At 42.0% G+C, this 72,089-nt stretch overlaps 1 protein-coding gene across 1 annotated transcript; it reads left to right on the top strand.

The window, feature by feature from the left end:
• The first annotated feature begins 14,356 nt into the window (after positions 1 to 14,356).
• On the top strand, positions 14,357 to 59,765 carry LOC143770453 (B-cell receptor CD22-like). Its single transcript, XM_077260083.1, has 14 exons — positions 14,357 to 14,444; positions 32,935 to 33,023; positions 38,543 to 38,902; positions 44,802 to 45,095; positions 45,434 to 45,682; positions 47,947 to 48,207; positions 49,618 to 49,875; positions 53,206 to 53,472; positions 55,060 to 55,323; positions 55,404 to 55,494; positions 55,579 to 55,642; positions 56,153 to 56,274; positions 57,641 to 57,716; positions 58,445 to 59,765. The coding sequence occupies exons 2-14, from the start codon at positions 32,954 to 32,956 to the stop codon at positions 58,583 to 58,585; spliced, it is 2,517 nt and encodes an 838-aa protein (XP_077116198.1). The 5' UTR covers positions 14,357 to 14,444; positions 32,935 to 32,953; the 3' UTR covers positions 58,586 to 59,765.
• Positions 59,766 to 72,089: the final 12,324 nt, after the last annotated feature.

The raw sequence follows: 72,089 nt of genomic DNA, 5'->3' as shown, positions 1-72,089 counted from the left end.
TGTGACCGTTTCTCTAAGATGGTCCATCTGGTTCCCTTGCCTAAGTTGCCTTCTTCTTCCGAGTTGGTTCCTCTGTTTTTTCAAAATGTTGTTCGTTTGCATGGTATTCCGGAGAATATCGTTTCTGACAGAGGGACCCAATTCGTGTCTAGATTTTGGCGGGCATTCTGTGCTAGGATGGGCATAGATTTGTCTTTTTCGTCTGCTTTCCATCCTCAGACTAATGGCCAGACCGAGCGGACTAATCAGACCTTGGAGACATATTTGAGGTGTTTTGTGTCTGCGGATCAGGATGATTGGGTTGCTTTTTTGCCTTTGGCGGAGTTCGCCCTCAATAATCGGGCCAGCTCTGCCACCTTGGTGTCCCCGTTTTTCTGTAATTCGGGGTTTCATCCTCGATTTTCCTCCGGTCAAGTGGAATCTTCGGATTGTCCTGGAGTGGATGCTGTGGTGGAGAGGTTGCATCAGATTTGGGGGCAGGTGGTGGACAATTTGAAGTTGTCCCAGGAGAAGACTCAGCTTTTTGCCAACCGCCGTCGTCGTGTTGGTCCTCGGATTTGTGTTGGGGACTTGGTGTGGTTGTCTTCTCGTTTTGTCCCTATGAGGGTTTCTTCTCCTAAGTTTAAGCCTCGGTTCATCGGCCCGTACAAGATATTGGAGATTCTTAACCCTGTGTCCTTCCGTTTGGACCTCCCTGCATCCTTTTCGATTCATAATGTTTTTCATCGGTCATTGTTGCGCAGGTATGAGGTACCGGCTGTGCCTTCCGTTGAGCCTCCTGCTCCGGTGTTGGTTGAGGGTGAGTTGGAGTACGTTGTGGAAAAGATCTTAGACTCTCGTGTTTCCAGACGGAAACTCCAGTATCTGGTCAAATGGAAGGGATACGGTCAGGAGGATAATTCTTGGGTCACTGCCTCTGATGTTCATGCCTCCGATCTTGTCCGTGCCTTTCATAGGGCTCATCCTGATCGCCCTGGTGGTTCTGGTGAGGGTTCGGTGCCCCCTCCTTGAGGGGGGGGTACTGTTGTGAAATTGGATTCTGGGCTCCCCCGGTGGCCACTTGTGGAATTGTACTTGTGTGCATCATCCCCTCTGTTCACCTGCTCCTATCAGGATGTGGGAGTCGCTATATAACCTTGCTCCTCTGTCAGTTTCATGCCGGTCAACAATGTAATCAGAAGCCTTTCTGTGCATGTTCCTGCTACTAGACAACTCCCAGCTAAGTTGGACTTTTGTCCTTGTGTGTTTTTGCATTTTGTTCCTGTTCACAGCTGCTGTTTCGTTACTGTGTCTGGAAAGCTCTTGTGAGCGGAAATTGCCACTCTGGTGTTATGAGTTAATGCTAGAGTCATAAAGTAATTTCTGGATGGTGTTTTGATAGGGTTTTCTGCTGACCATGAAAGTGCCCTTTCTGTCTTCCTGCTATCTAGTAAGCGGACCTCAATTTTGCTAAACCTATTTTCATACTACGTTTGTCATTTCATCTAAAATCACCGCCAATATATGTGGGGGCCTCTGTCTGCCTTTTGGGAAAATTTCTCTAGAGGTGAGCCAGGACTGTCTTTTCCTCTGCTAGGATTAGGTAGTTCTCCGGCTGGCGCTGGGCATCTAGGGATAAAAAAACGTAGGCATGCTACCCGGCCACTTCTAGTTGTGCGGCAGGTTTAGTTCATGGTCAGTATAGTTTCCATCTTCCAAGAGCTAGTTCTCATATATGCTGGGCTATGTTCTCTCGCCATTGAGAATCATGACATTACACTCTACAGGAGAGAGAGGACCCCACTGACCATAAGAGCTTACTCTCTACAGGAGAGAGAAGAACCCCACTGACCATAAGAGCTTACACTCTACAGGAGAGAGAGGACATCACTGACTATAAGGACTTACACTCTACAGGAGAGAGAGAGGACTCCACTGATCATAAGAGCTTACACTCTACAGGAGAGAGAGAACCTCACTGACCATAAGAGCTTACACTTTACAGGAGAGAGAGGACATCACTGACCATAAGATCTTACACTCTACAGGAGAGAGAGGACCCACTGACCATAAGAGCTTACACTCTACAGGAGAGAGAGGACCCCACTGACCATAAGATCTTACACTCTACAGGAGAGCGAGGACCCCACTGACCATAAGAGCTTACACTGTACAGGATAGAAAGGACCCCACTGATCATAAGAGCTTCCACTCTACAGGAAAGAGAGGACCCCACTGACCATAAGAGCTTACACTCTACAGGAGAGAGAGGACCCCACTGACCATAAGATCTTACACTCTACAGGAGAGAGAACCCCACTGACCATAAGAGCTTACACTCAACAGGAGAGAGAGGACCCCACTGATCATAAGAGCTTACAATCTACAGGAGAGACAGGACCCCACTGATCATAAGAGCTTCCACTCTACAGGAAAGAGAGGACCCCACTGACCATAAGAGCTTACACTCTACAGGAAAGAGAGGACCCCACGGACCATAAGAGCTTACACTCTACAGGAGAGAGAGGACCCCACTGACCATAAGATCTTACACTCTACAGGAGAGAGAACCCCACTGACTATAAGAGCTTACACTCTACAGGAGAGAGAGGACCCCACTGATCATAAGAGCTTACACTCTACAGGAAAGAGAGGACCCCACGGACCATAACAGCTTACACTCTACAGGAGAGAGAGGACCCCACTGACCATAAGATCTTACACTCTACAGGAGAGAGAACCCCACTGACTATAAGAGCTTACACTCTACAGGAGAGAGAGGACCCCACTGATCATAAGAGCTTACACTCTACAGGAAAGAGAGGACCCCACGGACCATAACAGCTTACACTCTACAGGAGAGAGAGGACCCCACTGACCATAAGATCTTACACTCTTCAGGAGAGAGAGGACCTCACTGACTATAAGAGCTTACAATCTACAGGAGAGACAGGACCCCACTGACCATAAGAGCTTACACTCTACAGGAGAGAGAGGGCCTCACTGACCATAAGAGCTTACACTGTACAGGAGAGAGGACTCCACTGACCATAAGAGCTTACACTCTACAAGAGAGATAGAGGACCCACTGACCATAAGAGCTTACACTCTACAGGAGAGAGGACCCCACTGACCATAAGAGCTTACACTCTACAGGAGAGAGAGGACCCCACTGACCGTAAGAGCTTACACTCTATTGGAGAGAGGACTCCACTGACCATAAGAGCTTACACTCTACAGGAGAGAGAGGACCCCACTGACCATAAGAGCTTACTCTCTACAGGAGAGAGAAGAACCCCACTGACCATAAGAGCTTACACTCTACAGGAGAGAGAGGACATCACTGACTATAAGGACTTACACTCTACAGGAGAGAGAGAGGACTCCACTGATCATAAGAGCTTACACTCTACAGGAGAGAGAGAACCTCACTGACCATAAGAGCTTACACTTTACAGGAGAGAGAGGACATCACTGACCATAAGATCTTACACTCTACAGGAGAGAGAGGACCCCACTGACCATAAGAGCTTACACTCTACAGGAGAGAGAGGACCCCGCTGACCATAGGAGCTTACACTCTACAGAAGAGAGATGACCCCACTGACCATAAGAGCTTACACTCTACAGGAGAGAGGACCCCACTGACCATAAGAGCTTACACTCTACAGTAGAGAGAGGACCCCGCTGATCATAGGAGCTTACACTCTACAGAAGAGAGATGACCCCACTGACCATAAGATCTTACACTCTACTGGAGAGAGAGGACCCTACTGACCATAAGAGCTTACACTCTACAGGAGAGAGAGGACATCACTGACCATAAGGACTTACACTCTACAGGAGAGAGAGAGGACCCCACTGACCATAAGAGCTTACTCTCTACAGGAGAGAGAAGAACCCCACTGACCATAAGAGCTTACACTCTACAGGAGAGAGAGGACATCACTGACTATAAGGACTTACACTCTACAGGAGAGAGAGAGGACTCCACTGATCATAAGAGCTTACACTCTACAGGAGAGAGAGAACCTCACTGACCATAAGAGCTTACACTTTACAGGAGAGAGAGGACATCACTGACCATAAGATCTTACACTCTACAGGAGAGAGAGGACCCCACTGACCATAAGAGCTTACACTCTACAGGAGAGAGAGGACCCCGCTGACCATAGGAGCTTACACTCTACAGAAGAGAGATGACCCCACTGACCATAAGAGCTTACACTCTACAGGAGAGAGAAGACCCCACTGACCATAAGAGCTTACACTCTACAGGAGAGAGGACCCCACTGACCATAAGAGCTTACACTCTACAGTAGAGAGAGGACCCCGCTGATCATAGGAGCTTACACTCTACAGAAGAGAGATGACCCCACTGACCATAAGATCTTACACTCTACTGGAGAGAGAGGACCCTACTGACCATAAGAGCTTACACTCTACAGGAGAGAGAGGACATCACTGACCATAAGGACTTACACTCTACAGGAGAGAGAGAGGACCCCACTGATCATAAGAGCTTACACTCTACAGGAGAGAGAGGAGATCACTGACCATAAGGACTTACACTCTACAGGAGAGGGAGAGGACCCCACTGATCATAAGAGCTTACACTCTACAGGAGAGAGAGAGGACCCACTGACCATAAGCGCTTACACTGTACAGGAGAGAAAGAGGACCCCACTGATCATAAGAGCTTACACTTTACAGGAGAGAGAAGACCTCACTGACCATAAGAGCTTACACTCTACAGGAGAGAGACAGGACCCCACTGACCATAAGAGCTTACACTCTACAGGATAGAGAGGACCCCACTGACCATAAGAGCTTACACTCTACAGGAGAGAGAGGACCCCACTGACCATAAGAGCTTACACTCTACAGGAGAGAGAGGACCCCACTGACCATAGGAGCTTACACTCTACAGAAGAGAGATGACCCCACTGACCATAAGAGCTTACACTCTACAGGAGAGAGAGGACCTCACTGACAATAAGAGCTTACACTCTACAGGAGAGAGACAGGACCCCACTGACCATAAGAGCTTACACTCTACAGGAGAGAGAGGACCCCACTGACCATAAGAGCTTACACTCTACAGGAGAGAGAGGACCCCACTGACCATAAGAGCTTACACTCTACAGGATAGAGAGGACCCCACTGACCATAAGAGCTTATACTCTACAGGAGAGAGAGGACCCCACTGACCATAAGAGCTTACACTCTACAGGAGAGAGAGGACCCCACTGACCATAAGAGCTTACACTCTACAGGAGAGAGAGAACCTCACTGACCATAAGAGCTTACACTTTACAGGAGAGAGAGGACCCCACTGACCATAAGAGCTTACACTCTACAGGAGAGAGAGGACCCCACTGACCATAAGAGCTTACACTCTACAGGAGAGAGAGGAACCCCACTGACCATAAGAGCTTACACTCTACAGGAGAGAGGACCCCACTGACCATAAGAGCTTACACTCTACAGGAGAGAGAGGACCCCACTGACATAGGAGCTTACACTCTACAGGAGAGAGAGGACCCCACTGACCATAAGAGCTTACACTCTACAGGAGAGAGAGGACCCCACTGACCATAAGATCTTACACTCTACAGGAGAGAGAGGACCCCACTGACCATAAGAGCTTACACTCTACAGGAGAGAGAGAAGACCCCACTGACCATAAGAGCTTACACTGTACAGGAGAGAGAGGACCCCACTGACCATAAGAGCTTACACTCTACAGGAGAGAGAGGACCCCGCTGACCATAGGAGCTTACACTCTACAGAAGAGAGAAGACCCCCACTGACCATAAGAGCTTACACTCTACAGGAGAGAGAGAGAGAGAGGGGAGACAGTGAAATAAGACCAGGAGATTCTGAGCTTTGTATCTTTAAAAACCTTAAAATACAATCTGACATTATTTATCACAGTATTTGGGACTTGTATGTTTAGTATTTTTCAACTGGAAAATTCTTAGCTTTATTTTGAGTCCTTTAGTTTCAGGGTCCACCTCTTTGAAAGAAGCTGCCTAGCTAGTGTTGTAAGAAACTACAGTATAGGTCAACGTCAGATCCTTTACCTAACCTTGTAACATGATTAAGAATTCAAGCAAAACCTAAGACTCCTTTAAAAAAAAAGATACGCCCATCTTCAGATGGCTGTTTTCGGTCCTTGGTACCTCTTTCTCTGCACTGGTGATTGCTAAAAACTGCAAAACCGGTGTCCGTAGATGAGTACCTCTTTTAAGATAGAGTCTTGTTTATATCCTTTGTCACATTGCATGGTTTGTTAAGGAGTCGCACTTTGATATTTTAGGTTGTTTGTTCCAGTAAGTTGCACAAAAGAGACAATGTTTTTGGAACTATAGGAAAGGTAATTTGTATACCTTATTCCCAAGAAGCATTGCTAAACTTTTAAGACTTCCTGTGCCACAAGTAAGTCTCCACCAGGAGAAACAACGCCCTAGACCTGTGTACATGTCTTGGGCAATATAATACCACTATATATTGTCTGGTGAAACGCGCTTTCAGACCAATAAGTACTAGAACACATCTCAGACAAGCCACAAAAGTCACCACTTCATCATCGAGAAATCTGTGAGTTCACGGAATGTGGCTCCAATATTCTCTAATGACAATATGAATATGACCATGTACGTTGACATCTCACAAAAATGCAGTTCACATGATCTTGAGTATTGTTTCTTTTGCCAAGAAACAGCCCTTTATTTTCTGTGGGAAATCCTATAAAAAAAGCTTAAAAGCAAAAGTTACAATTAAATTTTAGTTTAGAGTCTGGTAAATACTCTTTTACTTCAGTAGACGATACTGTAAAAAAAAAAATCTGAAGTCCATGCACTGAAGACGTCTTGGGAGGAAGTAACACATCACTGCACACGTACTGCAAGATATGCAAACTCCAAATATATATATACACATTTACTGTACGACTCTACCATTAGAAGTGCAATGTCTTGTAAAAAAAAAAATTTAAATCTTGAATTTGAAATTAAATTTCACTCTTTTCACAACATAATGCTTACAGATGAGCAGGAGATCCAAGTCCATAGACTGGGAAATGTTTGGGAAATTGTAAAAAAAGGATTTTACTAGATCTCATCTGATCTCTTTCCTACAAGAGATGAGCGAACGTGCCCAGATGAGGCATTATCCGACCAAGCTCGGGTGTCTTCAGCGTGCTCGAAATTTGTTCGAGTCCTTGCGGCTACATGTCTTGCATCTGTTCGACAGCCATAGCACATGCAGGGATTTCCTTTTTGTTAGGCTAGTTTCACACTAGCGTTAACTGCAATACGTCGCAAATGCGTCGTTTTTGCGAAACGCCGCATCCAGCAAAAGTTTTTGCTGGATACGTTGTTTCGTCATAGAGTAACATTAGCGACGCATTTGCGACGCATTTGCGACGCATTTCAAAACGGTGAATGCGTTTGGCGGCGTTTGGGCGTATGGTAGCGGTCCGTCGGGAGAAAAAAACGTTACATGTAACGTTTTTTGCTCCCGACGGTCCGCTTTTTCCGACCGCGCATGCGCAGTCGGAACTCCGCCCCCACCTCCCCGCACTTCCCCGCACATCACAATGGGGCAGCGGATGCGTGGGAAATATGCATCCGCTGCCCCCGTTGTGCGGCGGAGAACACACTAGCGTCGGGAACGTCGGCCCGACGCGCAGCGACGGGTTGTTCCCGACGCTAGTGTGAAAGTAGCCTTAGGCAATCCCTGCATGTGTTGTGGCTGTTGAACAGCAGCGAGGACTCAAACATATTTTTCGAGCACACCGAAGACACTCGGTTAGAACCTGAGCATGGATAGCGCCTTATCTGAGCATGTTCACTCAAAACTTTTTGTCCTGTTCATATTCCCTTTCACAAAATGTATTCTTCTAATATACAGTACAGACCAAAAGTTTGGACACACCTTCTCATTTAACCCCTTCATGACCTTGGGATTTTCCATTTTTCAGTGTTCGTTTTTCGCTCCCCTCCTTCCCAGAGCCATAACTTTTTTATTTTTCTGTCAATATGGCCATGTTAGGGCTTATTTTTTGCAGGACGAGATGTACTTTCGAACAACAGCATTGGTTTTACCATGTCGTGTACTAGAAAATGGGAAAAAAAATCCAAGTGCAGTGAAATTGCAAAAAAAAGTGCAGTCCCACACTGGTTTTTTGTTTAGCTTTTTGACAAGGTTCACTAAATACTAAAAGTGACCTGCCATTATGATTCTCCAGGTCATTACGAGTTTATAGACACCTAACATGACTAGGTTATTTTTTATCTAAGTGGTGAAAAAAAATTCCAAACTTTCCTAAAAAAAAAAAAAATTGCACCATTTTCCGATACCCGTAGCGTCTCCATATTTCATGATCTGGGTCGGGTGAGGGCTTATTTTTTTCATGCCGAGCTAGCATTTTTAATGATACCATTTCAGTGCAGATATGTTCTTTTGATCGCCCGTTATTGCATTTTAATGCAATGTTGCGGCGACCAAAAAAAATAATTCTGGCATTTTGAATTTTCTTCTAGCTACGCTGTTTGTTTAGCGATCAGCTTAATGCTTTTTTTTTGATAGATTGGGCGATTCTGAATGCGGCGATACCAAATATGTGTAGGTTCGATTTTTTTTTTATCGATTTATTTTGAATGGGGCGAAAGGGGGGTAATTTAAACTTTTATATTTTTTTTATTTTTTTTCACTTTTTTTTTTTACTTTTTTTTTTACTTTTGCCATGCTTCAATAGCCTCCATGGGAGGCAAGAACCTGGCACAACGCGATCGACCCTGCTACATAGCTGCGATCATTAGATCGCTGCTATGCAGCAGAAATGCAGGTGTGCTATGAGCGCCGACCACAGGGTGGCGCTCACAGCTATCGGCGATCAGTAACCATAGAGGTCTCAAGGACCTCTATGGTTACTATACAGACGCATCGCTGACCCCCGATCATGTGACGAGGTTAGCGATGCGCTCATTTCCGGCCGCCCAGCCGGAAGCCCCGGTTAAATGCCGCTGTCTGCGTTTGACAGCGGCATTTAACTAGTTAATAGCGGCGGGTGAATCGCGATTTCACCCGCCGCTATTGCAGGCACATGTCAGCTGTTCAAAACAGCTGACATGTCCCAGCTTTGATGTGGGCTCACCGCCGGATATCTGACCTCGGACGTACTATCCCGTCCAAGGTCAGAAAGGGGTTAAAGATTTTTCTGTATTTTCATGACTATGAAAATTGTACATTCACACTGAAGGCATCAAAACTATGAATTAACACATGTGGAATTATATACTTAACAAAAAAGTGTGAAACAACTGAAATTATGTCTTATATTCTAGGTTCTTCAAGTAGCCACCTTTTGCTTTGATGACTGCTTTGCACACTCTTGGCACTCTCTTGATGAGCTTCAAGAGGTAGTCACCGGGAATGGTCTTCCAACAATCTTGAAGGAGTTCCCAGAGATGCTTAGCACTTGTTGGCCCTTTTGCCTTCACTCTGCGGCCCAGCTCACCCCAAACCATCTCGATTGGGTTTAGGTCTGGTGAATGTGGAGGCCAGGTCATCTGGCGTAGCACCCCATCACTCTCCTTCTTGGTCAAATAGCCCTTACACAGCCTGGAGGTGTGTTTGGGGTCATTGTCCTGTTGAAAAATAAATGATTGTCCAACTAAACGCAAAACGGATGAGATAGCATGCCACTGCAAGATGCTGTGGTAGCCATGCTGGTTCAGTATGCCTTCAATTTTGAATAAATCCCCAACAGTCTCACCAGCAAAGCACCCCCACACCATCACACCTCCTCCTCCATGCTTCACGGTGAGAACCAGGCATGTAGAGTCCATCCGTTCACCTTTTCTGCGTCGCACAAAGACACGGTGGTTGGAAACAAAGATCTCAAATTTGGACTTATCAGACCAAAGCACAGATTTCCACTGGTCTAATGTCAATTCCTTGGGTTCTTTAGCCCAAACAAGTCTCTTCTGCTTGTTGCCTCTCCTTAGCAGTGGTTTCCTAGCAGCTATTTTACCATGAAGGCCTGCTGCACAAAGTCTCCTCTTAACATTTGCTGTAGAGATGTGTCTGTTGCTAGAACTCTGTGTGGCATTGACCTGGTCTCTAATCTGAGCTGCTGTTGACCTGCGATTTCTGAGGCTGGTGACTCAGATAAACATCCTCAGAAGCAGAGGTGACTCTTGGTCTTCCTTTCCTGGGGCGGTCCTCATGTGAGCCAGTTTCTTTGTAGCGCTTGATGGTTTTTGCCACTGCACTTGGGCACACTTTCAAAGTTTACCCAATTTTTCAGACTGACTGACATTCATTTCTTAAAGTAATGATGGCCACTCGTTTTTCTTTACTTAGCGGCTTTTTTCTTGCCATAATACAAATTCTAACAATCTATTCAGTAGGACTATCAGCTGTGTATCCACCAGACTTCTGCACAACACAACTGATGGTCCAAACCCCATTTATAAGGCAAGAAATCCCACTTATTAAACCTGACAGGGCACACCTGTGAAGTGAAAACCATTTCCGGTGACTACCTCTTGAAGCTCATCAAGAGAGTGCCAGGAGTGTGAAAAGCAGTCATCAAAGCAAATGGTAGCTACTTTGAAGAACCTAGAATATAAGACATAATTTCAGTTGTTTCACACTTTTTTGTTAAGTATATAATTCCACATGTGTTAATTCATAGTTTTGATGCCTTCAGTGTGAATGTACAATTTTCATAGTCATGAAAATACAGAAAAATCTTTAAATGAGAAGGTGTGCCCAAACTTTTGGTCTGTACTGTATATTTGCATAGCCAAATAGACAGTTTTACTTGGACACTTTCCGCCAAGGTTGGTTGCATGGCAACAGCCATTATTAAAGGGTTGCAAACCACCTTCATGTAATGATACGTCGTCAATGAGATTGGATGCTTTGGACTCCCTGAAGTTAATAGAAGAATCTTCATAAACACCTTGATTGCTATATCCATCACAGTGCCAATTAATTTCTCGTGCCGTGCCAATTAATGCCGCACAAATACAGGCTAGGACTAATCACTTGAATGGGACTGAGCTGCACCATCTAATAGCCACCGATAGTCAACTCTGAGCTTAGCCTTTGTTGCCTGGGAAAGTTGTCATCAATAGGTCACACATTTTTAATTACTTGGGGGAAGTATGGAGGATTAGTTAGGTCCAGAAAAGTGCTGCGTCACCAAACTGACAGGTGGAAGTGGGGGAGAGACCACATAATGAGGGAATCAAGTGCCATTGTTGGAGTGTATGGACTTATTGTGTAAGGTGATGTCCATCTGGTTTAGTTACTCCTTCTAAGAAGGAAGAAAACCATGGAGGAAACCCAGGCAAAGATTGGAAGACTATGCAAACTCCTTGAAGATGCTATCCTTGGTGGGATTCAAAACCAGGACCTCAGTCCTGCAAAGCAACAATGCTAACCCCTGAGCAACCATGCTGTCCTTTGGTTTTGTGCACCCTATTGATTTGTCATAGATGATGAAACTAGTGATGGAATAAATGAAAACTGTACTTTCAACCAACTTTGCATAAATCACTAGCACAGGAGAATATCAGAAACTCTGCAATGTTTCTTATAAGATAATTAGACTTCCTTCCCCATTTATCAGCCACTTCTTCACCTCCCTCCTAGCTCCTGAACTTGTCACGCACTCTGAAATAAAAACTTAATTTTGTCTTGTTCAGACAACATAGCCCACCAGCACAGTCAGATGTTATGTAGCAGCCCAACAAACTCTATGGATATGGCAGTAGGGAGGAGGATTCAGGAGCAGAGTGTGGAATCAAGCAGAGGAAAACTCAGAATCATTGTGTTCTTTGTGTGCTTTCTGACAAGTCTTCTACCTCACTTTAGAGCTCAGTACTGCTGTATGATGTCCTCCATGTTGCTGATACTATTGTCGCTACTAGCAAAGGAATGAAGTACAGGAAACTCATTTTTGTGTGTGATGGGTATGGGAAATGTCTTAGCAGCTAGTTTATATCAACCAGCTAAGAGTAGAGAAAATCCAGAGGAGAAACTGGGGCAAGAAACAAGTCATACAATGCCCAGAAATTGTGTTTTTTCTCATGTATAGTACACACAGAATAGTTTGGGATAGAGGGAACGGTCATAAACTCATAGATAGAAGGCATTTAAGATCAGGGTCTGTTATAAAAAGGCAAAGACCTAAGGCTATGCTCACATAGAGTTTTTGAAACATTCCAAAACTACTAATTTTCAAGCGAAAACTTCTTAAAATCATGCTCCATTTGTTGGGAAGCTTTGAAGCTTTTTTTTTGTAAAGGTTTCTTTTCTTTTTCATTCCTGAAGCATTCTTTGCTGCTTTTTGGTTAGACAGATTTTCTTTTCCAACAGGCTTTTTCAAAAAACTTTTCAGTTGAAAAAAAAGCTGAAAAAAACCTCATCTGAAGAACAAAGTGGATTTCCCATAGAAATGATTGGGAAGAATTTTCCAATAATTTTTAATCATGTTTTTCTATGAATTTGGAGAAGATCTGCTACCAAAAAATCTCTTCAAAAAACTGCTTACTGAATGTAAAAATAATCTTTATTTTTATTTTAGTGTTTTGAGAGTAAAACATTTTCTTGATCATGTCCAATTTAAAGACAAGTAACTTGGATAATGTGCTTTGACGGTGAAACTTTCTCTTCATCAGATGCAATATAGACCTGAAGAAGAAAATGCTCTACTCTCGAAACACATAGTCCAGAATAAAGGTTTATTACATTTCATCATGGACAAAAGTTCTCCTATTACTCAGTGGCAGCATGTTCACCATCAATCCTTTCTGATTTTTTGGTTGCTATTTGGAAGTCAAGCCACCAGCTGTTTTTAGGCAGACAATGGCGGGAACACAGAAGCCGCTCAATATACCTTTTCTAATAATCTTTATTTTTAATTTAAGCATTTTGAGAGTGGATCATTCTCTTTATCAGGTCCAATTAGAAGAAAAGTGACAAATCTTTATTTTGGACTTGGGCTTTCACAGTGAAACTTTCACTTCATTAGGTACAATTTGAACCTGAGGAGGTAAATGTTTCACCCTCAAAACAGTCTAGAATTAAGGTTTATTATAGCAAATTGAGAATAGAGTTTCCTTATTTCTCGTGTTCACCACCAATTCTCTTTGTTTTTTGGTTGCCTTTTGGAAATTATGCCAACTATTGTACTAATGTTGACCATTGCACAGAAGCCCCGCAATAAGGGTACTGTCACACAGTCACACTTTGATCGCTACGACGGTACGATCCGTGACGTTCCAGCGATATCCATACGATATCGCAGTGTCTGACACGCAGCAGCGATCAGGGATCCTGCTGAGAATCGTACGTCGTAGCAGATCGTATGGAACTTTCTTTCGTCGCTTGATCACCCGCTGACATCGCTGGATCGTTGTGTGTGACAGCGATCCAGCGATGTGTTCGCTTGTAACCAGGGTAAACATCGGGTAACTAAGCGCAGGGCCGCGCTTAGTAACCCGATGTTTACCGTGGTTACCAGCGTAAAAATAAAAAAAAAAAAACAGTACATACTCACTGTCTGTCCTCCGGCGTCTCAGCTTCTCTGCACTGTGAGCGCCTGCCGGCCGGAAAGCGAGCACAGCGGTGACGTCTGACGTCACCGCTGTGCTTTCCGGCCGCTGTGCTTACACAGTGGAGAGAAGCAGAACGCCGGGGGACAGACACCGGAATGTGAGTATGTACTGTTTGTTTTTTTTACGTTTACGCTGGTAACCAGGGTAAACATCGGGTTACTAAGCGCGGCCCTGCGCTTAGTAACCCGATGTTTACCCTGGTTACCCGGGGACTTCGGCATCGCTCCAGCGCCGTGATTGCAACGTGTGACCGCAGTCTACGACGCTGGAGCGATAGTCATACGACGCTGCGACGTCACGGATCGTGCCGTCGTAGCGTCCAAAGTGTGACTGTGTGACAGTACCCTTAGACTCGTCTAGTGTTGTGCCTTAGTTTGCACAACCACATCAAATGAGTGGCACCCAGGTTGTGATCAACTTATTGCTCTTTGTCTCCTATATATATATATTTAGTTGGACACATTCAGCCCTGAAAGCCACAAAGCAACATCGACCTTGTGGTGGGTGAGTAAGGATGCCTAAGACTTAGGGTTCCTCACTTGTGAGAAGATGATTTATGTTAATGTCAAGGTTCACTTCACCCATAGATGTGAGCAGCAGCGTTTTCAGTTTTAGTCTTACTAGTGACAGTATTGATGCGAAAAATTAGACTTAAGGCAGGAAACAAAGGGAGGGAGGTAAGCAGCGAGGACGACCGGCTGCATTGTACTATTCGGTTGACAGATTTTCTAACTTCTTGCTGCTGTTAATTACGACATCAGAAGTCGTGTCATCAACATCAGATAATACACCAAGAGGGACAAACCTGATATCCTGGAGAAGAAGGTAAAATATTTCTGATTTTTTTGCATAGTATATGATATATAATAACGGTTTGGCTATGACTCTATGGCTCATAAAGAACTTGTAAATTGATATGATAAAGCATTATTGTAGAACATTTTTGGGGGGTCCTATTAAAGTGATGAAGCAGCAGAAGTTGAATATATTGGGGTACAATATCAAACAGTCACGAGACTTATATCTATAACTATATTTGGGAATCATGATGTTCACCATGAGAATATTCATCTGTGGAGGATCGAGTTAGAGTCAAATTTTGTGAAATCAGTCTCGCACAAATTTAAATATGTTAAGATTTGATTCATGGTTGGCAAAAAAACTTGCCCAGCATCATTACCCACACTGCTGAAGCATCAGAGAGTGGGCCACTTTAATTTTGAGTGGTCGCTTATTGCCCTGCACCTGTGACATCTAACCACTTATCGCACCTTATACAGTGGTGGTCATTGCCGGGGCCATCACAGATAAGTTGTTCCCATTGGAGCACAGCTTGCAAGGTAGAGTTGTTTTCCACTTCCAGAGTAATTGACTAAGTCTCTGCATCTTGTAGGGTGTAAGCTCTTATGGTCAGTGGGGTCCTCTCTCTCCTGTAGAGTGTAAGGTCTTATGGTCAGTGGGGTCCTCTCTCTCCTGTAGAGTGTAAGGTCTTTTGGTCAGTGGGGTCCTCTCTCTCCTGTAGGGTGAAGGCTCTTATGGTCAGCGGGGTCCTCTCTCTCCTGTAGAGTGTACGCTCTTATGGTCAGTGGGGTCCTCTCTCTCCTGTAGAGTGTAAGATCTTATGGTCGGTGAGGTCCTCTCTCTCCTGTAGAGTGTAAGCTCTTATGGTCAGTGGGGTTCTCTCTCTCCTGTTGAGTGTAAGCTCTTATGGTCAGCGAGGTCCTCTCTCTCCTGTAGAGTGTAAGGTCTTATGGTCAGTGGGGTCCTCTCTCTCCTGTAGAGTGTAAGGTCTTATGGTCAGCGGGGTCGTCTCTCTCCTGTAGAGTGTAAGCTCTTATGATCAGTGGGGTCCTCTCTCTCTCCTGTAGAGTGTAAGCTCTTATGGTCAGTGGGGTCCTCTCACTCCTGTAGAGTGTAAGCTCTTATGGTCAGTGGGGTCCTCTCTCTCTCTCCTGTAGAGTGTAAGCTCTTATGGTCAGCGGGGTCCTCTCTCTCCTGTAGAGTGTAAGCTGTTATGGTCAGTGGGGTCCTTTCTCTCCTGTAGAGTGTAAGCTCTTATGGTCAGTGGGGTCCTGTCTCTCCTGTAGAGTGTAAGATCTTATGGTCAGCGGGGTCCTCTCCTGTAGAGTGTAAGCTCTTATGGCCAGTGGGGTCCTCTCTTTCCTGTAGTGTTTAAGCTCTTATGGTCAGTGGGGTCCTGTCTCTCCTGTAAAGTGTAAGCTCTTATGGTCAGCGGGGTCCTCTCTCTCCTGTAAAGTGTAAGCTCTTATGGTCAGCGGGGTCCTCTCTCTCCTGTAGAGTGTAAGCTCTTATGGTCAGTGGGGTCCTCTCTTTCCTGTAGTATTTAAGCTCTTACTTATAGTAAGAAGAGTCCTCTCTGTCTCTTCTGTAGAGTGAAAACTTATGGTCAGGAGTAGGGTTGAGCGACTTTCATTTTTTTAAGGTCGAGTCGGGTTTTGTGAAACCCGACTTTGTCCAGAGTCGAGTCGAGTGCAGTCGGCCGATTATCGCTAAAAGTCAGGGATCGACCGAAACACGAAACCCAATGCAAGTCAATGGGGAAGCATAGTCGGCAGTGAGTGGAGGCCAGGAAAACACCTACAGTGCCCATTTTAATGCCAAAAACATCCATTCTTGTTTCTGAAGCTTGTCAATCTTAATTAACTTTATAATAATAGTTGTTCAATGGAACTTGGGGGTCATTTGGCAAATTTGTGGGGGGTAGGGCTGGTTCAAGGTTTTAGTGGGCCCAGGAATCGTGGACTACGTCACGGCTGTGGAGCAGGGGGAGGAAAGTATTTCAACGTTGCAAGTGCTGTGATCCTGAGCAAGCAGGGGGGCACACTTGTTCGCATTTGCACTGGCACAGGGCCCCTCAAAGTACAGCGGCGTGTTTGCACGGCGTGGGCGCGTCCCACCAGCAGCGACACTTTTGCGTACTCTGAGGGGCCCTGTGCCAGTGACATCACCAACGAGTATGCCCCCCGCACCTGATGAAGGAACCACCTGCACTTTCATCTGCACCTTCCTCTTTGTCCCTGTGTAAGGTGGTATAACATGCGGGAAGGGGAACCTTACTTTCAGCAGGGTCAGATTCTGGCTGTGTAGAGTGCAAGGGGAATGTAGTGGTCTAGGTCAATGTACCAGCAGACTCATCTAGCAGTGGCTGGGCAATGGGCAGGGTGAGGAGGAAACAGATATAGGGCCAAAGAATAAAGTAGGCTAAATGCAGTTCAAAATTGGTAAGAGGACAGGACTAAACAGGCGGCATTGCTTTGTTCAGTGGAGTAGCAAACCCAGGAGCAGCAGACACTGTTTTAAGGGCCCAACCACACTAGTAGGCCAAATGCAGTTTAATATCTGATACTATAGGTCCAAAGCCAGAAGGTAGAAGCTCAGCTTTATTCAGTTGAGGGCAAACACCAAGCAGGGGCAGACACCGTTAGTAGGCCCTAACCACCAATTTTTAAAATAACAGCACTTAATGAGAGCCAGAAGGATGAAGCTCAGCTTTATTCAGTTGAGGACAAACACCAGGCAGGGGCAGACACCGTTAGTAGGCCCTAACCACCAATTTTTGAAAACACAGCACTTAATGAGAGCCAGAAGGATGAAGCTCAGCTTTATTAAGTTGAGGACAAACACCAGGCAGGGGCAGACACCGTTATTAGGCCCTAACCACCAATTTTTAAAATAACAGCACTTAATGAGAGCCAGAAGGATGAAACTCAGCTTTATTCAGTTGAGGACAAACACCAGGAAGGAGCAGACACCGTTATTAGGCCCTAACCACCAATTTTTAAAATAACAGCACTTAATGAGAGCCAGAAGGTTGAAGCTCAGCTTTATTCAGTTGAGGAAAAACACCAGGGAGGGGCAGACACCGTTAGTAGGCCCTAACCACCAATTTTTGAAAACACAGCACTTAATGAGAGCCAGAAGGATGAAGCTCAGCTTTATTCAGTTGAGGACAAACACCAGGCAGGGGCAGACACCGTTATTAGGCCCTAACCACCAATTTTTAAAATAATAGTGTAGCGCCCCCACCGCTGCAGGGCCGAGGGGTACCCGGTACCGGGCCTGTGAGTCTCTGCTCCGGGGTTGTCACGGCGGCTAGGCCCCGGTCCGTGACCCTGCCGTGGGGCGCACAGTCTATAGGTATGGAGTGTGAATAGTGGTGCAGTTGTGGGGTGCAGGTCGCGGTAAATACCGAGGACACCAGGTTGCAGCCTCTTTACCTCTTTACTGAAGATCTCTGGGTCCTCAGTCCGGAACACGGTTCACCAGGCTGCGCAAGTCCGGCCGGTCCAATGGCACCTCCAGAGTTCTCTTCACAGGTGGAAATCGGTGCCTTCCTTCTAGCGCTATGTGTTGTGGTCCTTCCCTGCTGTGCTTACGGAAAGTCCCCCACAACTGTTGTGTCTGTTTCTTAAGTTCCCTCACAACTCGATTAGATGATGTTCTGCTAATCCTCCGTCCCTCCCTGATGTTCTGGTTGGGACGGCACCCGTTTGACGGGTAGGCTCGGAGCTCTTCCGGGACCCTAGAGTCACCCCTCTCCACAAGTTGCCCCCCAAGACTGCATAGGTGATTTAAGTTAGACAGCCCGCCTTAGACTGACTGTCCTGCCGCTGTTTGGAGTATTGCTTGAAGCTGAATGTTATTATACTCCCTCGGCGTTCCGGCCACCGGTAGTGCGCCTCAGTAGGATGTTGCTTTGGTCTTACAGCACGACTCCTACTGGTATTTCTCCTTTTGCGTGATCTCGTTTCTCACTCAGCACAATCTATCTCGCTTCTAATCCTTCCTTGGGCACCGCCGCTACCCGGAGCAGGCACGGTCCCGTTACGTTCTTTCAAGTTGCCAAGCCTCTGTCAGGATCCCACCCCTGACAGAGACCCTACTGTATCTTCCCCCACAACACCCTCTGCCACAAGGTGTTGCCTGGTTCCAACCCAGTCAGCTTTCTGATCTAACTTCCTGCCTGACCCCCAGTTTACCCACTATGGTGGGGAGTGGCCTAGTGAATAGAACCCTTAGCTCCCCCCGGAGGCCCGACTGTGAAATGTATTGGTGTCTGTGATACCTGATCAGATGAACTCCTTCAGTGCCATCAGACATACCATAGCTCCCCATAGTGGCGGAGCCACAGTACTGCAACGACCAGGACTCTGGGGCGCTGCACTCCCCCCTGGTTAAACACAGTACTCCGGGACTGGGAAGAAAACAACAATACAGGTTAGCAAAAAGACATACAATTTTTGTGAGTGCAATAACAGTAAGCATATTCGAACAGGCTTCCCTTTATGGGAGGTAAGGACACTTGAACATTACAAACATGGTTAACATTATAAATTACAGGCTATAAAGAACTCCTGTTACCCAACCGGGTATTCTACTAAGTGCAAAATTGTTGAACAATAATTTAACATCGCCTTTAAGGACATACACTCTGAATCCACTAAAGACCTTCTTATAATCACATTATAAGGTAATTTAACTTTTTCATTCTCCTTCTTTAAATCTGCAGGACCACCTGTCCTATCGGCACCAGACCTACTGCCTCTCCTTTCCATGCAGGACCGCCCCGTTCAGCCCGGGCCTACTGCCTTTTCTACTACTATACACAGTATAGATCATAACATTACTTTCAGTTTAAGAGCACTGAGCCATTTCTATATGGCTCCTAGGAGGACTCAGGGTTTACCTTCTATCCCCATTATCTATCAACATTATCAGAACATTTTCTATTGAACATTAAGCCTTCTCATTATCTTTCTCTCTATCATGCATGCTGGACATCACGTCTATCCCTACGGGCCCACTGCATCCTTCTTCTATCTTTCACTTTTTCTTTTCAGAGAACATCATCCTCATTTCTTCACAATTAACTAGTTAAATACATATAACTTACTCATGTAAACATTATCATCACTTTCTTTCGTCAAAACATTATTGCTACCTGTCTTAAAGCAATATCATCGTTTAAGTGCGACAAATGAACATCCCCTTTAAGAGAGGACCAAGTCTCTATGAGGTAGCGTGTCTTCTCAAGCTACCAGTCCATACTCAGTAAAGGTTCCAGTGTGGTATCTTCACAAAGAGTCCTTCTTTAAGAAAAACCAGTAGGGAGCACCTTTAATAAGGTGCAAACTATATACAAAAAGTTCGCATCATGCACTGTTCATGATTTCAGCAGTTCTTTTCAACTTAAAAACTTGTGCAAAAATTTTAGAAAAACAACAAAAACAAAACAATAGGGATCCCGGATCAACGGAAGGATCCCTTTAAGAGTTAACCCTGGACGGGTTTTAGCAGCAACATAAGAGAACAGTAACTATATACATACTCATGGTATCGAGGTTTATTCTTCTAAGCCTGGGGGTGGTCTCCCACCCCCGGTTGAGGCGGCACCTGTGCTGGTAGTTGGTCTCCCAGGTGCCATCAGATCAGCCGGTGTCGGAATTTGAAGGCTAATCCTGCTCGCAAGTTCAGGAGCCGCTACAAGGCGTACGGTTGTGATAGGAATAAGATCTGGCAAATCGGGATCAGTCATGATCGGGGCAACAGGGGGCGCTTCTTCAGGTTCACACCGCCGGACGTTCCGGGCGCACCATCCTTGTGCATTCCGATGACGGGTGTAAGTCACCTGATCCCCCCTTTGCAATGGGTCACCATTTCGACTGCAGCAGGGGGTTTTCACGTTGTAACTAGTAACAAAGACATCAGTTGGTAGCCCCGGTTCCTGTATGGAGCCCCATCCCCTCTTCGGGTGGTAGGCCAGCACAGTTCCCCGCTTTACCACGTCTTTCCTGCCGCGCGCAGGCTTTCTACGTTGTGTGTCATGTTGTTCGGCCTCGTCTCGATCTTTCCAGTGGTGGATTAGACATTGCTGATATTGCTCCCAAGTGAGCACGGCAAGGGTGAGGCCGTCCTCCCGGGCTCCATCCGGCCCGGTCCAGGGGGTATCCCACCGGAGGATCACCCCGTCCGGGCCCACATCTATGGGTTCTCCCATCTTGGTTGGTAGTGGGGGCACTAGCTTCCCCACCGCGTTAGAGGTGAGGATCACCCGCTCCACCGAGAAGAAACGATTATTGCTGGGGTGAGGGGCGCTCACAGGAGCGGGATCGCTCAGGGGAACAGAATCGGCCGGGGGAGTAGGGGTGCCGTCCATACCTGCGCCTGATGTGATCCCACCGATGTCACTCCAGTCCGTTGACGAGGACGCTGGAATCGGCTGCAACCCGGACCGCAGCTCTTCCGGAGTCACCTCTTGGTGTGGCCCCGCCCTCCCCGGTTCCGTGGCTGGGATAGGTCGGCTCGGCTCCTCCACCGGCGGTGGACGCGAGTCCGTCTCTGATGGGTAAGGGCAGGCCAGGATCACCTCGCCGTTGCTCGGGCACTTGCTGTTCTTCGTCGCTGTCGGGCATTCGGCGGCAACGCATGCACCTGGCTCCGCCATTTCTCCAAGGTCGGCCTCCTTCTTCACCTCGTTCCCGCCGTTGGAAGTCAGGGGGCGGTTCTCCCCTGTTGCTGGGTAGGTCATCTTCTCGCAGCAGGAGTCTGAGGGGGCGGTCGCTACTTCTCGCGCCACTTCTGTAGTCTCCTCCCATGGCACGCCCTTCTTCTTCCTCTGCGCTCCCTGTGGCGCTGCAATGGCGGCGACTGTTGGCGGGAACTTTTGGCGGCAAGTGACAACACACAGTCTTTGTAATAAAGTACAGTCCAAGCACTATGAATCACAGTTCCAAGGCACACATGACCTGATTCTTCAGGCTTAAGTAGATCCTGTTCGTGACGCCAAATTGTAGCGCCCCCACCGCCGCAGGGCCGAGGGGTACCCGGTACCGGCCTGTGAGTCTCTGCTCCGGGGTTTTCACGGCAGCTAGGCCCCGGTCCGTGACCCTGCCGTGGGGCGCACAGTCTATAGGTATGGAGTGTGAATAGTGGTGCAGTTGTGGGGTGCAGGTCGCGGTAAATAACGAGGACACCAGGTTGCAGCCTCTTTACCTCTTTACTGAAGATCTCTGGGTCCTCAGTCCGGAACACGGTTCACCAGGCTGCGCAAGTCCGGCCGGTCCAATGGCACCTCCAGAGTTCTCTTAACAGGTGGAAATCGGTGCCTTCCTTCTAGCGCTATGTGTTGTGGTCCTTCCCTGCTGTGCTTACGGAAAGTCCCCCACAACTGTTGTGTCTGTTTCTTAAGTTCCCTCACAACTCGATTAGATGATGTTCTGCTAATCCTCCGTCCCTCCCTGATGTTCTGGTTGGGACGGCACCCGTTTGACGGGTAGGCTCGGAGCTCTTCCGGGACCCTAGAGTCGCCCCTCTCCACAAGTTGCCCCCCAAGACTGCATAGGTGATTTAAGTTAGACAGCCCGCCTTAGACTGACTGTCCTGCCGCTGTTTGGAGTATTGCTTGAAGCTGAATGTTATTATACTCCCTCGGCGTTCCGGCCACCGGTAGTGCGCCTCAGTAGGATGTTGCTTCGGTCTTACAGCACGACTCCTACTGGTATTTCTCCTTTTGCGTGATCTCGTTTCTCACTCAGCACAATCTATCTCGCTTCTAATCCTTCCTTGGGCACCGCCGCTACCCGGAGCAGGCACGGTCCCGTTACGTTCTTTCAAGTTGCCAAGCCTCTGTGAGGATCCCACCCCTGACAGAGACCCTACTGTATCTTCCCCCACAACACCCTCTGCCACAAGGTGTTGCCTGGTTCCAACCCAGTCAGCTTTCTGATCTAACTTCCTGCCTGACCCCCAGTTTACCCACTATGGTGGGGAGTGGCCTAGTGAATAGAACCCTTAGCTCCTCCCGGAGGCCCGACTGTGAAATGTATTGGTGTCTGTGATACCTGATCAGATGAACTCCTTCAGTGCCATCAGACGTACCATAGCTCCCCATAGTGGCGGAGCCACAGTACTGCAACGACCAGGACTCTGGGGCGCTGCACTAGCACTTAATGAGAGCCAGAAGGAAGCTCAGCTTTATTCAGTTGAGGAAAAACACCAGGCAGGGGCAGACACCGTTAGTAGGCCTTCACCAAAGTTGAAGGCCAAATGCAGTTTAATTTCTGATACTATAGGTCGAAAGCCAGAAGGTGGAAGCTCCGATTTAGACAGTGGAGGACAATTTGAATTAGGGACTGCAGACAGACTTAGTAGGCTGTCCCGTGTGGACCATGCATCCAACACATTAACCCATTGCGCCGTAATGGACACGTAATCTTCCGTGGCCATGCCTACAGGTCCATGCGTCTGTTGTCAGGTGCACCTTTGTACTCACAGATTGCCAGAGTGCATGGACAATGCGGTCTTTTACATGCTGGTGGAGGGTTGGGATGGCTTTTCTCGCAAAAGAAGTGTCGACTGGTTAGCTTGTAGCGTGGTACAGCGTAGTCCATCATGGCCTTATTAATAGTAAATAAAATATATAACTAGGCTCTATGAACTTTTAAATAGGTTCCAGGGGTACACGGGCAGCATTGGTGTGGTCAGTGGAGGAGTATTGCAAGTAGGGGCCGCAGACAGGCTCACAAAGGGCTAAAATAACAAACAGTAGGCAGTCATGGCAGTTTTACATCGGTTACATGGATACACAGGCAGGCACTCCAGGCAGCATTGTGGTCAGTGGAGGAGTAATGCAAGTAGGGACGGCAGACAGGCTATCAAAGGCCTAAATTAACAAACAATAGGCTCATGGCAGTTTTACATCGGTTACATGGATACACAGGCAGGCAGCATTGTGGTCAGTGGAGGAGTATTGCAAGGAGTGTCTGACACAGTTAGTACTACAAAAAAATAAATAGATGTTAATGTCTCGCAAAACAACTATAAGTAAAAAAAGGGTGGCATGCTTAGGTACAGGGGTGGGCTCATCTGCAGAGTTTATGACAAAGTAATTTGGCAGTAAATTAGTATTTACTGGTGTCAATATAGGACACTGACCCAGACTACTTTAACTAGCATCATAGATGCAAACAAATTGGTATTGTTTGTCAGTGCCAGGCATTGAATGATGTCAGTGCATAGACTAAACATTGGTGGAGATGTGCGAGATAATTTTGCACGTGTTAGAGTACAGTTTGAGCTGGGGGGGGGGGACTCTCTTGTGGCTGGCGGTACCGCCCCAGGGCCCCTCATGTTACAACGGTGTGTCTGACGTTGGGTGCGCACCACCACCGCCAGAGACACTACATTGTACTATGAGGGACCCAGTGGCAATGCCGTCAACCAAAAGCGGGCACACCCGCCTCCTCAGACAATCAGCACTGTAACGGGTGCTTGCGCCAAGTGGCGAGACAACGGCCTCGTGGGGTGATTTTTCCCATTGGGGGAGGTGTAAACATGTCGTATGCTGGACAAACAGCTGCTGCAAATTAACAGATTGGAACACTCAGTAAGACCAGTCCACAAGCAAGACCTTTTTATAGGAAAGCTAGGTGTCAGCCGGGAAAGGTGGGGCAAAATAATTTGAAATCCAGGAGTGGTTCATTTTAATGAAGGTGAGATCATCCACATTTTGGGTAGCCAGACGAGTCCTTTTTTCGGTTAATATTGAACCAGCATCACTGAATACTCTTTCTGATATCACACTAGCTGCTGGGCAAGCAAGCTCCTGCAATGCATATTCTGCCAATTCAGGCCAGGTGTTTAATTTTGATGCCCAGTAAACAAATGGGAATGACGGTTGGGGGAGAACATCGATAAGAGAAGAAAAATAGTTAGTAACCATACTGGACAAATGTTGTCTCCTGTCACTTTGAATAGATGCTGCAGTACCTGTCCTGTCTACGGTCATTGCGAAATCACTCCACAACCTGGTCAGAAAACCCCTCTGTCCAACGCCACTTCTGATCTGTGCACCTCTAACACCTCTGCCATGTAGCCCCCTGCAGCTTGTGTGAGAACCATCACCGGCGCTGTGTGCTGGGAATGCCTGAATCAAACGATCTACAAGAGTAGCTTGTTTGGTTGCTAAGATTTGTTCGAGGTTCTCATGTGGCATAATATTTTGCAATTTGCCTTTATAGCGAGGGTCAAGGATGCAGGCCAACCAGTAATCGTCATCGCTCATCATTTTAGTAATGCGTGGGTCCCTTTTGAGGATACGTAAGGCATAATCCGCCATGTGGGCCAAAGTTCCTGTTGGCAAATCTGCGGTTGTGCTGGTTTGAGGGGCAGTTACAGGCAAATCTACATCACTTGTCTCCCTTAAAAAAACAGAACCCGGCCTTGCAACGCCACTAATTTCTGCTGGCCCAGGAGAAGCTTCCTCATTAAAAAAAGTACTCATCCCCATCATCCTCCTCGTCCTCCTCCTCCTCTTCGCCCGCTAACGCGTCCTCTACACGGCCCTGACCAGACAATGGCTGACTGTCATCAAGGCTTTCCTCTTCCTCTGCTGCAGATGCCTGCTCCTTTATGTGCGTCAAACTTTGCATCAACAGACGCATTAGGGGGATGCTCATGCTTATTATGGCATTGTCTGCACTAACCAGCCGTGTGCATTCCTCAAAACACTGAAGGACTTGACACAGGTCTTGTATCTTCGACCACTGCACACCTGACAACTCCATGTCTGCCATCCAACTGCCTGCCCATGTATGTGTATCCTCCCACAAAAACATAACAGCACGCCTCTGTTCGCACAGTCTCTGAAGCATGTGCAGTGTGGAGTTCCACCTTGTTGAAATGTCGATGATTAGGCGATGCTGGGGAAGGTTCAAAGACCGCTGATAGTTCTGCATACGGCTGGAGTGTACGGGCGAACGGCGGATATGCGAGCAAAGTCTGCGCACTTTGAGGAGCAGGTCGGGTAACCCCGGGTAACTTTTCAGGAAGCACTGCACCACCAGGTTTAAGGTGTTAGCCAGGCAAGGAATGTGTTTCAGTTGGGAAAGGGCTATGGCAGCCATGAAATTCCTTCCGTTATCACTCACAACCTTGCCTGCCTCAAGATGTACAGTGCCCAGCCATGACTGAGTTTCATTCTGCAAGAACTCTGACAGAACTTCCGCGGTGTGTCTATTGTCGCCCAAACACTTCATTGCCAATACAGCCTGCTGACGCTTGCCACTAGCTGTCCCATAATGGCACACCTGGTGTGCAACAGTGGCAGCTGCGGATGGAGTGGATGTGCGACTGTGGTGTGTGGACAAGCTCTCGCTTCTGCATGAGGAGGAGGAAGAGGAGGAGGGGGGGCGAATGCCTACAGCCAACTCTTTCCTTGACCGTGGACTAGGCAAAACTGTCCCAATATTGCTGTCCCCTGTGGACCCTGCATCCACCACATTCACCCAGTGTGCCGTGATGGACACGTAACGTCCCTGGCCATGCCTACTGGTCCAGGCATCTGTTGTCAGGTGCACCTTTGTAGTCACAGACTGCCTGAGGGCATGGACGATGCGGTCTTTAACATGCTGTTGGAGGGCTGGGATGGCTTTTCTAGAAAAGAAGTGCCGACTGGGTAGTTCGTAGCGTGGTACAGCGTAGTCCATCAGCGCTTTGAAAGCTTCGCTTTCAACTAACCGGTAGGGCATCATCTCTAATGAGATTAGTCTAGCAATGTGGGCGTTCAAACCCTGTGTACGCGGATGCGAGGATGAGTACTTCCTTTTCCCAACAAGAGTCTCATGTAGGGTGAGCTGGACTGGAGAGCTGGAGATCGTGGAACTAGCGGTGGTGCCGGTGGACATGGGTGACTGAGAGAGGGTTGGAGATGGTATTCTTGCCGGTGCCCTACATGCAGTGTTTCCTACTACTAACCTGGTGATTCCCTGACTGCTTTGGCCTGGCGACGAAAGCTGCACAGATACTGCAGGTGGTGTGGGAAATGGTCGGCTTACAGGGAGGGAAGGGATGTAGCGTTGCTGACTAGCTTCATTGGCCGAGAGTGCTGCAACCTTTAGGGACGTTTGGTAGTTAGTCCAGGCTTGCAAATGCATGGTGGATAAATGTCTATGCATGCAACTTGTATTTAGACTTTTAAGATTCTGACCTCTGCTTAAGGTTGTTGAACATTTTTGACAGATGACTTTGCGCTGATCATTTGGATGTTGTTTAAAAAAATGCCAGACTGCACTCTTTCTACTATCGGATACCTTTTCAGGCATTGCAGACTGAGCTTCTTTAACCGGATGGCCACGCTGTCCTCCAACTGGTTTTGGTTTTGCCACGCATTTTTGGCCAGATACGGGCCCGGTACATGGAACCTGTTGTGATGTTGATGCCTGCTGCGGCTCCTCCTCCTCCGCTTCAGAACTACTGCCGCCTGCACCCTGTTCCCCCAATGGCTGCCAATCGGGGTCCACAACTGGGTCATCTATGACCTCCTCTTCTATGTCGTGTGCGATTTCGTCTTTGTCACCGTGTAAGCCGGTGGTATAGCGTCCGTGACGGGGCACCATAGTCTCCGCTGGGTTTGATTCTGCCTCAGTACACTGCGAGGGCAATGTTCTGGTCTGAGTCAAAGGAACAGCATAGTAATCTGGCTGTGGCTGTGCATCTGTGCACTCCATGTCCTATTCAACTTCTAATGGACATGGCCTGTTAACTGTTTCACTGTCTAACCCAGGAACGGTATGTGTAAAGAGCTCCATGGAGTAACCCGTTGTGTCTCCTGACGCATCCTTCTCTCTTGTTCTGGGTGAAGAAGACAAGGAAGCGACTTGTCCCTGACCGGGAGCATCCACTGACGATGCACTGCTCTGACATTTGGCACTTTCCGAGGAGGAGGCGAAAGAGCTAGAGGCAGAGTCAGCAGTGAAAGCCAATACTTGTTCCTGCTGCTCCGGCTTCAAAAGTGGTTTTCCTACTCCCAGAAAAGAGAGCGTTCGAGGCCTTGTGTAGCCAGACAACGAACCTGGCTCAACAACTCGAGACTTAGGTGCTGTACTGCTTTTACCACGACCACCTGATGCTCCACCACCACTACCATCATTACCAGCTGACAATGACCGCCCACGGCCACAACCTCTTCCACTAGACTTCCTCATTGCTTGCAAAACGTGACCAAAGTAACACTATTTGTTACTGTAAAACAACTTATAAGGTGAACTCAAACTTCTGTAGGATTTATATATACCTTTATAGGTACCTGACACTGAATGGAAAATCAGGCCCAATGTTACACACTAGGTTTTCTGTGGCCCAATAATTTGAGACAGATGGCACACACAGGCCCAGCACTCAAGCAGAAATGCCAATCTTAATCTCCCACTATTTTTTTTTTTTTCTGGGAGAATTTACCCTACAAAAAAAAAAAAAGGCCCAGTATTACACAGTGTTTTCAGTGGCACACAATGAGAGAGAGATGCCACACACAGCAATGGCACGGAGGCAGACTTGACAATATTTATCTCCCACTAATTTTTTTTGGGGAAAAGGGAGAATTTAGAAAAAAAAAAAAAAAGGCCAAGTATTACACAGTGTTTTCGGTGCCACACAATGAGAGAGAGATGCCATACACAGCAATGGCACGGAGGCAGACTTGACAATATTTATCTCCCACTAATTTTTTTGGGGGGAAAAGGGAGAATTTAGGAAAAAAAAAAAAAAAGGCCAAGTATTACACAGTGTTTTCGGTGCCACACAATGAGAGAGAGATGCCACACACAGCAATGGCACGGAGGCAGACTTGCCAATATTTATCTCCCACTAATTTTTTTATTTGGGAAAGGGAGAATTTAGGAAAAAAAAAAAAAAGGCCAAGTATTACACAGTGTTTTCGGTGCCACACAATGAGAGAGAGATGCCACACACAGCAATGGCACGGAGGCAGACTTGCCAATATTTATCTCCCACTAATTTTTTTGGGGGGAAAAGGGAGAATTTAGGAAAAAAAAAAAAAAAGGCCAAGTATTACACAGTGTTTTCGGTGCCACACAATGAGAGAGAGATGCCACACACAGCAATGGCACGGAGGCAGACTTGCCAATATTTATCTCCCACTAATTTTTTTATTTGGGAAAGGGAGAATTTAGGAAAAAAAAAAAAAAAGGCCAAGTATTACACAGTGTTTTCGGTGCCACACAATGAGAGAGAGATGCCACACACAGCAATAGCACGGAGGCAGACTTGCCAATATTTATCTCCCAATCATTTTTTTTTTTTTTAAAAGGGAGAATGTACCCCCCCCCAAAAAAATGGCCAACTATTACACAGTGTTTTCAGTGCCACACAATGAGAGAGAGATGCCACACACAGCAATGGCACGGAGGCAGACTTGACAATATTTATCTCCCACTAATTTTTTTTTTGGAAAAGGGAGAATTTAGAAAAAAAAAAAAAGGCCAAGTATTACACAGTGTTTTCGGTGCCACACAATGAGAGAGAGATGCCACACACAGCAATGGCACGGAGGCAGACTTGACAATATTTATCTCCCACTAATTTTTTTTTTGGGAAAAGGGAGAATTTAGGAAAAAAAAAAAAAAAGGCCAAGTATTACACAGTGTTTTCGGTGCCACACAATGAGAGAGAGATGCCACACACAGCACTGGCACAGAGGCAGACTTGCCAATCTTTATCTCCCTGCAGTAATCTCAGGAAAGTATGGCAGGCAGCTATAAAAAGGACTGCTGCACACAAAAGTGTGGACAAACACACAAGATAGCTGTGCAGAAAGGAAGGAAAAACAGGATTTGTGCTTTGAAAAAAGCAGTTGGTTTACACAGCGGCGTACACACAAAGCAACGCAGCTATCAGGGAGCCTTCTAGGGCAGCCCAATGAGCGACAGTGCTGAGGAAAAAAAATGTAGCTTCCACTGTCCTGCAAACAAAAGGTGGTGTTGGACAGTGGAAATCGCTACAGCACAAGCGGTTTGTAGCTTTATGTACCCTGCCTATCACTATCCCTGCTTCCGAAGAAGCGGCAGCAACCTCTCCCTACGCTCAGAGCAGCAGCAGTAAGATGGCGGTCGGCGGGAACGCCCCTTTATAGCCCCTGTGACGCCGCAGAAAGCAAGCCAATCACTGCAATGCCCTTCTCTAAGATGGTGGGGACTGAGATCTATGTCATCACGCTGCCCACACTCTGCGTCCACCTTCATTGGCTGAGAAATGGCGCTTTTAGCGTCATTGAAACGCGACTTTGGCGCGAAAGTCGCGTACCGCATGGCAGACCCCACACAGGGATCAGCTCGGTTTCATGAGACGCCGACTTTGCCAAAAGTCGGCGACTTATGAAAATGAACGATCCGTTTCGCTCAACCCTAGTCAGGAGGGTCCCCTCTCTCTCCTGTAGAATGAAGGCCAATTCAAATTTCCAAAGATTCACTCGTCTCAAACTATTAGTATTTGTATCATTATAACCATAGGGATAGAGGTTAGATTAGTTTAGCATGCATCTATGTTGTAGAAGCACAGTAAAACTCCTTAGAAGGTATGTTCAAAAACAGAATCAGGAAGGTCCCTACTTGCATTGGAAAAAGAAGCTCATTATGATGCACCATGTGTTTTTCAGGCTCTGTGCACAGAGTTCAATCAGATTGCAGCAGATTGATCTTTCCCATACTGTGGGCCTTCGCAAAATAATGCATATAATTTTTTAATCTGTTGTCACATGCCACTATATGCCACAGTATGGCTATGTATACTGTATGTTGTAGTATTTTTGACTTGGACCATCCATGGATCTTCTAATACGCTGGTCAGTTCAGAGCAATGGACCATTAGAGGATACTCCAGTTCTATTGGCAACCTATAGCCTTGGACTAATGGAGTAAACCTTGATACTTTGGTTAGCTCAGAGCCACTTTTACCATCCATGGATCTTCTGGTTATTTGGTCAGCTGAGAATCATGGAGAACCTCGGAGGATTCTCAAGTCTTGGTCCAATGGAGCAATCCTTGGTACTTTGGTATTCTCACAGTCATAGATCATGTGAGCATCTTTTGGTATTTTGGTCAGATCAAATTCTTAGACCATACTTTGGCACTAGTACTTTGGCCAGCTCAAATCATTAAACCACCATAAGTACTTCTGGTACTTTGGTCATCTCAAATTTTTTGACTAATGGAGTTCTTTGGGAAGCTCATAGCCTTGAACCATCAAACAAACTGATATTTTAGTAAGCTTAGATAATTAAACTATCAAAGGATACTATGTTACTTTGGTCAGATCAAAGCTGAAGTTCAACATGGTGTACAATGTGTTAGTAAGATGAGGAGACCTTTGGAAGGTCAATATGGTCATGGAAGTATTGGAACATGTATTATATGCAATAGGGTGTGCAATACTAGTAGTCGTACATTGTCCCAGAAGAGACCCAAGAGCTCCTCTGCCACATAAAAAAGACAATGGTGTTATATATGGCCGATGGCAAGTAGAAGTCCTATAAAGGATTTTGCATTGGGGTGGTGGAACTTCAATTTAAGTCTGTGTGTTAGGGTTTGTAAAGTCTACATAAAGAACACGAAAATCACTATCTTTGAACAAAAATTATGTGGCAAAGTCCAAGGCAGATTAATATTGTGTAAAGATGTTTTCACACTTGTAGTTAAAGTGTTAATTAAGGTAAATGGTTAAGGTTAAGGTTTTTGAGGACAAGTCTAGTCCACATTTGCAAAGAGAAATGTATTATTTGCATTATTGAAAGGAAGTATACAATGATCAATATTGTTCTTTCAGCCCCTTTAGGCCACATGTTGGGTGTGGTATACATGAAACACTCTAAAGTGACAATGTAAGTTACAGAGCATGCAGACATTTTCTGCAAAATTTCCTGTAAAATTTCTTGTGTTGCCTTCTCATTTGGGTTTTAAACATAAAAATATGTTAAAAAGTTGAAAAGAAAATCAATATGGCCATCACTCCATATTTCTTAAGGGATGTTGATTATATTTTTATTTTTCAGACTTCTGGATAGCAAGTTAGTATACAAATATGAGACATTCCTTGTTTTTATGTCACTAATAGCTGTTTAGATTTCCCTTCAATCATCTGAGGATCTTCTAGTACTTCGGACAGTTCAGAACTTTGAAGCATTTGCGGATTCTCTGGTTCCTTGGTCAGCTCAGAGACTTTGGCCATCTATGGAGATTATGGTATTTTGGTCAGCCTAGAACCATGGACCATTGGATGTTTCACAAGTTCTCTGGGCAACCTCGAGCCTTGGGTCAATAAAGCAATGGTTGATACTTTGGTCAGCTCAGAACCATGGACCATTAATTGATTCTCAAGTTTTATGTATAACCTAGAGCCTTCATCCAATGGAGTAATTGGCACTCATAGACATAGATCATCTGAGTATCTTCTGGTATTTTGGTCGGATCAAAGCCTTGGACCCTCAAAATAATCCTTTTGTGCTTTGGTTAGCTTAAAGCCTTTGACCATCACAGAATCCCCTGGTACTTTGGTCATCTTAGAGACTTTGACTATTGGAGAATTCTTGAGTTCTTTGGGAACTTGGAAGCTCAAAGCCTTGGATTATAAAACGATCATCTGATATTTTAGTCAGTTTCAATTGTTAAACCATAGTAGGATCATCTAGTGCTTTGGTCAGCTAAAATTTTAGATCATTCCAGGCTCCTGAAGTACTTTGATTAAATCTGAGCCTTGAACCTTTTTATGACACTTTGGTCCTCTAGTCAGTGGCTCTGCTCTGATTCTTTCAGTTTATGCAGCAGGTTTGGCTAAGCTTTGTGCCAATGCCTAGGTTCAAACTTATTCAAGAAAGGAAAGAAGGTCAATAAAATGGTGAAAAAACCCCACCACTTCCGTGAACATGTCCACCTTTAATTGAGCCACGAACACCACTGTTATCAATGACTTTCAAATTAAAATCACTAAGAAAAATCATGCAAATTGCCTCTTCTGAAAAATCAATAAGTTCATTGTGAAATAAACCCAAAATATTCTGATAACCTTCGGAGCTACTGACCAAATAATCAGTTGTCAGGAGGTCATCGATACCCAAGTGATAGTTCAATCTGCAAATCTGATGAAAATATCAACAGTTCCCTCCAAACACAGAATAGACGCTTCATTGACTTTGGGTTGGGGTTTACTTGTGTGAAGGAGCATATTTTGCCTACACCGGATGACACATTCTACAATTACTAATATTTTCCATTTAAAGACTAGTCAGTCGTAAAGTTATTTCATTATTGTTTTGGCAAAGTTATTGATGTGTTTTTAAACAGTTTAAATTATTATTAGGTATGTCTTCTTACAGGATTAGAACCAAATTTGTAATTTAACAGCACTTTTCAGCCACCTTGTTATATGCTGTTGGTGAATAGAAGAACTCTACAAGAATATTTTAATTAATTACATGTACAAATTTTTTTTATTTTTTGCTCTTTAGGATCACGAACAACATCCAAATGTGGAGAAAACTGAATTTTCTAGTTTTGGTATTCCTTTTTAATTGTGTCTTCAATAATGGCAATATTGGTATGTTAAAAGCAATATTAAAATACAATATTACTGCCTCTTATTGACCAAACTTTACTACATTATCTCATATGAACAGGAATATACAGTGACTATAATATTACTGTCCCCTAAAAAGAAAACTATAACTGCTATAATACTGCTTCCTATGTACAAGAATATACCGGTAACTACTATAATACTGCCCCTATGTACAAGAATATAACTGCTATAATACTGCTCCTATGTGCAAGAATATAACTCCTATAATACTGCTTCCTATGTACAAGAATATAACTACTATAATACTGCCCCTATGTACAAGAATATAACTACTATAATACTGCTCCTATCTACAAGAATATAACTACTATAATACTGCTTACTGCCTCTATGTACAAGAATATAACTACTATAATACTGCCCCTATGAACAAGAATATAACTGCTATAATACTGCTCCTATGTACAAGAATATAACTGCTATAATACTGCTCCTATGTACAAGAATATAACTACTATAATACTGCCCCTATGTATAAGAATATAACTACTATAATACTGCTCCTATCTACAAGAATATAACTCCTATAATACTGCCTACTGCCTCTAGTACAAGAATATAACTACTATAATACTGCCTCTATGAACAAGAATATAACTGCTATAATACTGCTCCTATGTACAAGAATATAACTGCTATAATACTGCTCCTATGTACAAGAATATAACTACTATAATACTGCCCCTATGTATAAGAATATAACTACTATAACACTGCCCCCTGTGTACAGGAATATAACTACTATAATACTGCCCCTATGCACAAGAATATAACTACTATAATACTGCCCTCTATGTACAAGAATATAACTACTATATTACTGCCCACTATGTAAAAGAATTTAACTACTATAATACTGCTACTATGTACAAGAATATAGCTACTATAATACTGCTCCTATGTACAAGAATATAGCTACTATAATACTGCTCCTATGTACAAGAATATAACTACTATAATACTGCTCCTATGTACATGAATATAACTACTATAATACTGCTCCTATGTACAAGAATATAACTACTATAACACTGCCCCCTATGTACAAGAATATAACTACTATAATACTGCCCCTATGTACAAGAATATAACTACTATAATACTGCCCCTATGTACAAGAATATAACTACAATAATACTGCTCCTATGTACAAGAATATAACTCCTATAATACTGCTCCTATGTACAAGAATATAACTACTATAATACTGCCCCTATGAACAAGAATATAACTACTATAATACTGCCCCTATGTACAAGAATATAACTACAATAATACTTCTCCTATGTACAAGAATATAACTCCTATAATACTGCTCCTATGTACAAGAATATAACTACTATATTACTGCCCACTTTGTACAAGAATTTAACTACTATAATACTGCTACTATGTACAAGAATATAGCTACTATAATACTGCTCCTATGTACAAGAATATAGCTACTATAATACTGCTCCTATGTACAAGAATATAACTACTATATTACTGCCCACTATGTACAAGAATATAACTACTATAATACTGCTCCTATGTACATGAATATAACTACTATAATACTGCTCCTATGTACAAGAATATAACTACTATAACACTGCCCCCTATGTACAAGAATATAACTACTATAATACTGCCCCTATGAACAAGAATATAACTGCTATAATACTGCTCCAATGTACAAGAATATAACTGCTATAATACTGCTCCTATGTACAAGAATATAACTACTATAATACTGCCTCTATGTATAAGAATATTACTACTATAATACTGCCCCTATGAACAAGAATATAACTGCTATAATACTGCTCCTATGTACAAGAATATAACTGCTATAATACTGCTCCTATGTACAAGAATATAACTACTATAATACTGCCCCTACGTACAAGAATATAGCTACTATAATACTGCTCCTATGTACAAGAATATAACTACTATAATACTGCCCTCTATGTACAAGAATATAACTACTATATTACTGCCCACTATGTACAAGAATTTAACTACTATAATACTGCTACTATGTACAAGAATATAGCTACTATAATACTGCTCCTATGTACAAGAATATAGCTACTATAATACTGCTCCTATGTACAAGAATATAACTACTATATTACTGCCCACTATGTACAAGAATATAACTACTATAATACTGCTCCTATGTACATGAATATAACTACTATAACACTGCTCCTATGTACAAGAATATAACTACTATAACACTGCCCCCATGTACAAGAATATAACTACTATAATAGTGCCCCTGTGTACAAGAATATAAGTACTATAATACTGCCCCTATGTACAAGAATATAACTACAATAACACTGCTCCTATGTACAAGAATATAACTCCTATAATACTGCTCCTATGTACAAGAATATAACTACTATAATACTGCCCCTATGAACAAGAATATAACTGCTATAATACTGCTCCAATGTACAAGAATATAACTGCTATAATACTGCTCCTATGTACAAGAATATAACTACTATAATACTGCCTCTATGTATAAGAATATTACTACTATAATACTGCTCCTATGTACAAAAATATATCTACTATAATACTGCTCCCTATGTACAAAATATAACTACAATAATATTGCCCCCTATGTAGAAGAATATAACCACTATAATACTGCTCCTATGTACAAGAATATAACTACTGTAATACTGCTCCTATGTATTAGAATTTAACTACTATAATACAGCCCCCTATGTACAAGAATATAACTACTATAATACTGCTCCCTATGTATTATAATTTAACTACTATAATACTGCTCCTATATACAAGAATATAACTACTATAATACTGCCCCCTATGTACAAAAATATAACTACTATAATACTGCCCCTATGTACAAGAATATGACTACTATAATACTGCCCTTATGTACAAGAATATAACCACTATAATACTGCCCCCTATGTACAAGTATATGACTTCTATAATACTGCCCCTATGTACAAGAATATAACTACTATAATACTGCTCCTATTTACAAGAATATAACTACTATAATACTGCTCCTATGTACAAGAATATAACTACTATAACACTGCCCCCTATGTACAAGAATATAACTACTATAATACTGCCCCTATGTACAAGAATATAACTACTATAATACTGCCCCTATGTACAAGAATATAACTACAATAATACTGCTCCTATGTACAAGAATATAACTCCTATAATACTGCTCCTATGTACAAGAATATAACTACTATAATGCTGCCCCTATGAACAAGAATATAACTACTATAATACTGCCCCTATGTACAAGAATATAACTACAATAATACTGCTCCTATGTACAAGAATATAACTCCTGTAATACTGCGCCTATGTACAAGAATATAACTACTATATTACTGCCCACTTTGTACAAGAATTTAACTACTATAATACTGCTACTATGTACAAGAATATAGCTACTATAATACTTCTCCTATGTACAAGAATATAGCTACTATAATACTGCTCCTATGTACAAGAATATAACTACTATATTACTGCCCACTATGTACAAGAATATAACTACTATAATACTGCTCCTATGTACATGAATATAACTACTATAATACTGCTCCTATGTACAAGAATATAACTACTATAACACTGCCCCCTATGTACAAGAATATAACTACTATAATACTGCCCCTATGAACAAGAATATAACTGCTATAATACTGCTCCAATGTACAAGAATATAACTGCTATAATACTGCTCCTATGTACAAGAATATAACTACTATAATACTGCCTCTATGTATAAGAATATTACTACTATAATACTGCCCCTATGAACAAGAATATAACTGCTATAATACTGCTCCTATGTACAAGAATATAACTGCTATAATACTGCTCCTATGTACAAGAATACAACTACTATAATACTGCCCCTACGTACAAGAATATAGCTACTATAATACTGTTCCTATGTACAAGAATATAACTACTATAATACTGCCCTCTATGTACAAGAATATAACTACTATATTACTGCCCACTATGTACAAGAATTTAACTACTATAATACTTCTACTATGTACAAGAATATAGCTACTATAATACTGCTCCTATGTACAAGAATATAGCTACTATAATACTGCTCCTATGTACAAGAATATAACTACTATATTACTGCCCACTATGTACAAGAATATAACTACTATAATACTGCTCCTATGTACATGAATATAACTACTATAACACTGCTCCTATGTACAAGAATATAACTACTATAACACTGCCCCCATGTACAAGAATATATCTACTATAATAGTGCCCCTGTGTACAAGAATATAAGTACTATAATACTGCCCCTATGTACAAGAATATAACTACAATAACACTGCTCCTATGTACAAGAATATAACTCCTATAATACTGCTCCTATGTACAAGAATATAACTATTATAATACTGCCCCTATGAACAAGAATATAACTGCTATAATACTGCTCCAATGTACAAGAATATAACTGCTATAATACTGCTCCTATGTACAAGAATATAACTACTATAATACTGCCTCTATGTATAAGAATATTACTACTATAATACTGCTCCTATGTACAAAAATATATCTACTATAATACTGCTCCCTATGTACAAAATGTAACTACAATAATATTGCCCCCTATGTAGAAGAATATAACCACTATAATACTGCTCCTATGTACAAGAATATAACTACTGTAATACTGCTCCTATGTATTAGAATTTAACTACTATAATACAGCCCCCTATGTACAAGAATATAACTACTATAATACTGCTCCTTATGTATTAGAATTTAACTACTATAATACTGCTCCTATATACAAGAATATAACTACTATAATACTGCCCCCTATGTACAAAAATATAACTACTATAATACTGCCCCTATGTACAAGAATATGACTACTATAATACTGCCCTTATGTACAAGAATATAACCACTATAATACTGCCCCCTATGTACAAGTATATGACTTCTATAATACTGCCCCTATGTACAAGAATATAACTACTATAATACTGCTCCTATTTACAAGAATATAACTACTATAATACTGCTCCTATGTACAAGGATATCACTACTATAATACTGCTCCTATATACAAGAATATAGCTACTATAATACTGCTCCTATGTACAAGAATATACTATAATACTGCCCCCTATGTACAAGAATAAAACTACTATAATACTGCCTGCTATATACAAGAATATAGCTATTATAATACTGCCGCCTATGTACAAGAATATAACCACTATAATACTGCCCCTATGTACAAGTATATGACTTCTATAATACTGCCGCTATGTACAAGAATATAACTACTATAATACTGCTCCTATGTACAAGACTATAACTACTATAATACTGCTCCTATGTACTAACCCCTTCTGTACATGAATATGTTTCTTAAAATATCTTTTTTTGAGGTGTGTTTCTTTGTTTTCCAGATAAACATGTCATTCTTGCGAACAGCGTTTATGCCTGGAACGGTTCTTGTGCCATTCTACCATGTACCATTACTAGTTACGCAACCATTGACCATTACATGTGGTATTTTAATTCAGAATATAATTCTGAAACTCAGGATTTTACTGGAACAATCATTTATCAAAGTAATATCCCCTCACAGTCGAAAAATGTATTTTATATTGGAAAAACAGAAAAGGACTGCACCATAGTAATTACCGACCTTCAGAAAGAGGACACTGGATATTACCATCTCAGACTGATTGGGAAACTTGCAAAACATGTGAAACCTGAAGACTTTAGATGGATGTCAATGTCCAATTTGAGCCTAAGCGTGTCTCGTAAGTAACCTTTGTTCTACTAAACGTTTCTTATTGGAGGTATTTTTTTCCTAAATCACGTGGCATGGCTTGTTAATTGGTTAATATTGACTTTTAGAATTGCTTCTTCCAATAGCATTCAAGTCCTCATACTGTCTGATGAGACAATCGACAAGCTTAATTTCCCAGAGGAGATTTGCACAGCCTACAAGCCTCTTTCTTCAGGACATATATTACCCTTTACAACCTGAATCCTCTCTTTCCAAAGACAATAAGCTACCAGTGGTTCAAAAGGGTTGGTTTATGTTGCCCCCATGGATCCAGCACTGACCAATAAGGTAGTCATGCCCACTCCAAAAGTGGTGACTTCCTCTGGATATCACAAGACTTCTAAAATCTCGACCAACACATCATCGGATGTTACTCTCCATAAGCATCAGGTGTCCTGTGACATCCAGAAGAGAGCCAGAGAAGACCACCGCAAAGTCTTGTGCTGGATTCACAGGGTATCAGTTGAGTCTGCCTCCATTTGTTTTTTAAAGAAGTCTATTGCTTAGAAAAAAAATGATTTTCCCCTTTCATCATTGAAGACACATGCATACTCAATTGAATTGGGAGGAAATTTTTTAAAAATGTTTTACTCTGGGAAACCAGCTGATTGTCAATATTGAATAGGGTGATCTCTGATTAGATAACATCATTAAAGGGGTTGATCCACAAACAAAGTCCATTTTAATTAATAGATTTTAGAACAATAAGTTCCGCAACTGGATGTAAAAAAATGTTCCTGGGCGGAGATAATCTTAAAAATGCGCCCTAATTGTGTACTGTGTAATACCTGTTGCCAACCATGCAGAGCTGCTGCAGTTTATAGCCAAAACATGCCATATCTGTTGGCCATGGGAAAAGCAAAATTTAATTATGATAAGTGAGTACACAGACAAAACAGCAAGGGCTCAAAACTGCAGCTTTCTGAAGGAACACATTTCAATATCTGAGGAAACACATTTCCCTGCATGTTTTATCACAGGAGCAAGTGTTTCTGCCAAGTCTTCAGCCTTAAAAGGTCATCAGAAATCAAGTCAGTGAGGTATGAGAAACAGTTGTAACTGACTTGATGGAAACTCCCTTGACTTGGTCTTCTCCCGGCTTTGCTCACTGGATGATTTCACAAACTCCCCTCTCCCGCTCTCTGACCACAACCTTCTTTCATTCTCTATCAAGAACTGCCATCCCGCTCAGGTCATCCCCACTTTCCACACTTATAGAAACATACAGGCCATTAACACCCAGAAACTTATGAAGAACTTGCAGTCTTCATTGGCCCCAATCTCCTCCATCTCTTGTCCTGATTCTGCTCTGAAGCATTACAATGAAACCCTGCAAAGTGCCCTGGAAGAAGCTGCACCTCCTATACATAGAACAACTCGGCACAGACGGCGACAACCGTGGCACACGCTGCAAACACGTTTCCTGCAGCGGTGCTCCAGGTGCGCCGAACGTCTGTGGAGAAAATCTAATCTGCCCGAAGATTTCATCCATTATAAGTTCATGTTAAAAACATACAACTCTGCCCTTCACCTCTCCAAACAAACCTATTTCAACACCCTCATCACCTCGCTGTCCAATAACCCTAAACGTCTCTTCGACACTTTCCGGTCCCTACTCAACCCAAGAGAGCAGGCCCCAACCACAGATCTCCACGCTGACGATCTGGCCAATTACTTCAAAGAAAAAATTGACCACATTCGACAGGAAATCATTTCCCAATCTCTTCATACCAAGCACTGTCCTCCCTCCCCCACTGCATCTAGTTCACTCTCTGACTTTGAACCAGTTACAGAAGAAGAAGTAAGCAGGCTCCTTGCATCTTCTCGCCCGACCACTTGCACCAGCGACCCCATTCCGTCGCATCTCCTCCAGTCCCTTTCCCCGGCTGTCACCTCTCACCTAACAAAAATATTCAACCTTTCCCTCACTTCCAGTATTTTTCCCTCCTCATTTAAGCATGCCATCATACATCCACTACTTAAAAAGCCCTCCCTCGATCAAAATTGTGCCGCTAATTATAGACCTGTCTCTAATTTTCCCTTCATCTCTAAACTCCTGGAACGCCTGGTCCACTCCCGTCTTACCCGCTATCTCTCAGATAATTCTCTTCTCGACCCTCTTCAATCTGGCTTCCGCTCTTTACACTCTACTGAAACTGCCCTCACTAAAGTCTCTAATGACCTACTAACAGCTAAATCTAATGGTCACTATTCCATGCTAATTCTCTTGGATCTCTCCGCAGCATTCGACACTGTGGATCATCAGCTCCTCCTCACTATGCTCCGCTCCATCGGCCTCAAGGACACCGTTCTCTCTTGGTTCTCCTCCTATCTCTCTGGCCGATCCTTCACTGTTTGTTTTGCTGGTTCCTCCTCCTCTCACCTTCCCCTTACTGTTGGGGTTCCTCAAGGATCAGTCCTAGGCCCCCTCCTCTTCTCTTTGTATACTGCCCCTATTGGACAAACAATCAGTAGATTTGGTTTCCAGTACCATCTCTATGCTGACGACACCCAATTATATACCTCTTCTCCTGTTATCACGCCGACCTTTTTAGAAAACACCAGTGATTGTCTTACCGCTGTCTCTAACATCATGTCCTCCCTCTATCTGAAACTGAACCTGTCAAAAACTGAACTCCTCGTGTTCTCTCCCTCTACAAACCTACCTTTGCCCGACATTGCCATCTCTGTGTGCGGTTCCACCATTACTCCAAAGCAACATGCCCGCTGCCTTGGAGTCATCCTTGATTCCGAGCTTTCATTCACCCCCCACATCCGATCACTGGCTCGCTCTTCTTATCTGCATCTCAAAAACATTTCCAGAATTCGCCCTTTTCTTACTTTCGACTCTGCAAAAACTCTTACTGTCTCACTTATTCATTCTCGTCTGGACTATTGTAACTCTCTACTAATTGGCCTACCTTTTACCAGACTCTCCCCGCTCCAATCTGTCCTGAATGCTGCTGCCAGGATCATATTCCTCGCCAACCGTTACACCGATGCCTCTACCTTGTGCCAGTCATTACACTGGCTACCCATCCAATCCAGAATCCAGTACAAAACTACTACCCTCATCCACAAAGCACTCCATGGCTCAGCACCACCCTACATCTCCTCTCTGGTCTCAGTCTACCAACCTACCCGTGCCCTCCGCTCTGCTAATGACCTCAGGTTAGCATCCTCAATAATCAGAACCTCCCACTCCCGTCTCCAAGACTTTACACGTGCGGCGCCAATTCTTTGGAATGCACTACCTAGGTTAATACAATTAATCCCCAATCCCCACAGTTTTAAGCGTGCACTAAAAACTCATTTGTTCAGATTGGCCTACCGCCTCAACGCATTAACCTAATTATCCCTGTGTGGCCTATTAATAAAAAACAACAACATAATTACGTTCCTCCATCATGTTCTCATACACTTTATGCAGTTAATAGCCTCTGTGTCTGTACTGTTACATACTTAGGCAGTTAACTGGTTCATGCAGCTTTACATGAACACCCGAGCCTTACACTATGGCTGGTCCAAATAACTAAAGCAATTGTTACCATCCACCTCTTGTGTCTCCCCTTTTCCTCATAGATTGTAAGCTTGCGAGCAGGGCCCTCATTCCTCCTGGTATCTGGTTTGAACTGTGATTTCTGTTATGCTGTAATGTCTGTTGTCTGTATAAGTCCCCTCTATAAGTTGTAAAGCGCTGCGGAATATGTTGGCGCTATATAAATAAAATTATTATTATTATTATTATTATTTATGATGATGTCACAGAACTAGTGACGTGGCAGAAACTCACTCCTGTGATAAAACAGACAAGGAAATGGTTTATTTTAGAAAATAACAGCTGTGAGGCCCTGCTGTTTCATCTGTATACTCACTTATCATGTGTGTTATCATGTCATCTAGACAAGAACTGAAGTTTCTTCTGACCATGAACTGAAGCAGCTTTGCATGGTCGGTAACAGCAAATAACATTTGTAAGGGTATCTCAGCACAGGAACATTGTTTTAAAACATTCAATTGTGGAACCGATTGCTCCAAGATCTGTTAATTAAAATAGACTTTGCTTGTGGGACAACAGCTTGAAGGGCTTGTGCCAAACTGGAGTTCCTTACATCCTACAGAATAGATTATTCTAAGTGTGCACCTTTTCTCTATGCAGAATATGTGCACATCCTTTACTTTTTTTTATCCTAAAGGGGTATCCCCCATCTGAAAATAAACTTTGTGGGTATAGATGACTATTTTTTGTTCATCATCTGCCATCAAATACAGGTCCTTCTCAAAAAATTAGCATATAGTGTTAAATTTCATTATTTACCATAATGTAATGATTACAATTAAACTTTCATATACTATAGATTCATTATCCACCAACTGAAATTTGTCAGGTCTTTTATTGTTTTAATACTGATGATTTTGGCATACAACTCCTGATAACCCAAAAAACCTGTCTCAATAAATTAGCATATTTCACCCGACCAATCAAATAAAAGTGTTTTTTAATACCAAACAAAAAAACCATCAAATAATAATGTTCAGTTATGCACTCAATACTTGGTCGGGAATCCTTTGGCAGAAATGACTGCTTCAATGCGGCGTGGCATGGAGGCAATCAGCCTGTGACACTGCTGAGATGTTATGGAGGCCCAGGATGCTTCAATAGCGGCCTTAAGCTCATCCAGAGTGTTGGGTCTTGCGTCTCTCAACTTTCTCTTCACAATATCCCACAGATTCTCTATGGGGTTCAGGTCAGGAGAGTTGGCAGGCCAATTGAGCACAGTAATACCATGGTCAGTAAACTATTTACCAGTGGTTTTGGCACTGTGAGCAGGTGCCAGGTCGTGCTGAGAAATGAAATCTTCATCTCCATAAAGCATTTCAGCCGATGGAAGCATGAAGTGCTCCAAAATCTCCTGATAGCTAGCTGCATTGACCCTGCCCTTGATGAAACACAGTGGACCAACACCAGCAGCTGACATGGCACCCCACACCATCACTGACTGTGGGTACTTGACACTGGACTTCAGGCATTTTGGCATTTCCTTCTCCCCAGTCTTCCTCCAGACTCTGGCATCTTGATTTCCGAATGACATGCAAAATTTGCTTTCATCAGAAAAAAGTACTTGGGACCACTTAGCAACAGTCCAGTGCTGCTTCTCTGTAGCCCAGGTCAGGCGCTTCTGCCGCTGTTTATGGTTCAAAAGTGGCTTTACCTGGGGAATGCGGCACCTGTAGCCCATTTCCTGCACACGCCTGTGCACGGTGGCTCTGGATGTTTCCACACCAGACTCAGTCCACTGCTTCCTCAGGTTCCGGTCACCTCTTCTCGTTGTACAGCGTTTTCTGCCACATTGTTTCCTTCCAACAGACTTACCATTGAGGTGCCTTGATACAGCACTCTGGGAACAGCCTATTTGTTGAGAAATTTCTTTCTGGGTCTTACCCTCTTGCTTGAGGGTGTCAATGATGACCTTCTTGACATCTGTCAGGTCGCTAGTCTTACCCATGATGGGGGTTTTGAGTAATGAACCAGGCAGGGAGTTTTTAAAAGCCTCAGGTATCTTTTGCATGTGTTTAGAGTTAATTAGTTGATTCAGAAGATTAGGGTAATAGGTCATTTAGAGAACCTTTTCTTGATATGCTAATTTATTGAGACAGGTTTTTTGGGTTATCAGGAGTTGTATGCCAAAATCATCAGTATTAAAACAATAAAAGACCTGACAAATTTCAGTTGGTGGATAATGAATCTATAGTATATGAAAGTTTAATTGTAATCATTACATTATGGTAAATAATGAAATTTAACACTATATGCTAATTTTTTGAGAAGGACCTGTACATAATGCATGCATTTTTTTTTTTACTTTTAGATGCCGGCCCGAGTTTAAAATTTTATACAGATCGCGAAATGCAAGAAAACACGCAGGTCACATTAACATGTTCTATAGATTATTATTGCCCCTTTTATGACATGAGCCTGACTTGGCTACAGGACGTAAATGGAGACGTGAAAATGAATACAAAGAATGACATGAGTGGGATAAGTGTGACCACCAAGCTGACTTTTCTCCCATCATGGAAAGACCACAATAAAAATGTCAGCTGCGTACTTCATAGGATGAATGAAGAAACTGACAGTAGAACCATACAGCTTGATGTCAAATGTAAGTGCCCCCCTCCATGTACCTTCATCTGAATATCATTTACTTTAAGGATATATCATGAAAAAATACTAATGGAGATGAAGAACGCAGTGGTTGATACTCATGGCCACCAGTTGGTGTTCTCCTCATTCGCAATCCTCGGCAAGTCAACTTCATAAATGAATTAACACACACTTGACCTAGTCATATTATTATGTAATTATTGCATTACTTGCCATTTATTATTTTTGTATATATTATTTTAGAGTATTTTAAGAATATTAATACAAAGTAAAGCTAATCTGCAACATTATAGAACTAGAGAATTCTAAGCAGATATTTGGAATTTCCTTTTCCAGATGCCCCTCAGAATGTCCAAATTATGTCTGAGAGTCCGATAAAACTCATAGAGGGGAAAATGATAACACTGACGTGTTCTGTGGAAAGCAGCAATCCGCCAAATCCCACAATCACATGGTACAAAAATGGGAAAATATTCAAAACCAAGACAAATGACATACAATGTAAGGAGAGCGGAAAATATCATTGTAAAGCTGAAAACAGTGTGGGCACCAGAGAGTCAAGCGCTGTGGAAATCTCTGTGCTGCGTAAGTAACTGTAATCCAAATATGACTTGTGGTAGTAGATAATAAGAAAGAAACTAAGAAATAGACAGAGGTGGTAAGAGGGTGGGACAGGAAGGAAGAGAGCAAGGAAAGAAGAGAGGAAGTAAGGAAGGAAGGAATAGAGGAAGAAAGAAAGGAAATATGATAGAAAGAAAAGAAAAAAGAAAGCGTGGATGAGGAAAATGTAGAAAGCACAAAAGAATGAAAGAAAAGAGAAAAAGAAAGCAAGAAAGAAAAGAAAAAGAGAGGGGAGAGAAAGAAAGAAAGAAAGAAAGAAAGAAAGAAAGAAAGAAAGAAAGAAAGAAAGAAAGAAAGAAAAAGATCAAGAAAGTAAGGCTTTCTGCCTTACTTTCTTCATCTTTTTCTTTCTTTCTTTCTTACTTTCTTTCTTTCAAAATATAAAGAAAATAAATAGAGAGAAAGAGGAAAAGAATGAAAGAAAGAAAAAGGAATATGAAAGAAAAAGAAGGAAAGAAAGAGAAAAAGAAAAAGTAATATGAAAGAAAAAGAAGGAAAGACAGAGAGAAAGAAAAAATAGATATAAGAAAATATGGAGAGAAAGAGCAAAGAAAAGAATGAAAGTAATAGGAAAGAGAAAGAAAGAAGAAAGAGAAAGAAAAAGGACGAAAGAGAAATAACCAAAGGAAGAAAGAAAAGAAGGAAATATGAAATAAAGAAAATGATAAGAAATAATGAGGAAAAAAAGAGAGAGTGAAGGAAATAAAATATAAAGAAAAGAAAGAAAGAGAAAGAGAAGGAAATATAAAGAAATGAAAAAAGAGAAAGGAAAATCTAGAAAGAAAGAGCAAAGAAAAGAATGAAAGAAAAAAGAAAGACAGAGAAAATAACAAATAAAGAAGGGAAAGAAAGCGGAAGAAAGTAAAGAGGGAAGAAAGAAATAGATGGAGGAAGAGAGGACAGGAATGATGGGAGGAGAATATTTTTGGGGGTTGGCCATCATTTTTTTTTTTTTTTAAATGTGATCCACAAGTCTCTAAAAATGACAAGTGCAGCATTTCATTGACCGCTCCCGACACTCCTCTCATATCACCTCCAGCAGTGGCGTATCTAGGGGGGGGCAGCCGGGGCATGTGCCCCGGGCGCAGCCGGCAGGGGGGTGCAGTCAGGCCGCCTAATTCGTCGGTCCGCAGTGTCTCTCCCGGTGGCTGCATTCTGCCGCTCCCGGTCTGGGAGTCAGCTGTTCTCTGTGCCGACTGTCAAGCTGACAGCTGGCACAGAGAAGCTGCAGAGTGTCGGCTCCCAATGTGTGCAGAGGGGGAGGGGATCCCCTGTAGAGTGGCTGCGGCGGGCAGGGAGAAATCCCTGCAGCTCAGCTGCCCAGCGATCTGTCTTCCTGCTTCCTCTTGCTTCCTCTCACACAGACGCGCTGCTGGATGACGTCATCATTCAGCTGCCGGCTGTGTCAGAGGAAGGCGATGGAGCTGCTGCGGCAGAGCGCGAGGAGAGGTGTGTGTGAATGTGTGTGTATGTGAGTGTGTGTGTGTGAATGTGTGTGTGTGTGAGTGTGTGTGTGTGTGTGTGTGTGTGTTTGTGTGTGTGTGAATGTGTGTGTGAATGTGTGTGTGAATGTGTGTGTGTGTGCATGTGTGTGTGTGAATGTGTGTATGTGAGAGTGTGTATGTGTGTGTATGTGTGTGTGTGAATGTGTGTGAATATGTGTGTGTGTGTGTGTGTGTATGTGAGTGTGTGTGTATGTGTGTGTGTGTGAATGTGTGTATGTGTGTGTGTGGCTCAGTATTGTGTGTGTGTGTGTGTGTGTGTGTGTATCGCGCTGCAGGGGAGTGTGCAGAGAAGTGAATGGTGTGTGTGTGGGGGAGGAGAGGGCAATGATGGGGCTGACGGGGAGAGAGCAACAATGGGGATGGTGGAGGAGGAGAGGACAATGATGGGGCTGACGGGGGGCATATGTCTTTGGGGGGGGCGCCAAAATTAATTCTTGCCCCGGGTGCCAGAAACACTAGATACACCTCTGACCTCCAGAGCCCCTTGTTGTTCTGCATTCCTCCTCTTCTAGTTGGGGGAGCACATGACTGGTCACCCGTCTGTATGACCAGAATAGGATGTAGAGAGTTGGACAACCCCTTTAAACAATACAGGTCCCGTAGTTGACTCTTTATAAAGTTTCTTACTAACAATGCCTTCTCTCACCATTTACGAAAGATCCATACGTTTAATTTCCAAGTTTTTCTGTTATTATTTACACCTTGTCATATAAAATATTTCAGATCCTCCCAAAAGTATGTTTATCAAAAAACCAACGGGAAATATAAAAGAAGGATCCCCTGTTACTCTGATATGTTCCACTGTTGCAAACCCTCCGGTCTTCCTTTACATCTGGTACAAGAATGACAGGCAATGTTTCAATAGCTCCGACAGCCGCTATAGTTTCAGTAGTGTAACAGACGGCGATTCTGGATATTATCAATGTGACGCTATAAATGATCAAGGACGCAATACTTCTCCTGCTATGCAACTGGATGTGAAGTGTGAGTATTCCTTATGTTCTGCCCAATGTATCTGAGGATGTGCTAAATTTCATCATTGAATATGAAAACTTTGCTAAATTCAGTGTTTCAATCAAACATGAAGGGAAAAAAAGTCCTTGGAATTTCAGGGTGCCTTTAGACCTCCAAAATAATCAATAGGCGAAAACTCTAAAACTATTGTCATGTTGAGTAATATACTGAAGTCAAAAACAATTTTATTCAAATATTATTTCGCTGATTGGATTGCTGCTTTCTACAGAATCAGAATATTGAACATTTAGGTCATCTTTAACTTTGGTCATTTGTCAAGTGTGGACTTGCCAGGTAGACAGAAAGACTTTTGCATAATGAAGGATAAACCAAAATTGATAGAAAACCCTACTCTAAAAGAGAGTTTTTGTGCTTTATATTTTTACTTTTTTTTATCGTATTCTAATTTCCTACCATGTAGATACCAACAGAATTAGCTCAATCGATTACTAATTAAAGATTAGTTCACAGCAACTTTAGATGATAAATAACCATATTACAGTAAAACCTAAGAACAATTAATATATTCCCCATTGCTTCCAAAAATGTTTGAGAAAATAAACGCTCAGATACATCAACACACAACTCTACTACATCAACCCACAAAAAGCTCAGCGGCATCAACACACACTGCTCAGCTACATCAGCACACAGCTCAGCTACTTTTACACACACAGTCCAGCTATATAAACAAACAGTTCAGTTGCAGCCAACATACAGCTACATCCTCATTCAACTCAGCTACATTAGCACACAGCTCAGCTACATCAGCACACAGCTCAGCTACATCAGCACACAGCTCAGCTACATTTACACACACAGTCCAGCTATATAAACAAACAGTTCAGTTGCAACCCACACACAGCTACATCCCCATTCAACTCAGCTACATTAACACACACAGCTCAGCTACACCAACACACACAACTAAGATACATCAACCCATACCCATCCCAGCTACAATAACACACAACTCAGTTATATCAACAGACCCACAAAACTACATCAATTCACACAGCTCAGCTACATTAACACACACAGTTTAGCTACATCAACATACACCACACAGCTATGACTCATAACTTAGCAACATCAACGCACACTGCTTAGCAAAACGAAAAAACACAGCTCAGCAAAACCAACACACACAGTTCAGATACATCAACACACACAGGTCAGCTACACCAACACCTAAAGCTCAGCATCAACACATGCAAATCAACAAAATCAACACACACAGCTCAGTGTTCTCCCCCATTAAAGGAATCTGCCTCTGGACTATAAAACACACTTTTTTAACACAATTTTTTCTCTCTTAAAAGTCTCTATGATAGTTTAAAAAAATGCAAACAGTAATAAATGTAAAAAATATTTTTGCAGATGGACCAAGAAATGTGAAAGTTGTTGTAAAACCAGATACAAAACAATTGAAGGAAGGAACGGAGGTTACTTTTGAATGCATTGTCAACAGTAGCAATCCAGAAGTAACATATATTGCATGGTACCAAAATAATAAACTTGTTGCTACATTTTCCAATAAAAAGTCAATTTTGGCAAAAGATGCTGGAACATATATGTGCGAAGCTTCAAATGAAATAGGAAAATCCTCTTCCAACAAGGTTTCTGTGGAAGTTCTTTGTAAGTAAAAAAAATATATATTTTTATTATTATTATTACTTTAGACCTTGTTCAGCAACTATGCATCTAATTTTACAGAAAGTCCTAAAGTTTGGTATGAGATGTCTGGCCAGTTGTATGTTTTAGTGTTGTATGTTGCGATTAATGGGGATCTCTAGACTGAGACCACCATAGATCTGTAGGATGTTTTACTTCTAGCACCAATCATTGGAAAAAAAATATAAGTATTATTTAAAATGATGCTCTCATATCCCTGAAAAAACATTCCATAGCTTCTTTTTTTATTCTGTTTAGCTTTTCATCCACTTTCTGTTACACTTTATGTCCAGCAGAGGATACACCGATATGAATTACAGGACGTGAGGTCGAGTCTTTATCACTCAACAGGAAGTGGGGTGGGTCTTTATCTCTCTACAGGAAGTGGGGTGGGTCTTTATCTCTCTACAGGAAGTGGGGTGGGTCTTTATCACTCAACAGGAAGTGAGAGTGTGACACCCCAGGGTCCTGCTTGTCACAGTGGCATTGCTTTCCTCACGGGGAGAATGATGCCACGCTTGGAGGCAATGTAAGATTCCTTTTAACAGGTAATTAGCACATACAACACAGTTCTGACTCCAGACCAGAAGGGGGAGCTCTGCACCCGACTTCAGGGGAGCTGCTCTCTCTGGTCGGGAGGAGGAGTTAGTTGCTAGGCAGTTGCTAGGCAGTTGGAAGAATTAGACAGTTGGTGCCAGACAGCAGACTGGAGCAGTCTGAGGCAGAAGGACAGGTGAGGGGCCGTACAGCCTGAGGTGCTGTAGCTCCTAGATAGTGAGAGAAAGAAGGAAGAACATCTTGTAGTGAAAGTGCCAGAGAGCGAAGCACAGGAGAGTGACAACAAGGTAGAATAGCTGCGAGAAGGCTACCTCCCTGACAGAGCGCAGATACCGGTAACCGGAAGACCGAAGTTGTGTCATACTCTTAGGGGGCTCAGCAGAAACAAGTAGAACAGTTAGACTACACGTAACCTATAATAACAAAGGTCCCAACGTCATAACGACAGTCTGAGCAAAAGCACATATAAGTAATGTGCCCCCAGACAAATTATGTCCGCTCCATAAAGTACATATAAAAACAGGAGAATAAGGAGCATGTAGTACTTTTATATATATAAACAATGTCTTTATTAGTACAAATATTAAAAACAGAGATCAGTAATACAACATGATATAGGCATTCCTAATCAAACACAGAGGGGGAACTACCGCCACTGTACCCCCCCTATATAAATAAGTGGCTATACACTGAAGGAATGAAAATCCCCATGAGGAAGGTAAAGTTGGCCAGCCTGGATGTGTGTAGAACAATCCAAATGAAAGTCGGATTGAAATAACAAATTCTAAATAATCCGTAATACAAACATGGATATAACAAGTAGGCTTACCAACAGGGAGGGCAACGGAAAGGAGTCCCGCCGGAAAAAAGCGCCCCGATGCGCGTTTCGCGGCTCCGCCACGACGCTTTCTCAAGTCTTTATCACTCTTCAGGAAGTGAGGGCAGGTCTTTATCACTCTACAGGAAGTTGGGGCAAGTCTTTATCACTCTACAGGAAGTGGGGGAGAGTCTTTATCACTCTACAGGAAGTGGGGTGGGTTTTTATCACTCTTCAGGAAATGGGGAGAGTCTTTATCACTCTGCAGGAAGTGGGTTGGTTGTTTATCACTATACAGGAAGTGGGGTGGGTCTTTATCTCTCTACAGGAAGTAGGGTGGGTCTTTATCACTCTACAGGTAGTAGGGTGGGTATTTATCTCTCTACATGAATTGGGGTGGGTCTTTACCTCTCAAAAGGAAGAGAGGGTTGGTCTTTGCCTCTTTACAGGAGGCTCCACGTCCCTCGGTGTTGCATCAGCTGATCGCAGCGCCGGGGCACACGTGGGCTAGTGGCGGATGGCACCATGGTAACAACCAATGGTTGCGTGCGTCACTCCACACCTGCTCCCGTTACCTATTGGGTGCTCTCTTCTATTTAAACGTTCCCTCTTCTGGATGTTGCCACCCTCTGACGAAGGCTGACGCCGAAACGTGCGTCATGGTCGGGCACATCCAGGAGACAGTCTCTACACCATCCACAGGTAATAGTATAATAACATATGTGGCCTCAATCTTGTTGTTATAATATACTAATTGCAAGCACTGCAGGCACTTTATTTATAGAATAGTTATTAGCGGTGGCTACCATTTGGAGTCACCTTGCACTTGCACCTTATTGTGTCTACAGTGTATCTCTATTTACATACCTGCCGCACTCTTCCCTGTGGTCATTCATATAATTGTTTATTTATGATTTATTTTCCTTAATGGTGTTATATATTTATTTATTTCATTGTTTCAGTACTTTGAATCACTGGAGTATTTTATAGCCATATGTTTCCATCTCCTGGCACAGTGCCCCTCTTGTTTGGCATCTCTCTTCCTCTCCCCCACCAGTTGGTGTATCCTTATTTCAAATAAACGTATCATTTTCTAATTTGGGCATGTTATCGTTTTTTTTTGTTCTTTTCATCTCTTTACAGGAAGTAAAGGTGGGTGCTTGCCCCTCTACAGGAAATAGAGGTGTGTTTTTGTCTCCCCACAAGACATGTAATTGGGTCTTTATCATTCTATAGGAAGTGTGCACAGGTCTATGTCTTTCTACAGGAAGTGTGTTCTGGTTTTTGCCTCTCTACAGGAAGTGTGTTCCGGTCTTTCTCTCTCTACAGGAAGTGTGTTCCGGTCTTTGTCTCTCCACAGGAAGTAGTGGTGGGTCTTTATTGATATACATGAAGTGAGTGCAGGTCTTTTCCTTTCTGCTCCTGCTTTGTTGTTTTCTAAACTTCTTACTGGTTTAACAGAGAGGTAGGATTTCAGCTCAATATAAGCAGGTCATTAGACAACGGGAGGTAGAATGTATGTTGCAAAGTAGGAAAAAGAAACTTCCAGCACCTATAGTACAGGAAGAATGTTGAGGAAGAGGAAAGGCCTACTCAAAAAGAGTGAATAGCAAGTTACAAAGCTAAAGAATCAGAACAGATTCTGGACATACTCTGCACAGAGTCTGGACACGAGCACCAAAAGTATTTTTAACATGTTGGGGGGATGAGGTCAGCAATACCTTGCCTCTATAGATTTTGTCTGAAAGGACACATAAACTTTTAAAATTACCATTATTGATGATTTTTAAAAACTGTTACTAAAATTTAATTTAAAAATATGTTCGGTTACAGCTATTTTTTTATATTATGAGTTTAATTGCAATGTATTTTTACCAATAATTTAAATATTAACAATTTTATTTCCAATTTCTTATCAGATCCACCGAAAAATTCAAAGTGTACAATTGTAAATAGCAATCAGAAAAAAGAAGGGGAACAAGTTACTTTCCAATGTCAATCACAGCAAAGTAATCCCGTCATTAGCAGCTATGAATGGTTTAAAGGTGAAAACCTATATAAAACGACCAATTCCGATTTTCTGATATTAAGCAATTTGCAATGGAACGATGCTGGAACTTACTCATGTAAAGCAATAAATACTATAGGAAGTAGTAAGGGAGAATGCAGAGGTCTTTACATCAACTGTGAGTATACATGCGCTCTACTTCTACTCATCATTTGTGTTTTTTATCTTTATACTATAACTAGAGTGTCATGTCGGACGCCGTTCAGACCAGGTCGTTCGACAGACAGCGGTAATTCCGCTTTTGACCACTATGTGCTCATTGGCGTCGGCTAGATTTTATCTAGCTGTTTCGGGGTTAATTTACCTGATCCTCGGATTGGAAGCTGGGCCATGCCCATTGCCTTTAAATAGTTCTCCTGGTCATTGGGCGTCGCCGATTATAGCTTCTGTCTTGTGCGTTGTTATCTCGGTCTGGAGTGGAGAGCTGGTTGTTGGAGATTCGTTGCTGGTGGTGTATTTTCCTTTGTCTTATTTACTCCTTCCTATATTTGTATTTATTTTGCCCTGCACATTTATAGTGTATTCCTGAGTGACTGCGGCGTGGTGTATATTTTCCTTTATCCTTGTCTGTGCTAACTGTGGGTATTGGAGTATTACCTCTTCACTGGGTGGTGCGCGGAGGTTTCAGCCTAGGGTTGAAACAGGAGACAGGGTGAGGTTCGAGGCCTGGACATGCACACCATCAGTGTAAACTTCAGGTAGAGGGTCAGTCAGGATTTCCCTAGTCTGAGGGAAATTGCAGGGGCCCGGATTATTAGCTCTCGCTCACCTAGTCTCCCCGTGACATAGAGTTGAGTGAATTTGAACAAGTGTAATTGAATTTGCTTCAAATTTTACAAAATAATTTGGATTATCCTAAATATGAATTTTTTTGCAATTAGTTTTGTACAAATTCAACAAAATGGAGTCCAAACCCGAGAAATAGGTTAAAAATAAAAAATATTCATCTAAACGCTCACCTTTCCTGCCATACCCAACCATCCAGCCCTTTTTTCCACCGTCGTCAATTGCGCATCATCTTCTTCAGTTTTCTACACTTTGTGATGGAGCTTCCAGTGCCAAGTAGGTCTCTGATGTCATGGGGCATGTCATGACATTGCTGAGCACATCGTAATATTGTGACGACACGATTAGAGACCTACTTAACACTGAAAACCCTGATAGAAAGTGAAGATGGTCCATCAAGGTTGATCAAGGTGAGGAATAAAAGCCAAAGAGCGGAGGACTGGATGATGACCTGCAGCGGCGGCAAGACTGAGTGGTGAGTATTATTTTTTGTGTTTTTTTTTTTCACAGAACATAATAAAGAACATTCCATTTACATCGAATAACTTCAAAGCGAATCAAATTTCCATGACAAATTCAAGTGAAGTGGCCATTTCTGAATCTCGGCAAATTTGCTCATCTCTGGTGCCAGAAAACTCCGCTCATTGCTTATCTACCTTGGAAATTGGTGGGGCATTGAAATTCAACATACCCAATTAATTTTTTTCTGTAGGATACTATGCACATACAATTGTAGGTTACAAAATCATTGGTTTTGGATGACTTTATGATGTTTCTGTGGAAGTTCTGATTCCCTGTCGATTTCTCGGCAGATGCTATGGCTATTTTGGTAGAGAATGAGACATCCAACAACTCCTGCGTTTTCTTATAGGTTACATTTTTTGAAACAACATTCTAATATTTACTTGATACTTTGCAGATTCCCCAAAGAACGTGACTATAAAAGTGTCTCCTGGAAATTCTGTAACGGAAAACACAAAAGTCCAACTAAACTGTACGGCAACTACTCCTACACTCGACAAACTCACATACTCCTGGTACCACAACGATCAACCTTTACTGAAATATCAGAAGGAATATGCACTGGAGAGTATTCAAATGGGCCATGCGGGAGAGTACTACTGTGTCGTGTACAATGATGTTGGATCGAGCAAGTCACAGGTTCTATCCCTCCATGTGTTATGTAAGTTCTCGAAAAGTTAGACAACAATGTGTCATCATGAAAGTTCTAGAGAATTTTCATCTTGTCCTTTTGTGTTGCAGACAGTTCCTCCACGATTGGCATGTATGCAGCGTCAGGAATCGTGTCCTTAATCATCCTAATGATATTTGTCGCTTTGATCATCCGTTTCGGGTGAGTTGTTTCCTGTGTTATGGATTGTAGAAATATTGAGGACGAAATATAATTACATTTACATTAAGATCATTGCCTTTTAAGTTCTAGGTTGAAGACTTGTAGGAAGACAGAGAGGAGTGATTTGTCTTTTTTTGTTTTAAAAAAGGTATCTATAATTTTATATATATATATCTCTATCATCTATTTATGTATCTATCAACAAACAAAAATGCCTGACGAACACCTAAAGCAAGTTTGATCAGATGCAAATTGATATGACTGCATAATATACAAACAAAAGGATAGAAGAGCTTCTTTAAGTGTTAAGACGTGAAAACATTGAATATATGAAATTCAGATGGCATTAATGTTATATAGAAACTACTTATAAAATGAAATGAATTAGTGCGCAAATTGTCCAATTCGTGAGAGCCCACCAGCCACACCATGGTGACATTTCTATGATGGGACCCAAAGATTATCGTGGCTGGTGGGCTCTCATGAATTGGCCAATTTGTGTGCTAAATATATTCATTTTATATTCTATATAGCCATAAAGCTTCCAAATTTCAAAGATTGCAGACAACTTAGTCATTAAAAAGGTTGCTGAATTCTTTTGTGTCTATCTATCTATCTATTATCTATCTTTCCAATACAGTTTTGTTTGTCTTTCCAGCCGCGCAGTGAGCTATCAGATCAACTAGATCAGCATGCTTCATCAGAAGACAGTCTTGAGAGAATTAATTATGCCAGTCTTCAATTTCCAGCTTCCATTAATGGAAGACAGAGCCAATCAAGGTCCGGAAAAAAAATGAAATTTCTAGATTTCTTGGAAATAAATAAGATAAAGTCTATCTCCATTCCAATTAATGGATTATATGAAAAATCATAATTTATGCGAGTGAATCGGCTCTTGTCATTCTTTGTCTGAAAACTGTATAATCATCGGTGTCAAAGGTCTTACAGGTCAACGTCGTCATAGCAATATTCTCTGATATAGATAGATAGATAGCACCAAGAAATATGCAAACATTGAACATAGGACCTTTAAATTGCATTACTACTATATAGACTATACATATAAAATTTATGTACTTGAGGCACATATTGTCAAATTTTTGAATGCCCTCCAGCCACAACAAGGCGACTATTCTTTGAAAGGACCCTCACCTTTTTAATATGATTTTTCAGGTACACATGGATTGACCAATTAGTTTGCTAAATACCCTAATTTGATATGCTTCATCTATATGGCAATAATGCAGTTTAACAGTCATATATTCAATCTTTGCACATATCTTGGTGCACACACAATGACTCCCACTTATTTATTACAGTCATGGAAACTTTAACCAATTCACATTTACTTCATTCTTTTAGAAGGAGCTGGTCAGACTTTTTCTTTGGTAGACAAATACATAGAAAGCTTAGCGATCTGCACCGTTTCATTAAAGAGCCGCTACTGATGCGAAACCTGGATGACAAAGAAACGAGACAGAAGATAAATCAACGCTTTCGAAATGTGGTGCTGGAGAAGGATGCTATCATTACAATGGATGGCAAGGAGAACAAAGAAATCAATTTTGGAACAAATCAAGTCAGGCATGGCAGTCGAAGCAAGGATCACCAAACTACGACTTGCCTACTTTGTATAGATTATACCGAGAGAGCAATCATTGAAGAAGGACCTCATGGTCAGAAGAATAGAAGGGACAAGGTGAAGTGGAAGACCACCAACTCAATGGCTTGATACCATCAAGACAATGGCAGAGAAGACCTGGTGGACCTATTTAGGCTTGCACAACGTCTTTCTTCCTACAGAACGTTCATCCTTCAAATCGCCAAGGCTCGAAATCGAGCCGAAGACCGTTAAAAAAAAAATTCTGGATTCAAATTCCATGAAGGACAACATCTCCTCGTAGCTTCTGTTTACTTTTCCACACTTCAAAGTCATACTAATAGGGAATTTATAATGTGAGGTCCATTGGGGACAGAGATGACGATGTCTGTAAGGCGCTGTGGAATTAATGGTGTTGTATTAGCTAATATAATACATACACTTATAGGAAATCCTAGATAGACTCCATAAGTCCTGAGTATAATTGAATGTTTTCATCAGCTAATCACATTAATATTTATTCTATTTATATATTATTTTGTTTAGGGCCAAGGCGAATCATCCTGACCCAGATCCAAATGATATTTACAGTGTTGTGAAGAAGCCTAAGAGTACTGCAGAGGTAGCCTGCTCTTTCTCTTCAGAGATTGCAGAACATACAATAGTTGCTAATTATTTGTCCAAAATGCTGTTTAAAGAAGCACTCCTCCTGCTCCTCATCCTCCTCATCCTCCTCTTCCTCCTCCTTCTCTTCCTCCTCATCCTCCTCCTCCAATTAAGTATTTGTCCTCTTAATATATTGCAGTCATCATATTATATAGCACTGTGTACTGACATTTGCTATTTTTTTCCTTTTTCCCCAGCTAATTCTTCTCTTTTCTCTACTCTATGTAGAAACAGGAAGTCTACTTTCACTGTTTGAGTCATCCCCTTCTTCGCCTCCTGAACGAACTGCTCCCTCCTCCTCCATGCCAAGGAGTTTGCAGTGATGACTCATGCAGGAAAAATTGACCTGCTGTTTCCACATAGAGCTTAAAAGGATTCAACTAGGATGTTTTAAATTATGTGATGTCACAGACCTAATGGAAAAGAGAAGAATTATCTGGGTCAAAAGGCAAAAAGAGCAATTGTAAGTACAGTTTAAAAAAATAAAGTTGTTTTCCATTGAGATTTAGTAATAACACCAAAAAACATGAGATTTGGCCACTTTTGATTTTGGATGACCATTTAGAGGGCCTGGCATGTGTATGGTAGGACAAAAAAATAATGTAATCACTATATCCCCCCAAAAAATATTTATCTGTGGTATTATATTGATGCATTACCTACTATATTGTGTCTCCTTTCTAGTATGAAAATATTGAGTCTTCAAAGAAAACACAAGACGAATCCCAAGACGAAATCCACTACTCCATCATCCCCAACCTACACAGGGGCACAACAGTACGGGAGCGCGGTCCTGAGACGGAATATGCCATGTTAAAAAAATGATGAAATATTTTTTTAAATATGGAAATTAGCAAATGTGAAACCGGATTTTCTTTATGTAGGACTTATATCATGAATTTAGCGGTAATTACACTTACTTTATAAACTATGATGACTATGATGATGTCCAGTTCTAAATGTATTTCCATATTGACAGCTAGAGTATGTGCAACTTGATTAAATTTCAAAATTCATGGCTTCACGAAGATGTAAACAATCTGATTGGCTCTGGGGGCGCTGTTGCATTGGTTTCTATGGAAAGTGCTCCAAAACAATAATGGTAACTAATGGTATTGCACGTCGTAGAGATAAAACCTTATTCTATTTCTTGGAGACAGTTGAGTTCTAATTATTTAATAGCAATTTTACAAAAGTCGGTTAAAACCTTTCAAGAATAAGTTATATCATCAGTTATGAATGGTATATGTAAAATGTTATCCAATTTTAAGTCACGGTCAACTTTGAAGGCTTTGATGCACCTTCTGTCCTGAGCTCTAAATCTTCAGATAGTCAATGGTTTTGGAAGTAGTATGTGAATGTTACTGAATAGCATTCAGATAACTAATGATTTGCCGAGCATCATTGGTCCAGAATCATGGGGAAATAGCATTTTCTTATTCATTCAAATGAGTTGTGTGATGTTGGCATTTTCTACTTAATTCAAATGAGTTGTGTGATGTTTCTAATGGATTTCTAACTCCTCCGATGTTGGGATCAACATATACGAAGATGACGCGAAATGGCCAAGATTGAAAGAAAACACAATTTGGCAGCTGTTTATGCAATAAGTGTCTGCGTGTGGCCACCCAATGGCTCATCAATGATTTTCCTAGATGTAATACAGTATTTTATTTGTATGGTGAGAAATTGAAAAAAAAAATCTGTGAAACGATGAGGGTGGACCCATCAGTACTCCCAACAGTTATCAGCCTGAATATTCCTAAACATCTACCATGGGCTACAAAAGTCCATAACCCAAATGTAGGACCAATGATGAGGGATGAGGACCCACTAATCTTCTACGATGATGTTGGTCCCCGGTCTACTGTTTTATCCTAAAATACCAATACATTGCAACTCCCAATCCCTGTAGTTATTTGTGTCTATTGCATCTATGGACTTTACAGCTTTATTTCTCCATTTCTTTGTTTCTGTGTGTACAATAAATAATATTTTACTACCAAATCTGTCCTTGGCTCAGTAATTAATTTTCATGATCTCAGATAATGTTGCCAGATCCTTACAAGACTTTTATGTAATACACATTTCTTTAAATTTTGCCACTTTTTCCGTTGCCTTATCTGACATTAATCCTATTACAGGGTGCAATTTTTAGTTTTAGTTTTTCTATTATTCTGATTTTTTTTTCTGTCCAGGTTAATTAACTGTAATTTTAATAGGTAAGACTTTTGGTCATGCAAAATTTGTTTATTTATATTTATTTTTAAAATGTATATCAATGAAACCAGTAGCGCTTGTACCTTAATGCACCTGCAGCAGATAGTGTAACGGTCACACCCAACCGTTACTAAATAAGATATACTATAAAATGAAAAAAGCTATCTGCGCTGGATTCAAAAGTCCCTTTTTATATATGAAATAAAAAACTTGGTGCTGAAAAAATATATATAAAATTCCTAGTACAAAACACAGCGTACTGCATGCACATTAAAATCAGTCATTAAAATATAAATATGTTCGCATATAAAAAATGTCTATATCTACCTGCTTAGAAGTCTTTATAAGTATAATAATCCGTGGTTAAATAAGTTGAGTCGGGCGCTGCTGGAGTCAGCGACGCATGTGATCTTTCTTCATTCACAGAACGGTTGCCACTGGTAATTCCGACTCCTGTCAGGGGCCAGACACTTGCTTCTCCCGCGAGCGCAAGGCTCCTCAAAAGTGCTGGGTTTTGTCTCCGGAGTGGCGTGTTGCAGGAACTGCCCCGGCCGGTGGCAGAAAAAATCCTGCACACGTACTACCTAAGAGACCGATCAGCGTTACTTCGGCTCAGCCGCCCGGTGCTCTGCTGCAGCAGGACCTGGTGTGACGTCACATTCACGTGAAGTCTCACGTGACGGGCTACAGAAAGAAAATAGGACCAAATCCTACGCGTTTCGGAGCAAAAAAACGAGCTCCTTCATCAGGGATGGTCCTTCCTCATTCATGTAGATCTATATAGCCTGCCGAAGTCACATGACCGTAATTTAGGAGTTAAATGCAAACAGTTCAATATCGCTATTGAGGCCCTTCGGGATTAGAGAATCAAAGGTAAAAATCATCTTTGTTTCTTCTCTAGACATTTTCTTGATAAAATCCCCACCTCTTCGACCTTTATGTACTAATTTAAGACCAGTGATAACGGTGCCAAGTATTGACCCGCCATGATGCGTCAGAAAATGTTTGGAAAGGGGATGCCCTTCAAATTTCTTATTAATATTACTGATATGTTCATTAATTCTAATCTTCAGGGCCCGCTTTGTTCTGCCAATGTAAATTTTGTCACACGGGCATCTAATCGCATAGATGATGCCCGTGGTATTACAGGATATAAAGTTCTCAATCCTCCACTCAATATTCCCCTTTTTGCATGAAAATTGTTTCTTAGTTTTAAGGAGTTTACAAGACTTGCATTTTTGACAGGGAAAAAAACCTTGAGGTTTTTGAGAACAATATTTGGCAGTAGAAATGAAATGAGGAACTGTAGGGGCTATTCTGTTTCCGAGATTTCGTGCTTTTTGGTAAATGAACAATGGCCGTTCAGGAAGTTTTTCACCTATCACTTTATCTTCTTTCAGAATGTCCCAGTGTCTCTGCACAATTTTTCTAAACAGATGTGTGTTGGCATTGTATCTGGTGATAATTGGGACATTCTCCAACAATGCTGAATCATCACGTTTTCCTTTATTAAGAAAGAGACTGGATCTCGGTAGTTTCTCAACCTCGTTTTTTGTCATATTTAGAGAACTATATGAATAGCCTTTCTTGACAAATTTCTTGGACAAAGCTTCCACCTCCTGGGTGAAATCCTGTGGTCGGGAGCAATTTCTATGTGCCCGAATCATCTGGCTTTTGGGAACATTAAGGAGCCAATGGGGAAGATGACAACTGTCCAGAGAGATATAATTATTCCCATCAGTGGGTTTATGGAATGTTCTTGTATTTACCTTACCATCTTCAATAAAAATATTCAAATCCAAAAAGTTAATTGACACTGTACTGGTGGTGCCCATAAATTTTAAAAAATATGAATTTTTATTTAAATTACTGATAAAATCTAGCAGAGTCTCGGGTCCACCAGACCATATAAAAACAATGTCATCAATAAATCTATGCCAGAGTACCAGGTTCGCTCTCAAGGAGGGATCGTTATAGATGGTATCATGTTCCCATTTGCCAACGTACAGGTTGGCATAACTCGGGGCGAACCTGGTACCCATGGCGGTGCCCCATTGCTGGGCGTAGTAGTGAGTCTTGAATTTAAAATAATTATGAGTCAAGATAAAATGCATGCAGTCTAAAATAAACAAAATTTGATTTCTGGGAAGCATGCCCTGTTTTTCCAAGAAGAATTCAGCTGCTTCACACCCTTTTTCATGCTGTATAACGGTATAAAGGGAAGTGATATCCAATGTACCTAATATGAAATGATCCTTCCATTCAATATTTTCTAAAATCCTCAAAATGTGTGTGCTATCCTTTAAATGGGATGGGAGATCAGGCACTAGTTTTTGTAGATAACAATCTACATATTTTGATAAATTGGCTGTCAAACATCCTACCCCCGATATTATAGGTCTACCGGGGGGGTTTTCAGGATGTTTGTGGATTTTAGGGAGGTAATAAAAATAGGCCATCTGTGGCTGATTTATATTAATAAAGTCATACTCCCGTTTGGTGATAATCCCTTGGTCCCACCCTTTTTTGATTAAATCCCTCATTTCTGTAATAAAAATATTCGTGGGATCTATAGATAAAAGTGTATAAGTTTGTTGATCCCCTAAAAGTCGCAGACACTCCTTAATATAATCTTCAGTGTTGAGGATAACAATACTCCCACCTTTATCCGCCGGTCTAATAGTAATGTCTTTGTTCCTTTGGATTTGTATAATGGCCCTTTGTTCCTCATATGTTAAATTATTTCTAAATTTAGAACATCTTTTATCCGAGATTTTTCTGATGTCCCGGATCACATTCTTTTGGAATGCTTCGAAAGATTCGGAGTATTCCTGGGCAGGGTTAAAATTGGACTTGGCTCTTAGTGTGGTATGTATGAATGGTTCATTTTGCGGGGGATAACAGACAACTGGATTTTTTATAAAATATTTCTTTACAGCCAGTTTTCTCATGAATAGTTTAATCCCAATAAAAGCCTGGAACTTATCTAATTTAGTACTAGGTGCATATTTTAATCCTTTATTTAATAAAGAGATTTCCTTTTGGTCTAATGTATGGCTACTCAAATTAAATATTTTTTGTTGTGGTGAGTTCTCCTCTAACTTTTTTTCATTGTTTTGTTTCCTCTTTTTTTGGGCAAATTTCCCGCCCCTGCAACCCCTTTTCCTGGTCTTTTCGGACCTGCCTGAAAAAAAGGATGATGTTTACGTGTATTTTTATCTGTCAATTGTTCATTAGAATGGGTTTGTCCCACAGATTTCTCTGTCCTTTTCAGGGTTTTCTTTGGGAGTCTTTTGGGGGGTTGTATACAAAAAGAGTGGTTATTTTCCTGGAGTAAATTACCCACACTAGTGGCAGGGGAATCTACTTCATTCTCTAGAACTTGAAATCTGTTCTGGAATGCATGTGATGAAATTGGGGTATATATCGAGACATCGTGAGTAGAAGGCCACGAGTCTGCTGAAATTGTACTTACTTCCAATAAATTGGAAGAAATATGACGTCCTGCCTCTTCCCTCTCATCCATATGATGTATAGACATTTGATTATTCCTCAAGGAACTATTTGATGTTTCATCCAATATTAAAAATTGATCAACATCTCTACAGCTTTGCTGTTCACCTCTATCTATAGAATTTTGATTGACATTGTTGATCAGATGGTTCTGAGGAGAAGGTTGAGAGGGAGGGTGCACACCCCAAGTCGGAACCCTATCCCTACCAAATTTTGATTGCTTCTTCTCCAGAATCTCTTTCTCTTTTGCTAAAATTCGAATCCTGATGCTCTTTGATAATTTAATGATCTCAGGATGCTGTTCAAAGGGCCTTATCTCATCAAATAATCTCAAGATATTCTTTTTAAGTCCTTTTAAATGTTGTTGCCTTTTTTCAATAATGAAGGAGACTGTTTTGATTGAAAATTCCTTAAACATCGCATCCCATTCCTTCACCGTATCAGGGTCACCAATATCGCCTGAAATAGATTTATATACTCTTAGGCCCTTTGGTATGCATTGAAAGGACAAGTATCTTTCCAATGTAGCGATTTCCCAAAGGTCCCGCATTTCTTTGATTAAATGGTGTTCAAGTTTTTTCAAAGTTTCTATTGCCATAGTGGCATCTTCATGCATAGATGTTTCTTGGGTCCCTCCATTAGATTGATTAAAGAATTTTTGTATGGTAAGAATTCTTTTATTCCTATCTGAACAGAGATCTTTCATATTTAAGGGCAATGTACAGCTGCTGGCTGGAAGGGGTGAGCTAATAATAACTAAAATGTATATCAATGAAACCAGTAGCGCTTGTACCTTAATGCACCTGCAGCAGATAGTGTAACGGTCACACCCAACCGTTACTAAATAAGATATACTATAAAATGAAAAAAGCTATCTGCGCTGGATTCAAAAGTCCCTTTTTATATATGAAATAAAAAACTTGGTGCTGAAAAAATATATATAAAATTCCTAGTACAAAACACAGCGTACTGCATGCACATTAAAATCAGTCATTAAAATATAAATATGTTCGCATATAAAAAATGTCTATATCTACCTGCTTAGAAGTCTTTATAAGTATAATAATCCGTGGTTAAATAAGTTGAGTCGGGCGCTGCTGGAGTCAGCGACGCATGTGATCTTTCTTCATTCACAGAACGGTTGCCACTGGTAATTCCGACTCCTGTCAGGGGCCAGACACTTGCTTCTCCCGCGAGCGCAAGGCTCCTCAAAAGTGCTGGGTTTTGTCTCCGGAGTGGCGTGTTGCAGGAACTGCCCCGGCCGGTGGCAGAAAAAATCCTGCACACGTACTACCTAAGAGACCGATCAGCGTTACTTCGGCTCAGCCGCCCGGTGCTCTGCTGCAGCAGGACCTGGTGTGACGTCACATTCACGTGAAGTCTCACGTGACGGGCTACAGAAAGAAAATAGGACCAAATCCTCCGCGTTTCGGAGCAAAAAAACGAGCTCCTTCATCAGGGATGGTCCTTCCTCATTCATGTAGATCTATATAGCCTGCCGAAGTCACATGACCGTAATTTAGGAGTTAAATGCAAACAGTTCAATATCGCTATTGAGGCCCTTCGGGATTAGAGAATCAAAGGTAAAAATCATCTTTGTTTCTTCTCTAGACATTTTCTTGATAAAATCCCCACCTCTTCGACCTTTATGTACTAATTTAAGACCAGTGATAACGGTGCCAAGTATTGACCCGCCATGATGCGTCAGAAAATGTTTGGAAAGGGGATGCCCTTCAAATTTCTTATTAATATTACTGATATGTTCATTAATTCTAATCTTCAGGGCCCGCTTTGTTCTGCCAATGTAAATTTTGTCACACGGGCATCTAATCGCATAGATGATGCCCGTGGTATTACAGGATATAAAGTTCTCAATCCTCCACTCAATATTCCCCTTTTTGCATGAAAATTGTTTCTTAGTTTTAAGGAGTTTACAAGACTTGCATTTTTGACAGGGAAAAAAACCTTGAGGTTTTTGAGAACAATATTTGGCAGTAGAAATGAAATGAGGAACTGTAGGGGCTATTCTGTTTCCGAGATTTCGTGCTTTTTGGTAAATGAACAATGGCCGTTCAGGAAGTTTTTCACCTATCACTTTATCTTCTTTCAGAATGTCCCAGTGTCTCTGCACAATTTTTCTAAACAGATGTGTGTTGGCATTGTATCTGGTGATAATTGGGACATTCTCCAACAATGCTGAATCATCACGTTTTCCTTTATTAAGAAAGAGACTGGATCTCGGTAGTATTTATTTTTGTATATTTTTTTTAGGTTTACCCCTTTATGACCAATGACGGGCTTAGCATGTCATGATCGGGTGTCAGTTCGAGCACTATGATGTGCTATGTACGTCATGCATTTCAACTGTCACTGTGTGTAAACATGCAGTGACAGTTCCATGCTGACAGCTGTCACTGACAGCTGAGAAGCACAGGAAGAGAAGCGGGGACTTGCGCCAACGGTCCCCTCATGATTATTATTATTATTATTATTATTTATTTATATAGCACCATTGATTTCATGGTGCTGTACATGAGAAGGGGTTACATACAGGGTTATAGATATCACTTACAGTAGACAGACTAAGAATGACAGACTGATACAGAGGGGCGAGGACCCTGCCCTTGCGGGCTTACATTCTACAGGGTTATGGGGAAGGAGACAGTAGGTTGGGGGTTGCGGGAGCTCCGGTGTTGGTGAGGCGGTAGCTTCTGTAGTGATGAGGAGGCAGCGAGGTCAGTGCAGGCTGTAGGCTTTCCTGAAGAGATGAGTTTTCAGGTTCCGTCTGAAGGATCCGACTGTGGTTGATAGTCGGACGTGTTGGGGCACAGAATTCCAGAGGATGGGGGATATTCACACCAGGAGCTCGGGCGCTGTCAACGGTCGAGCTCCTGCTGTGACAGCCAGTGATGGTGCCAGCACTGCCTCTGGCTTTTAAGCCTCCCAAATGCTGTGATTGAGAGTGATCACAACATTTAACAGACAGAGAGAGGGAGGTGGGTCACTCTACCTTCCGATCGACATTCTCAAAACGCCAACACAGGGGTCCGATTGTTGCCATGTTGACTCCCGAGTGCCTAAGATATAGAAAGCCTCTTAGAGTGTGCTCAGAATATGGTCTAAGAAGCTTCTGTACAGGCATACTGCATTGAAAAAAATTTGTAAAAAGTAACAAACTATGCCTTTTCATCATACCCCAGGCAAAAAGTGGAACAAATGCAATCAAAAAGATGAATGTACATAAAAATGGTATAGCTGAAAACATCATCTTGTACTGCAAAAAGCAAGGCACCATACAGCTCCATCAGCTGAAAAATAAAAAAGTTATAGCTCTCAGAATAAAGCGTTGCACAAATAATTATGTTTTCTATCAAATAGTTTTTATTGTGTAAAACCACCAAAACATAAAAAAATATAAATGTGGTATCGCTGTAATCGTACTGACCTGAAGAATAAAACTGCCTTATCAATTTTGCCACACATGGAACAGCATAAAAAAAATCCTGAATTGCTAGGTTTTGTTTATTCGGCCTTCCAGAAATCGTAAAAGAAAGTGATCAAAAAATGTCATGTGACCGAAAATGGTACCAATAAAAACGTCAACTCGTCTCGCAAAAGACAAGCTCTCACATGACTCTGTGGGCCAAAATATGGAAAAATTAAAGCTCTCAAAATATGGTGATGCAAAAACTATTTTTGCAATAAAAAGCGCCCAGTCAAACATAAAAACCCGATATAAATCTGGTATCGCTGTAATTGCACCGACCAGAAGAATAAAGTCACCTAATCACCCTTGCCGCATGAGGAATGGCATAAAAAAATAAATAAAATCAATTCTTCACCTGCTGTTGATTTGTTCATTCTGCCTCCAAAAAAATCGCAGTAAGGCTCGGCACACATTTGTCCTGTGCTCTGTGCTGACTGCTTGCACTAGGAATTCCATGTAAATCTCTGAAATATGTGATTCAGACAGAACCATTAGCAGGAGATTCCCTATAATGAGGCAGATGGAGGCACTGTGGATGCTGTCTGACCTGTGATCCGGCGGTGCCCGTCTTTTTAGGATTGCATAAAAGTGCCATTGGCCACAATTTTGTGCACTTCTAAAAAGAAGGACACCACTGAACAGAGGCCAAATGGAGTCCAGGGAAACTCAGCTTGCTCATTATAGTGAATGGATCCATCGGGGGTTTCATCTGTCACATCACTTGGAGATTTAGATGGAAACCTTGATGTAAGTGCTCAGCGTAGAGCGCTGGATAACTGTGATCCCAAACGTTATGTAAAATGTTCTCAATCAAAGCTTCAACTCAATCCACAAAAAAAGCAAGTCCCCACTCAGGTGCATCATCTGCTAATGGAAATATGGGGGGCTTCCACGTTACTGGTAGCACAAAAAAATTAAAAAACTCTATGTGTCCTAGCACCCCAAAATAAATTCAGCAAATTATGCGCTAAATCCAAATGCCCCCCTCCCTTCTGAGCACCAGTCTGCCTAAACCGCATTTATGGTCGACATGTTTGGCAGGTGTATAATTTCCAAAATGTTGGCACTTGAGGGAGGATTCTGCTCTTGTTCTTCACTTAAGGGCTCTTTACATGGAGTCCACAAACTATTATAGGAAAATTATTATTATTATTTATTGTTATAGCGCCATTTATTCCATGGCGCTTTACATGTGAATCTGTGCTCCAGGAGGCTATTAGCACTTTGTCCCTCCCAAGTTTCACCATATGGCTAAACAGTACTGTATAGCCACATATGAGGTATATCTACATTCAGCAGAAATTGTTTGACAAATTTCGGTGCCATTTTTACCCATATCCCAATGTAGAAAAATGTAAAATCTGGAGCTAAAACAAAATTTTGGTGGTAAAAATATAATTATTTTTTCTTCACTGCCCAATGGCATAAAATTCAGTGACACACCCATGGTGTCAATATGATCACTGCACCCCTAGATTAATTCATCGAGAGGTGTAGTTTCTAAAATGGGGTCACTTATGAGGGCTTCTGCTGTTCTGGCCCCTCAGGGGATCTCCCAGTGGGTCATGGCACATGCAAACCATAACAGTAAAACCTGCACTATAATATGGTGCTACTTCCCTTCTGAGCTCCGCACTGTGCCTGACAAGTGTGTGTTTAAAAACTGAAAAATAATGTATATGATAAATACATTAAATGAGATGTTGGTCAATATTTTGGCCAAAATACACAAGCTCGCAACCCACATTTGTGTCCATTTTTACGAGGCAGCTATGCCCTCCATGAATTGATAGATTTGTGAGTGGCTGCTTCCATCACTGTTTTGCACCTGTGCTGCCCCCCACCTTTATCATGGTGGTCTTGCTAGTGCATTTGTGATATGGCTTAGTTTTTGCTGTTTCTTTTTCTAAAGTGTTCCAAAGTTATTATCTCATAAAGTGACACTGGTCAGATTTAAAAAAAAATGAGGCTTGGTCATTAACGTACAAAGTTGTTCGGTCCTAAAGGGGTTAAATAGCCTTAGGTACGACATTTCATCTTGCAAACTTTGTTTATTTCTTTCTCTCTTTTTTTAGGGTAAATAACTATATTTTCATAGGTAAGACTTTTGGTCTTTGCAAGGTTTGTTTATTTATATTGTTAGATTTTATTAGGTTAAAAAAAGCTTTAGATTTTCATAGGTAAGACTTTGGATTTTGCAAATTTTGTTTATTTATATTTTTTACATTGTTTTTAGGTTATATTTTCATAGGTAAGACTTTTTGTAGGTTAAACAACGTTACATTTTGATAATATTTTTGGTCTTGTGATGTTTATTTATATTTTTTTATGTTATTTTTTTATGCCTGAATTTGTAAAAGGGGATATTTCAATCTTTCATTTGTTTGTTGGTTTGTTTTTTACTATTGTTAAACACTTTTTATTTATTTTCCTTTACTTATATATTTTGTTTTGTTTTTTTTAGGCATTAGGTAAATTAAACCTGACCACTGAGGCTACTACTTTGATGTGGGGTCAGTGGAATGGTGACCCACCTATCTGGTCATACATCCAATCAGGGGTCTTGGTGGTACCATGTATCTATGAAAGTGAAGTCTGGACTTCAAGTTCTGGCTAAAACACTGAAGTAAGGGCACTGGAGAGAATCAGGGTTCTGATTAGTATGTAAATTAACCCTTTAATAACTATCACTTCCTCAAAACCAATTTTGGAAAAAATGTGAACAAGAAAATAACTTTAACATTTGATTGTCTTGACAAAACTTGAAGGCATAACAGATTTGGCAACAATTAAAGTTCGTAGAGACGTCAGGGAAATATCATGGATGAAATGCTGAGCGCTTCCTGCCAGTTATTGCTTTATGACTAAGACCAGTGATCTCATTTACTGTAACCAACAATGACCGACCGCGACATGGAAGCAGCAGATAAGTGCGACCATAAAGAAAAGCGGGCGCTGCTTGTTTGTTTCAGACTCCTGTTTACTCAGTTCCCATGAAGGCTGATAACGGTTATTACTAGTGTTAATACCAAGTAAGAAAATGTCTCCTCCCCGCAGTTCTGATCATGGTCAGCGGCACAGACTAGTGACTCACAGGTGTGAGGTAGAGATACATGGTGTCAGTGTACTACATAGGCCAAGATTTGGCATTTCCAAAGGGGCTTATCTATTTTTAAACATCATTTTAACATTTACATGTAAAGTTTGATAAACCACATTGTACACACATTACTTACCAGAGCTGCACTCACTATTCTGCTGGTGCAGTCACTGTGTACATACATTACATTACTGATCCTGAGTTACATCCAGTATTAGACTCCAGAGCTGCACTCACTATTCTGCTGGTGCAGTCACTGTGCACATACATTACATTACAGATCCTGAGTAACATCCTGTATTATACTCCAGAGCTGCACTCACTATTCTGCTGGTGCAGTCACTGTGTACATACATTACATTACTGATCCTGAGTTACATCCTGTATTATACCCCAGGGCTGCACTCACTATTCTGCTGGTGCAGTCACTGTGTACATACATTACATTACTGATCCTGAGTTACATCCTGTATTATAGACCAGAGCTGCACTCACTATTCTGCTGGTGCAGTCACTGTGTACATACATTACATTACTGATCCTGAGTTACCTCCTGTATTATACTCCAGAGCTGTGCTCACTATTCTGCTGGTGCAGTCACTGTGTACATACATTACATTACTGATCCTGAGTTACATCTTGCATTATACTCCAGAGCTGCACTCACTATTCTGCTGGTGCAGTCACTGTATACATACATTACTGATCCTGTACTGATCCTGAGTTACATCCTGTATTATACCCCAGAGCCGTGCTCACTATTCTGCTGGTGCAGTCACTGTGTACATACATTACTGATCCTGAGTTACATCCTGTATTATACCCAAGAGCTGCACTCACTATTCTGCTGGTGCAGTCACTGTGTACATAAATTACATTACTGATCCTGAGTTACATCCTGTATTATTCTCCAGAGCTGCACTCACTATTCTGCTGGTGCAGTCACTGTGTACATACATTATATTACTGATCGTGAGTTACATCCTGCATTATACTCCAGAGCTGCACTCACTATTCTGCTGGTGCAGTCACTGTGTACATACATTACTGATCTTGAGTTACATCCTGTATTATACTCTAGAGCTGCACTCGTTATTCTACTGGCGAAGTCATTGTGTACATATTATCTGACATCAAACTTGAGCTCCTGGCTTGCAGACATTGTGACTGGGTGATCATGTTAGTTTCTCTAGCATTTACCTTCATTTTTAAAGTTTTGTTGTGAAGAGCAGCTCCGGAGAACATTTTTGACCTATAGGAAATGCTTTGAACATTGGCTTCACTATTAAATTCCGATACTTCCAAAAGTCCCTAAAGCCATATCAGGACACTCTCGCTTTCCGTAATCGTACAGGACTTTCACTAATGTTTTCTCTTATCTTGGGCAGTTATGTGTTGCTTAGTTTGGATTTGTTGTGTAAGATATCGAGAACCTTCCCTGTAATGACTATAAGCGATGTTCTCCTAGCAACAATCCCTAAGTGTCACCAATACCGGTCATATGTCTGTGCTTTAGTACCAGCTAACGCGCTCTCCGCACTGCCTCAATGATTTTTTTTCCTTCTTTCATACAGCATAAAACTCTTGGCGGCTTATCATTTCATTGGCCGTATTTCAATCCTTGAATTAAAGTCACGTTATAGAATCAGTTACCAATTTATGGCTTTATTGGCTGTTAGTTAAGGCCGGATTGTTACGGGAGCGCTCTGAACTAAATGTTAGTGGAGATCAGCAATCTTTCTGGACCATTTCCCATCCATTTAAAGGACAAAAATAAGAGGTGGATTGGCGAGCATCCAGGTGTTTAATACTACGGTCACAGCTGCCCGTGACATTCAGAAGATCTGCTTTGGAGAGAACAAGTCAGTCGTCTTCAGATTCCATCCAGGACCAGGTTGTCCTGTCGAGAGCAGTGACATCATTCTTCCAAATGGAGAACTTTAACTCATCTGCGAGTATTTATACTTCTGATTTCAGCCGCAAAATCTGTTGTTTTCCAACACTCAACA

This window comes from Ranitomeya variabilis, chromosome 4 (assembly GCF_051348905.1).
Source record: "Ranitomeya variabilis isolate aRanVar5 chromosome 4, aRanVar5.hap1, whole genome shotgun sequence".
In the NCBI taxonomy this organism is placed as follows: domain Eukaryota; kingdom Metazoa; phylum Chordata; class Amphibia; order Anura; family Dendrobatidae; genus Ranitomeya; species Ranitomeya variabilis.
Note: the sequence above shows the minus strand (reverse complement) of the source record. Positions and strands in the feature narration are given on the sequence as shown.

Coding starts and splice junctions, on each gene's coding strand:
- LOC143770453 (XM_077260083.1), top strand. CDS start 32,954: ATGTGGAGAAAACTGAATTTTCTAGTTTTGGTATTCCTTTTTAATTGT. Junction 48,208..49,617: donor TATGCAACTGGATGTGAAGT/GTGAGTATTCCT, acceptor ATATTTTTGCAG/ATGGACCAAGAAATGTGAAA. Junction 57,717..58,444: donor AGCCTAAGAGTACTGCAGAG/GTAGCCTGCTCT, acceptor TCTCCTTTCTAG/TATGAAAATATTGAGTCTTC.